The sequence below is a fragment of the Lithobates pipiens genome, unplaced genomic scaffold (genome assembly GCF_037356315.1).
Source record: "Lithobates pipiens isolate NorthernLeopardFrog02 unplaced genomic scaffold, aLitPip1_a1.2 Scaffold_23, whole genome shotgun sequence".
NCBI lineage: Eukaryota > Metazoa > Chordata > Amphibia > Anura > Ranidae > Lithobates > Lithobates pipiens.
In genome coordinates, this window is record NW_027507785.1 from 45,617,744 (window position 1) to 45,689,230 (window position 71,487).

Here is a 71,487-nt window from a genome sequence, read left to right on the forward strand (position 1 = left end):
AAGTGACGTGGCAAGTGGACAATCCACAACTTGTGGCAGGTGACGTGGCAGGTGATGTGGCAAGTGATGTGGCAGGTGATGTGACAAGTGGACAATCCACATCTTGTGGCAGGTGACGTGGCAGCTGACGTGGCAAGTGACGTGGCAAGTGGACAATCCAAAACTTGTGGCAGGTGACGTGGCAAGTGACGTGGCAGGTGACGTGGCAAGTGACGTGGCAAGTGGACAATCCACATCTCGTGGCAAGTGACGTGGCAGGTGATGTGGCAAGTGACGTGGCAAGTGGACAATCCACAACTTGTGGCAGGTGATGTGGCAAGTGATGTGGCAGGTGATGTGACAAGTGGACAATCCACATCTTGTGGCAGGTGACGTGGCAGCTGACGTGGCAAGTGACGTGGCAAGTGGACAATCCAAAACTTGTGGCAGGTGACGTGGCAAGTGACGTGGCAGGTGACGTGGCAAGTGACGTGGCAAGTGGACAATCCACATCTCATGGCAAGTGACGTGGCAGGTGATGTGGCAAGTGACGTGGCAAGTGGACAATCCACAACTTGTGGCAGGTGACGTGGCAGGTGATGTGGCAAGTGATGTGGCAGGTGATGTGACAAGTGGACAATCCACATCTTGTGGCAAGTGACGTGGCAGCTGACGTGGCAAGTGACGTGGCAAGTGGACAATCCAAAACTTGTGGCAAGTGACGTGGCAGGTGACGTGGCAAGTGAAGTGGCAAGTGGACAATCCACATCTCGTGGCAAGTGACGTGGCAGGTGATGTGGCAAGTGACGTGGCAAGTGGACAATCCACAACTTGTGGCAGGTGACGTGGCAGGTGATGTGGCAAGTGATGTGGCAGGTGATGTGACAGGTGATGTGACAAGTGGACAATCCACATCTTGTGGCAAGTGACGTGGCAGCTGACGTGGCAAGTGACGTGGCAAGTGGACAATCCAAAACTTGTGGCAGGTGACGTGGCAAGTGACGTGGCAGGTGACGTGGCAAGTGACATGGCAAGTGGACAATCCACATCTCGTGGCAAGTGACGTGACAGGTGATGTGGTAAGTGACGTGGCAAGTGGACAATCCACAACTTGTGGCAGGTGACGTGGCAGGTGATGTGGCAAGTGATGTGGCAGGTGATGTGACAAGTGGACAATCCACATCTTGTGGCAAGTGACGTGGCAGCTGACGTGGCAAGTGACGTGGCAAGTGGACAATCCAAAACTTGTGGCAGGTGACGTGGCAAGTGACGTGGCAGGGGACGTGGCAAGTGACGTGGCAAGTGGACAATCCACAGCTTGTGGCAAGTGACATGGCAGGTGGCAAGTGATGTGGCAAGTGGACAATCCACAACTTGTGACAGGTGACGTGGCAGGTGATGTGGCAAGTGGACAATCCCCAACTTGTGGCAAGTGACGTGGCAAGTGACGTGGCAAGTGGACAATCCAAAACTTGTGGCAGGTGACGTGGCAGGTGATGTGGCAAGTCACGTGGCAAGTGGACAATCCACAACTTGTGGCAGGTGACGTGGCAGTTGGACAATCCACAACTTGTGGCAGATGACATGGCAAGTGACGTGGCAGGTGATGTGGCAAGTCACGTGGCAAGTGGACAATCCACAACTTGTGGCAGGTGCCGTGGCAAGTGACACGCTAAATATAAGTACACTGCAGCTCTCACAGCTGCTGCTACTCACTCTGGTCTCACAAAATTGCTGAAATAGTTAATTTTTGAGCTGGGGAGGGTCTATGATGTTAGCTTAACTAAACGCTTCTAGACGCAAACGCGGTAAAACGCCGCTAAATCGCGGTAAAAATCACGGCAAAACGCGCGTTTCTAAACGCCGGTTTCAACATGTGTCCAGCAGCGTTTGCATCTGCGTCTCGTGTGCATGAAGCTAGTCCGTTGGGTTCAATATTGAGTTGGCTCCGCCCTTTGCAGCTTATAACAGCTTCACCTCTTCTGGGAAGGCCGTCCACAAGGTTTAGGAGTGTGCCTATGGGAAGGTTTGGCCCAGGGGCGGACTGACCATTGGGCCACTCGGGCATTGCCCGAGGGCCCCTGGCCACAAGGGGGCCCCATCTGGGTTGCCAGCCTCAGTGAAACCAGGGACAGTATGTAAAAATTTGTGTTTTTTTTTTTTTTTACATATGTCTCTGAAATGTCCCTCACCGACATCCTTTTGGTCTAAAAATCCGGAGATTATAGCTGCCCCGCCTCTCCAGTACCTTCTCAGCCAATAGAAACATGTCTGTGTGTACTGTGTGGTTGTATACTGTATGTGTGTTTGTGTCTACTGTGTGGCCCCATAATCTCTGATTGCCTGGGGGCCCCATGAGTTGTCAGTCCGCCCCTGGTTTGACCATTCTTCCAGAAGCTCAATTGTGAGGTCAGGCACTGATGTTGGACGAGAAGGCCTGGCTCACAGTCTCCGCTCTAAATTCATCCCAAAGGTGTTCTATCAGGTTGAGGTCAGGACAGTCAAGTTGCTCCACCCCAAACTCGCTCATCCGTGTCTTTATGAACCTTGCTTTGTGCACTGGTCCAAACCATTTGGTGGAGGGGGGGGGGGGGGGGGGGGGGATTATGGTGTGGGGTTGTTTTTCAGGGGTTGGATTGGCCCCTTAGTTCCAGTGAAGGGAACTCTTAATGCATCAGCATACCAAGACATTTTGGACAATTTCATGCTGCCAACTTTGTGGGTATAGTTTGGGGACGGCCCCTTCCTGCTCCAACATGACTGCGCACCAGTGCACAAAGCAAGGTCCATAAAGACATGGATGAGCGAGTATGGGGTGGAGGAACTTGACTGGCCTGCACAGAGTCCTGACCTCAATCCGAAAGAACACCTTTGAAAGACATTACTCAAAACTGGACTAAAAGAGATTCCATCTGGAGCAGCAAGCCGTCAAGGGGCCTTAAAGGCTTCCGTTATTACAAGTGTCAAGCTTCTGCGCATGTGCGCCATTCACCACCCCGCTGTTAGCTGGGGAACTCGGTGACTACTGGAGCCATCATAGAAACTTCTGGACATCACAGGACGCTCCCAATATCCGCACGGCTGTCCCGCGTGAGACCCCGGTCGCCACGTCTTCCAAAGGGTAGGAAGACGAAATGGTCCTTATGAGTGAGGAGGACAAAAAAGGAGCAAGGCTTGGGGTCCTACAGGAGAGGAGCAAGGGGCAGAGCTACCCAAACTTATGCTGCCATGGAAGTCTGTCAGGAAACAGCATTTTTGCTTGCACGTGATTGGCTGATGGAAGTCAGCAGAGCTTCTATTCGTTTACTAAGCTCTGGAGCAACTGCACAGTCTTTTTCGCTTTAGTAAATCCACCCCGTAAACCAATCAGCTTCCAGGTTTTATTGTCAAAGTAAACAAGCTGAAGATAGAAGCTGATTGGTTACCATGCACAGCTGCACCGGATTCCGGGTGCTCCAGTTTTAGTAAATCGCCCCCTCTATGTGTTGTATGCAGGCATCATATATTCACGTGTCCAAATTACCTTCTCAGAAAAGCACAAATACCTCCGGCTATTAAGTCCAATACCAGGACATTCTATACAAAGGGCAATTATTCTATAGAAGTCAATAATCTGAGGGTAGGCTGACCAGACGTCCCCAGTCCTGGATTGAGGACACTCTCCCTGAAGCAAGTCTGTCCCCGGTTTCACCATAGGTTTGCGCACAGGGTGTGCCAGGTGTGCCCAGGCACACCCTAATCACCCTTTACAGCACAGATCCCCCCTACTTTCCTGGCTCCCCGTTTCCCCCTGTAGTACTAGCAGCTTCTCTCCTCTCCCGCCAGCTGTTGCTGCAAGGATGTTTTTTTAGCATGAGTGGATTAAGGGGTCGGTAAATATGTAATATGTTTTGGCATGAGTGGAGGAAGGGGTCGGTAAATATGTAATATGTTTTGGCATGAGTGGAGGAAGGGGTCGGTAAATATGTAATATGTTTTGGCATGAGTGGAGGAAGGGGTCGGTAAATATGTAATTGACCATCCCCTTTCTGAATGAGCATTGTGAGTGATCAGTATTTTGTGTTTGAGCTTTGGGGTGCACACCCTAATGCAATAGACTGCGTACACCTATGCTGGTCACCAGTGCCGGGACATGGTCATCCAGAGCCCAGGGCAAACATGCCAAACTGTGCCCCCCCCCCCCGCCCCTTATGTGTATGAGCATTATGTGTCATCAAAAATCTAACCCCCCCCCCCCCCAAAAAAAAAAAAAAAGAAACTGAGCACTAATCTTTTTCACCCCCCTAAGCATAAATTCCCCCTCCTCCCAGTGCAAATCTGTTCCCCTGCTGAAATCCCCCTCCCAGCACAAATCTTACCCCCCTCCATCCTCCAAATCCCCCCAATTCAAGTGCCCCCCCTCAAAAAATAAAAATAAAATCACTCCTCCTAGCACATATTATCTACCCCTAAAATTGCCCCTCCCAATAACCCCACTGCAAATCCCTCCTTCCAGCACAAAGCGCCCCAATCATCCCTCCTAGCACAAATCTTCTTCCCCCCATTTCTTCTCCTCTTAAATTTTAGCATACCCCCCCCCCCCAAATTTCCCATCCTAGAACAATACTTACTCCCTGCTGCCCCCCAAATCCCCCTTTCCAACACAAATCCCCTCCCCCAATTTCCTTGTGGTGCCCCCCCCCCACCTCACATGAAACCACAGTGCCCAGGGCAGCTGCCCCTCTCCTGCCCACTCCTTGGCCCGGCCCTGCTGGTCACCCTACTCTATATTTGCCTATGAAATGTACTGTATTAAACTTTAAAATAAAAGATATATAAAAAAATATATATATTTGCCTGGGCTGTATAATGTGGGTCCAGTGCAGTGGCAGCGCCCCAACCCCCCCTCTGTTAAGTGTCTCAGATTGGGGGGGGGGGGGGGGATTATACAGAGTGAGGATCTCCATCTTCTACAATTGATAAACTTTTCAAAAACATCCTTATCAGTCTATTGATAGGATGCAGCAGAACCTTAACCAAGTTAACCAACATCCAAAAAAAAAAAAAAAAACAAAGCACAGCAAACAGATAACCCTTTGATTTGGCCTCCATAATCCCAACACAATACACACCCCGGCCTCCCTCTGATAGACATCATAAGCCTCCAGGCTTCAGTCATTAGAGCAGCAAGAAGACATCTGTCCTAAGCTAATACTATCAGGCTTATCACCTGCAAAATAGATGAGCAAATACACATTCCTGGCTGACTATCTCTACCTGCAGAATCAAAACTTCCGTGTTTTTCAAAAAAGAGAAGTTTGGTATTTCAAAAAAAAAAACAACAAAAAATGATACTCACCTAGGTGGATGCAGCATCTATCTGTTGTTGCAATTGTCCCCCCCCCCCTCCCCCGCTGGTTCTACGGTGAGAACTGAGCGATCAAACACCACTGATCGCTCAGTTCTCCCCTTTGCTCTGAAGGGGGCGGGAGGTGCTGGATCGGGCTCTCAGTGCAATGCCAGGTGCTGGTCCTGGGTGGGTTTCCTGAGTGAGGACTGGATGGGTGACATCAGCCTACAGCAGGCTTTAGCCCTTTGTCGGCTTAAAATGGGTCACAGGTTTGCAAAACAGAAAAAAAGTTTTGGCCATACTCTTACATACACTTTCTCCTTAAAGTGATTGTAAAGTCTCGTTTTTGTTTTGTTTTTTTGGGCTTAAAAATAACAAACCTGTTATACTTACCTGCTCTGTGTAATGGTTTTGCACAGAGCAGCCCCCGATCCGCCTCTTCTTGGGTCCCTCCTCAGCTCTCCTGGCCCCTCCCTCTTGTTCAGTGACCCCCACAGCAAGCAGCTTACTATGGGGGTGTACCCAATGCCGAGGTGCAGCTCCCTGTGTCCATTCAGACACGCAGCTCCAGATTAGGGTTGCCACCTGTCCAGGATTCACCCGGACAGTTCGGGTTTGGCATCATGCGTCCAGGTTTCAGCCTGCCTGAAACCCGGACACATTATTGAGACTGGACTATGGCTTCCCAGAAGGGTTGCTGGCTGCATTTGTCTAAGCTGAGAGTGTCCGTTACACTCTGTTTCACACTGCCCAAAGCCATTATTAACAATCCCCCCCCCCCCCCAAATACACATACAGATGGGAGAGGAGCGAGGGCTCGATCTGCACCTCTTCCTCCCGCCCCTACCCCTCTGCCCACACTCCAATCCCCAGAGATGTGCCTCGGAAATGGAAAGTGGGGGCTGGAAATTTGAAGTCCAGCAGCCTCAGAGACATCTGGATGAAAGGTGCTGACTGCCAAGGGGTAAGTGAGCTCACCATCCATCCCTGTTTGTGACTGAAGTCTCCTACCTTCTCTCTCCTGCCTCTGAGTGAGTACACTAAGGTAAATCAGGGTTCTCAGAGCACCCCTTACATCACAGTTCCCCTTTACACCAAAGCCACAGCGTTCCCCCCTTACATCAGAGTTCTCAGTGTTCCCCCTTAGATCAGGGTTCGCAGAGCATCCCTTATGTCACAGTCCCCAGAGTTCTCCCTTACATCAGAGTCTACAGAATCCCCCTTACAGTGGATGGGAACTCTGCGAGTTCAAATGTAAAAGGAGAACTCTGTGGACTCTGATGTAAATCGGGACTCTTGTTATTAACTTCATATGATTAGAAATGCTATTTAATAGCAAAATATATGTATAGTTTATATTAAAAAAAAAATAATAATTCTGTGCACCGCTAAAGTGTTCGGGTTTGACTTGAAGAAAAGGTGGCAACCCTACTCCAGATAGGCTCCGCCCTCTCTCTCTCATGAAGACGCAAGCTGCCGACACAAACTGTGTCAAAATTCATATAAAAAAAACAATTGCCGAGCTGAATACAAAAATAATAATATAACAAGTGAAATGATATAAAGTGACAGTAATCAGTCCATAAGAGTTTCATACAGGTCCATACAGAAAGAAAGTGATATATTGTTGCAACATGCGTCCAAATGATAGTGAGCTGGCCGTACACCCCAAGTGCGCCTTCCACCTTATTATTATTATTTTTATACATGATTTATATAGCGGCAACAGTTCACGCAGCGCTTTACAATGTATAGGGGGGGACAACACAATTACAGTACAATACAAAAGGTACAGGAGGGCCCTGGTCGTAGAGCGTACATTCTAAAGGGAGGGGGTGGTGGTACAAAAGGTAATAGCTGCAGAGAATGATTTGATGATGGGGGGGGGGGGGGGTCGGGGCTCGGGGGCAGTTAGGTGAGTGTGGGATCGGCTTTCCTGAATAAATGAGTTTTCAGGGAACTCCTAAAAGGTGGACAGGGTATCTTTTATCTCTGGGCACTGCCTGAGGGCCCCATGCCACCAAGGGGCCCCATCAGGGTTGCCAGCCTCAATAAAACCAGGGACAGTATGTAAAAATCTGTGTTTTTTTAAAGATCCTAAGATTATAGCTGCCCCACCTCTCCAGTATCTTTTCAGTGTGTGTATGTGTATTCAGGGCCATTTTTAAGGCAGGGCAAAAGAGGCAGCTGCCCTGGGCCCTGTCATTGTTGTGGGGCCCAAAGCAGCTGCCTCATACTTGCCAACTATCCTGGTTTAAATTCCCTCATTCCTTGAGGTTTTAGTCCTGTGCTGTGTCCCGATATCTCAGTGTGAAGTACTGCTATTAATGCTGCCCAGCTCTGCCCTATTGTTTTGTACAGGTGACTCCCCTGCAGACCCTGTGTTTACATATAATTACCGGCATTCATATGTAAATAGTGGCTGCAAGCGGCATTGATATGTATATCATGCCCCGCTGAGGTCATATCCACAGTAATCTCTAGCAACCAATCAACAAGCAAAAATCATGTGCTGTAACCTCTAGCAACTAATCAGTGAGCCATAATGTGTGCTGTAACCTCTAGCAACCAGTCAGTGAGCGGTAATGATACGCTGTAACCTCTGGCAAACAATTGCAATAGCCACCTTATCTGATTCAGTAAACTGATTTTAAGTCTAGCTGCTATTTATTGTATGTCTCAGAGCAGGTGGAGAGCGAAGCTGCATGGGGGGCCCCCAAGGAAAGTTTTGCCCAGAGTCCAATCAATACAGACGGCCCTGTGTGTATTCTGTGTGTGTATACGGTATGTGTATATTGTGTGTCTGTGTGTGTATACTGTATATGTGTGTGTGTATACTGTGTGGCCATAATCTACTGCCTGGGGGCCCCATAATCTCCTATTCCCCCGGGGTCCCCATAATCTCCTATTGCCCGGGGGCCCCATGAGCTGTCAGTCTGCCCCTGATGTTGCATGACTGCGCAATTGTCATTCAAAGTGCGACAGCGTTGAAAAAACAGCCTGGGCAGGAAGGGGGTGAAAATGCCCGGTATTGAGGTGGTTAAGAGGACCTGTCATGCTTTTTTTTTTTCTACATTCCATGTAATAGGAATAAAAGTGAGAATTTTTTTTTTAAAAGAACAGTGTAAAAATAAAAAGGTAAAATAAATAATAATAAAACATTCTTTTTAAACACGCCCCGTCCCGCCCAGCTCGCACGCAGAAGCGAACGCATACGTGAGTAGCGCCCACATATGAAAACGGTGTTCAAACCACACATGTGAGGCATCGCCGCGATCGGCAGAGCGAGAGCAATAATTCTGGCCCTAGACCTCCTCTGTGACTTAAAACATTCAACCTGTAGAATTTTTTAAAACGTCGCCTACGGAGATTTTTAAGGGTAAAAGTTTGTCACCATTCCACGAATGCGGGGCGCAATTTTGAAGCGTGACATGTTGGGTATCAATTTACTCGGTGTAACATTATCTTTCACAATATAACAAAAAAGATTGGGCTAACTCTACTGTTGTCTTATTTTTTAATTCAAAAAAGTGTATTTTTTTCCCCCCCCCAAAAAAAAAAAGTGCGCTTGTAAGACCGGTGCGCAAATACGGCGTGACAGAAAGTATTGCAACGACCGCCATTTTATTCTCTAGGGGGTTCTAAGTAATTTTCTAGCAAAAAAAAAACATTTTTTAACTTGTAAACAACAAATCTCAGAAAGTGTCTCGGTCCTTAAAGAGGAAGTAAACCCTGATGAGTTTACTTCCTCTTTCATTCCCTGCAAAGGCAAAGCATAATGGACTACTATGCATCGCATCGCATAGTAGCCCATTATGTGTCACTTACCTGACACAGGAGACAGCGAAGTCGCCGCTGTCCCCTGTAGTCCGCCGCATCCATCTTGTTGGTGGGGTCGCGCAGCTCCGCCGCTGTCATTCGGCGAAGCCGCGATGACGTCACTCCCGCGAATGCTGACAAGAGTCGACACGCGCGGCAGCTCCATTCTTGGAAATGCCGCGCTCAGTGCGCTTGCGCGCCGCTGTCTACGGCACATGCGCCGTAGACAGCGGTGCCCGTTTTCGGGCAAATATCTCCTAAACCATATAGGTTTAGGAGATATTGCTTGGACCTACAGGTAAGCCTTAATCTAGGCTTACCTGTAGGTCAAAGTGGTTTGTAAGGGTTTACAACCACTTTAAGTGGTTAATACTACAGATAATGTTTTACAAACTATGGACTGCACCTATCTACACTATTATAAGGATAACATGTTTGTGATTTGACCCCGGATGAAAAAAATATATTAAATTCCCAAATAGGGTTGGGTCGAATAAATCCAAATTTAATTTCCAGAAGACATAAAATAAGAATTCCAAGTCTTAGAGCTCCATTTGGTGGGCAGGTACAGCCATTGTTTAATCTAAAGAAGCGCCTTCCAATCAGAGGTGGGTAAACATTCCTAACTACACCCTCTAAATTTGTTCTTAGATAAGGGAATTTTGTGAATAAAAACGGAAGCATCTAGAGAGGACACGACATCGATCGCTCATCATCTGGAACACGCCTGGACCTAAGGACACACCACCTCCATTGAAGATCTCCACACTCTCCTCAAAAGGCAGATCATCGTCCTATCCCACTCAGACGTTCTATCGGTCGGTCTCCTTGAAGCTCCCTAAACATTCCCTACAGGTCATCGTTTTAACAGCCTTATGAATCCCCGGGTGGTTCCATCATCTAATACAACGATCGTTGGGTTGGTAAGACGTAGTTTCTTCTCCATACAGTAATGTTTCCCTTACTTCCGAATCCCATTGAAGGTGGTGTCATAGTTTTGTATGATAGATTGGCGGTGTTATATTTTATTCAATGAAATCATTTCCACCTAGGAATCTTGCAGTTAAAGAGGAGCTCCAGCCCCCACCAAAAAAATTAAAAGTCTTAAAAAAATGTAAATTAATAAAAAAAATTTAATTTAAATAAAAAAAAATTAAAAGTCTTAAAAAAATTAAAAATGAATAAAAAAATTAAAAATTTTAATTAAAAAATTAAAAGTCTTAAAAAAATTAAAATGAATAAAAAATTAAAAATGTAAATTAAAAAATTACAAATACTGTAGCTGTTGACTTTTAATATTAGGACACTTACCTGTCCAGGGATCTCGCAATTTCTGCACCCCGGCCGATTTTCCGAATCGGCTGTCTGGCGCTGCCACCACCATTCGTGTTAAGGGAAGCGTGCTGCGCTTTCTAACTGGCCCGGTGGTGGAGGAAGGAGTTGGGGGGGGGGGAGGTTCAAGGTCGCCAGGGTGAGGCCTCCCGGAAGTGGGGGATAGGTTCCTGCTGCTTCTCCTCACAAAAGTGCTTTTGGAAGAATGGTCGAAAAATCCCATAGACGCACACTCCTAAACCTTGTGGACGGCCTTCCCAGAAGAGGTGAAGCTGTTATAGCTGCAAAGGGTGGGCCGACCCAATGTTGAACCCTATGGACTAGTACACACGGTCAGAGATTCTGACAACCAAATCCGTCGGATTTTGTCCGCCGGATTTTGTCCGACGGATCTTGTCCGAAACTGTTGCATACACACGGTCGGACAAAGTTGTCGGAAAATCGACGTTTCAGAACGTGATTACGTTATTTCGTTACGATGGGACTACGTTCAGGCTAGTAGCCAATAGCTTTGATGTAGGAATTTGATCTGAGCATGCGTGGCACTTTGTCCGATCGGAATTCTCTACACATGATCGGAGTATGTCCGATCAGAACATTTTGTCAGAAAATATTTCCGGCAAGTTGGAAAATTTGGTCCGATGGATATTCCAACGGAAACAGTCCGATGCAGACCACACACAGTCGGAATATCCGACAAAACACTCCGATCGGACACATTCCGTCGGAATCTCTGATCGTGTGTACAAGGGCTAAGACTGGGATGACACTGAAGTTCATGTGTGTGGAAAGGCAGGTGTCCCAATACTTTTGGTAATATGGTGTAAGTAATTGGACTACACTTGCAGACAACAAGGTCCACCCAGACCTCACCCCTTGGATTCTGGGTGGACCTTGTTGTCTGCAAGTGTAGTCCAATTACTTACACCATATTACCAAAAGTATTGGGGCGCCTGCCTTTCCACTAGCTAGCAAGGCCTAACTAAAAAAGGGAGTCTGTCCATCACACCCCAATGAAAATTATTTTTCAAGAAGTAATTCTCAAGTCTCAGTTTCAGAGGCAAGGAGTTCCAAAATTCAGCTCCTTGTACTTCACTCGTCCTCTCTCTGCGTGTTTTCTTTTTACATTTTGGAATCTTCAGTATGGCCAAGTTCACCGATCTCAAGGGTCATAAAAGATCCATCCACTGGAGGTAGAGAGAAGGGTAGCGTCACGGTCATTGGGGCTGGTTAATCACTCTTCAGACTTCCATACACTGGCCTCTGATAACAGGAGTAGTTGTCCCTTGGTGGTGACCGCTTCACCTTTACCCCTGGCCTTGATCTTCACTTGCCCCTGGTGACAGGAGTGGTCATCCCTTATGGCAACTGTTTCTCCCTCACCGCTGGCCATAATTTGGTTCCCCATCTCTCAACTTGGTTGGGCTTCCGGCCTGAAGCTCCAACCCTGCACTCTCAAACCTGGATAGGCCTCAGACAGCCAAGCAGCAAGGTTCTCCCGGGATAGCCCTCTGGCCTCTGGCTTAGAAACCCGGAGCCTTGTAACACACATCCACCCAGGCGACCATGTAGGTGGCACAGAACCCCTGATCATCTGATTCCTCCCAAATAAATAGGCTCTCCCAGCAGACCAAGGGGTCAAAAAAAGCCCCTGCCAATTGGCTGAGACAACCCATCCAGTCCTGTCTGAATTCCCTGTGCCCTTTTCATTCTAATGCAACAGGCAACAATGCCACCTAGTGACAGAAGAGAGAGGTGCAGAGGTGAGAAAAGTCAGTGGATCCCCCTAACAATTAGACAGGGCTAGTTACCACCTAGGAAACTAAATTTGTTAGCAACCCTACCTACAGCCAGGGTCTACATCATGTTTACACACACACACACATGTTTTGTCTTTCATTTCTATTTCAAACTGAATGGGTTGTTTTACAATGTGATCGTTTGCAATCACTTTAAAGTGTAAACAAACCCTGCTTGGTCATTTTGGCCTACAGGTGAGCCTATAATAAGGCTTACCTGTATGTAAAATGAATATCTCCTAAACATGCACTGTTCAGGAGATATTCGCCCTACATGCAGCCAGTTACGTCACCGGCGCATGCTCTTTGAAGGCCTGGCATACCTTGCCAGACCTTCAGAGCTTTGTGCCGGAAACCGAGGGCTTCCACGCGCATGTGCGGGATGGACGTCATCGTGGCCCTGGCCAATCAGATAGCCAATATGGTCACCTGTTCTGGTAGCGCGGAATGCCCCTCACTTTGTAAAGATGTCCTCTCACTTCTTGTGTCTCCTTTTCCTGTGCGTTAACATGTTGCTTTTTCTATTTGTAGGTCTATCCAAGCTCAATCTCCAGTCTTTCTCAATGACAACCCTCTTCGTCCTTTTCTGGTCCCTGTTGGGTCTCCTTACCATAGTAGTTGATATGCAGTCATCTAACATGGAGACAAACAAGCCCACCGTCTGTCCCATGTTCAGTGGTCGCCCTTTCATGGTGGTATGGAATGCGCCCACTCAGAACTGCCAGCTCCGTTACAATGTGTCTCTTGACCTTCGACTTTTTGACATAAACTCAACACCTACTGAGGGTATTGTGGGCCAGGATCTCACCCTCTTCTACAAGGAGCGCCTGGGGCACTACCCTTTCTATGACGAGTACAATGTTTCTGTCAATGGAGGTGTGCCCCAAAATGCCAGCCTGCGGGCTCACCTGGACCAGATGTTGGTCGGGATTAACAAATACATGCCGTCAGTTCATAAAGAAGGGCTGGGAGTCATTGACTGGGAAGAATGGCGACCCATTTGGGTTCGAAACTGGCAGAGGATGAACATATACAGGCAAGCTTCCCGGCAGCTGGTGGCTTCTCGTTATCCAAACTGGACGCATGAAAAGGTAATCAAGGAAGCTTGGTATAAATTCGAAAAATGCGCCCGCGAGTTTTTGGTAGAAACACTGCAGTACGCAAAAAAGCTCCGACCCCGCCAGCTCTGGGGGTATTACTTGTTACCGGACTGCCACAACTATGACTACTTGACTAACTGGAATAATTATACTGGCAAGTGTCCCGATGTGGAGATGGCACGTAATGACCAATTATGGTGGCTGTGGAAGGAGAGTACCGCCCTTTATCCATCCATCTACCTAGACTTCGCTCTTAGGTCTTCTGTAAATGGACGTAAATTTGTCCACTACCGGGTAAAAGAGGCCATGAGGACGACACCACAACACAGAAGTTACTCTCTGCCTGTTTTCGTGTACACAAGACCCACCTACAAAGAAAACAACAACCTTCTTTCCCAGGTAAGACAACACAATGAGCGATGTGCACCAGCAGAAAGGTCCTTCCTTCTCTGCCAATAATGATCACCACCTACACAAAGGAGCGGGGGGGGGGGGGGGGGATTGAGAAGAGTTGAAGCTGTAATAGCTACAAAGGGAGGGCCAACCCAATATTGAACCCTACGGACTAAGACTGGCATGCCGTCAAAGTTCATGTGCGTTTAAAGACAGGTGTCCCTATACTTTTGGTGATATAGTGTATGTTGTGATTGGGTGGTGTGGTCCTTTAATTGGATGGTTCTATGCCTTCTTCTAGAGAGTGTACCAATGAGTAAGGCCCATCCACACCTATGAAGGCACATTGTAGAGCTTGTAGTAACATACATACATAGATGTGATTGGGCCCTTACTCCATCCTCATGTGTTCTGGATTCTGAGTAAGATTTTTCCATTTTATGGCACCATTTCTTTAGACAAATGACCGGTTCCGCCATGTCCTGGGGGCGGGCTGCAAGGTTTCTATGTGATCTTTTAGGTTTCATTATTCTAATCAATGATTTTATATCTTCTACCTTTAGATGGATCTCATCTCAACCGTCGGAGAGAGTGCGGCGCAGGGGGCGGCTGGAGTGATATTTTGGGGTGATGCAGGATATGCCAAGAACAAGGTGAGTGTATGAAGACCCATATCATGTGTTCTGATCCGGAGTTCTGCCCATTGCCCAAGACATTCATTTTTTTTCTTCCACTTAATCCTGTTACTTAAATGAAACCCATCATGACCGAAATGAATAGACTTCCATTTATGATCCCCTCCGGCCAGGGACAAGGGGTGGGCAGGAGGGGCAGCTGCTCTGGGCACTGTGGTGTCATGCGAGGTGGGGGAGCACCACAAGGATATTGGGGGGATGGGATTTGGGCTCTAGGAGGGGAATTTTTTTTGGGGGGGGGGTGAGTTTGTGCTAATATGGAAGATTCATAAATATTAGTGCTAGTAGGGGAACTTGGGGGGGGGGGGGGGATTTGTGCCTGGAAGGGAAATTGGTGTAGGGGAATTTGTGCTAGGAGGGGAATTTTTTTTTTTTGGGGGGGGGGTGAGTTTGTGCTAATATGGAAGATTCAGAAGTATTAGTGCTAGGAGGGGAACTTTGGAGGGGGGAGGGGATTTGTGCTAGGAGAGCAATTTTTTTGGGGGGCGGGGTGAGAGTGAGCTAATATGGAATATTCAGAGGTATAGTGCTAGGAGGGGAACTTGGGGGGGGGGGGGGGGGGGCGGGATTTGTGCCTGGATGGGAAATTGGTGGAGGGGAATTTGTGCTAGGAGGGGATTTTTTTTTTGGGGGGGGGGGTGAGTTTGTGCTAATATGGATGATTCAGAAGTAGTAGTGCTAGGAGGGGAACTTGGGGGGGGGGGATTTGTGCTAGGATGGGAAATTGGTGGAGGGGAATTTCTGCTGGGGGGGATTTGAAGTGGTGGGGGGGATTGTGCTCAGAGAGGACTAGGAGGGGGGTTATTTGTGCTGGGGGCATATGGGGAGAGAGGATTTTAGCTGGGCGGGGATGGGGGTCAAAGATTTCTGCCTAAAAGGAGGGAATTTTAGTAGGGGTGCGGATTTGTACTGGGAGGAGGGGGGAATTTATGCTTAGGCGGTAAGCATGAAGATTAGTGCTTGATAATTATGAGGTGGGGGATCCTTGCTGACACATAATGCTCATACATGTTAGGGGGGCGCAATTTTGCATGTTCACCCTGGGCTCTAGGTGACCTTCTCCCGGCACTGCCTCCAGCTGTTTTGTTTTCCATGTTGATGCCACCCTAAACGGGGATACCTGTCAACTTTACAAGCCATTTACATTAAACAATTATGCAGCCAGTGAAAGTGACACACCCGATGTGCATGCTTTTTCTGGATCATAGAGTCTGAAAATGCTGCCTTAGTAGACAATACACCCGAGGGGCGTAGATGAGGGTAGGGGTCAGGGGGGTCCGAATAGTAGAGTTACTAAATGTCCATTATAGGGAGAGACTGGCGGAAGCTCCAGCCAAGACAGTTTCCAATCTGGCCACCTATGCACTGTCGAAGGGCAGATATTTATCTTGGGGAATTTAGGCCAAAATGTATTTTGCTACATTTCTTTGGTGAGAAAAACCCCAAATCAGTGTATATTATTTAGTCTGTAGGAAATGTCCACAAACTATGGAAAATTGATCGATCCTGATGTACTGACGGCCGGTCTAATTTCTTGAGGCCCGAGACAGGATAGCGCAAATGCCCCCCAAATGACCCTTTTTGGAAAGTAGACAGTCCAAGGTATTTAGTAAGAGGCATGGCGAGTTTTTTGAAGTTGTAATTTTTTTGTCACAATTATTTGGAAAAGAAAGAAATAAAAAAAAACATTTTTTTTCACAATTTTTTACAATTTTTGTGCATATTGTCACCAGTGCAGTACAGGGTCATCCTATAACTGGCGTGGCGGTGATCAGGCACGCCGGCTGGTGACAGTATTTTATTTTTTATTTACATTTTTTATAATTTTTTCAATTTTTTTTCACATTTTTTTTTTTATTTTTATTTTTTTTACATACATTGACCAGAGCAATACAATGTTACCACAGTAGCACTGTACTACTCTAGGGAAGTGATCAGGATTTTTATTTTATTTTTACACGCTATGATTGCTTATAATGGTGCATTTTACAGTTGTAAGCAACCATTTTTTTTTTTTTTTATAAAAAGTACAAATTTTTTGTTTACTGTTGTGATTGGCCACAGCTAATCAAATGGTACAGATGGGCTGTGATTGGCCCTGTCTGTTCCTTGTGATGACTGTGACCATGTCAGGTCACCTAGAGGCGAGGTGACAGGTGCACCTCGTAGGGATCCGGAGTGCACCGCAAGGTAGTGGACCCTACGGCTGACTGCTGCAGACGGGGGACAGATCCCACTGGGGTAAGAGCGTAAGATTCCCCGGGGCGCGGAGTCTAAGAGCCAGCTGGTGTTCACCAGAGCTTCGAGTGGTGAAGATGGTCTTGGCTGCAACTGGCTCCAGGTCGCGACCCCCAGGGTCCCCCAGCTCACACCCACAGTAGGGAACAGGAGGATAGGGATGGTGAGGGACAAAGCCAAAGTCGGGGCCACAAGCAGAACAGAATAGTCGGGTACACGCCAATAGGTCAGGGTCACAGGCAAGCAGCAATGGTCAGAACACGCCAAGGTCGGTAACGGAAATCAGTAGCAGAGCACACGACAGGAAACAGGAAGCTAATACACAAAGGAATACACAATGGTTGATCAGCACTGAGCCCTGCAGTGCACAGGTTTATATAGGGCTCCCTGATAGGGCCTGGGGTGGAGCCATGCTTAGAGGAGAGGTTATAAAAACCACCAGGTGGAAGTAGCTGGCTTCTTAGTCTGAAGACATGAGGGAAGGTAAGCAAACACAGGAAGATCACTGCATAACCATGACAGACCAATCACAAAGCTCATCACAACAGTACACAATGAAACGCATGTATCCACGCTTTTCATTGTGTACAGCTGTCATGTGATCTGCTGTGATTGGCCACACCGGTCACATAGCACAAAGCCTTTCATTGTGTACAACTGTCATGTGATCTGCTGTGATTGGCCACACCGGTCACATAGCACAAAGCCTTTCATTGTGTACAACTGTCATGTGATCTGCTGTGATTGGCCACACCGGTCACATGGTACAAAGCCTTTCATTGTGTACAACTGTCATGTGATCTGCTGTGATTGGCCACACCGGTCACATGGCACAAAGCCTTTCACTGTGTACAACTGTCATGTGATCTGCTGTGATTGGTCACGTGGCACATGCAGCAGGCCGGTACAGTTATCTGCCAGCGGGTGACAGATCGTGCGGGAGTGCGGCCCATGGCGTGATCGATACTGGTCACTCACTGTGCTCATTTGGAAAAGTAATGCCGCGTACACACGATCGGAATTTCGGCCAGCAAAAGACCGATGAGAGCTTTTCATCGGAAAATGCGATCGTGCGTAAGCTCCATCGGACTTTGGCTGGTGGGAATTTTCGGCCAGCAAAAGATTGAGAGCATGTTCTCAATTTTTCAGACGGAAAAAGTTTCTATCGGAAATTCCGTTCATGTGTATGCAATTCCGACGCGCAAAATTCCGACGCATGCTCGGGAGCATTAAACTTCCTTTTTCTAGTCCCGTCGTACGTGTTGTACGCCGCCGCGTTTTTTTGACCGTCGGAATTTGATGTGACCGTGTGTACGCAAGTAATTTTGAGCTGAATTCCGTTGGAATTCCGTCGAAAAAACCTTCGGACTTAATTCCGACGGCAAAACCGGTCATGTGTATGCGACATCAGAGGCCGGTAATTGACATGGCTGGCAAATGGCACAGGCTTCTCCAGATGTTACCCCATCAGCTATGGAATTCCTTGGCTTTGGGGTACCTGCATCACTGTGTAACCTTCTTTGCTATAATGGTATGGCCCATGCTTCTCTATTTCTCCCCCCAGCAAGTAATGATATATTCCATTTAGTGTTTTTGGTAGTTGAGTGTAGATAGAGGAAAGCATTCGATTCGGAGGAGGTCAAGGTGGTAATGGATTTGTATAGACATGAAGTCTTATGCCCTTGTACACACGGTCGGAAATTCCGAAGGAAAAGGTCCGATCGGATTATATTGTCGGAAAATCCGATCGTGTGTGTGGGCTCTATCGGACTTTTTCCGTCGGAAATTCAGACGGAAAAAATTTGAGAGCAGGATCTAAAATTTTCCGACAAAAAAATCCGATCGGACTTTTTCCGATAGTTTGTAGAGAATTCCTACGGACAAAGTGCCACGCATGCTTAGATCAAATTTCTGAGACCAAAGCTATTGGCTACTAGCCTCTACGTAATCCCGTCGTACGCAACAAACTTCACCTCGTTCCGAACGATCGGATTTTCCGACAACTTGGTGTGTAGGCAACATCAGTTTCGGACAAGATCCGTTGGAAAAAATCCAACGGATTTTGTGGTCGGAATGTCCGACAATGTGTACAGGGCATTATGCCGCGTACACGCGATCGGAATTCTCCTCGGAAAAAAACGCTGATGGTTTTCCTGTCGGAATGCTGACGGAATTTCGCTCAAACTGTCTTGTCTACACACGGTCACACCAAATTCCGACGGTCAATAACAAAGCGACATACAGCACGTTAGATGGCACTATAAAAGAGAAGTTTAATGCTTCCAAGCATGCGTCGGAATATTACGTGTCGGAATTGCATACACACGATCGAAAAATCCAATAGGAAGGTTTTCCGTCGGAAAAATTAAGAACAGGCTCCCAATCTAAAGACCGTCGGAAATGCCGACAGAAAAAGACCGATGGGGCATACACACGGTCGGAAAATCCGATGAAAATCTCCCATCGGAATGTTTCCGTCGGAAATTGCGGCCGCGTGTACGCGGCATTACAGTGCCAGCTGTTCAGTTGCTGATCTGGTATAAAGATAAAAGGCTTATTATTGGCAATATTCAAGTCTGTTTTACATCTAGCTGGGGTTTTTTGTTCGAACAAGTTAAAAATTTGTGAAACCTTCAAAACTCAGAATTTCCATAACATTCTGTTGAAAACCCAACTCAGGCTCCAAAAAAGTGTGTGCTATAGACCAGCAAAGAGGCAATTATGTGCACCTGGCCTGATGAGATGATGGAGCCAAAAACATCCTGAGCCACTTACTTCCTACCAAGTGTTTAGGCAGGTACTTTAGGCAGGTACTTTAGGTAAGTACTTTAGGCAGGTACTTTAGGCAGGTACTTTAGGTAAGTACTTTAGGCAGGTACTTTAGGCAGGTACTTTAGGCAGGTACTTTAGGCAAGTACTTTAGGCAGGTACTTTAGGCAGGTACTTTAGGCAAGTACTTTAGGCAAGTACTTTAGGCAGGTACTTTAGGCAGGTACTTTCTCCATGGCAGGTGACACTCTCCATCAGTGGTTCTGCAGTTGAAGAAGAAATCAGGAGGAACAGGGTACCTCTATGGTTTCCTGGGTCGCTGGGGAAGCTATCCCATTGGATACTGCCATCTCATGTGATTCTGGTGGCCATCTTGGGTCAGGCAGAGCTTTTTTAAGGCCCTGGCTCCCAGGTTTGATACGCATTTGCGAGTTTGGTAAAGTAGGTACAGGTATCTCATTGGTTAAGGACAGGGAATGGTTGCTGATCAGAAGGGAAAGCTTAGATAGAGCTCACAACTTTTCGGAAGTTGCTCAGGAGCATTGCTCAGAAGCATTGAACTTCATTTTCTTGGCTCGTCGTAGTGTTGTACGTCCCCGCGTCCTTAGCGGTCGAAAGGTCAGAGAACTTTTGTGTGACCCCGTGTGTATGCAGGTCAAGCTTGAGTGGAGTTCTGTCGGAAAAACCATCCAAGATTTTTCCGAGGGAAATTCCGCTCGCGTGTACGCGCCATTAGAGCAACCTTTGGTGTAGATTCCCAGAAACCACAAAAAACTCTGCAATTTGGATTTGGCCATCTAAATCTGTAAAACTGAATCTAAATTTAACGTCATCTGCAATTCTATTGAGGGTGACGGGTGCGTCTTTATTATTGATTGGACCCTGGGCAAAAATTTTCTTGCCCCCCCCCCCATGCAATTTCTCTCTCCACCTGCCCTGAGACATACAATAAATAGCAGCTAGACTTAAAATCAGTTTACTGTATCAAATCAGGCAGCAATTGCGATTGGTTGCCAGCAGTTACAGCATATCATTACTATTTAATCACTGGTTGCTAGAGGTTACAGCACACATTACGGGTCACTGATTAGTTGCTAGAGGTTACATCAAATGATTTCTGCTTGTTAATTGGTTGCTAGAGATTACTGTACAGTAATACTTCTCACTGAGGTTGCTAGAGGTTACAACACATCATCTCCTCACTGCAGGGGAGCATGATTTACATATGAATGCCACCTTTATTTACATATCAATGCTACCGGCCGCAGCTATTTACTTGTACACACAGGGACTGCAGGTGAGTCATCTGTACACAACAATAGGGCAGAGCTGGGCAGCATTAGTAGCAGCACTTCGCACTGAGATATCAGGACACAGCACAGGACTAAAACTTCAAGAGACAAGGGAATTTAAACTGTGATAGTTGGCAAGTATGAGGCATCTGCTTTGGGCCCCTCAACAATGACAGGGCCCAGGGCAGCTGCCCCTTTTGCCCTGCCTTAAAGATGGCCCTGGTGCTGAGTGTTATGGGATCATTATATGGTCTCTACAAACAATTCTAATCTGGTTCTCTTTTCCGCAGCAAACCTGCCAGAACTTGACATCGTACCTAAAGGAAGATTTGGGTCGATACATTGTGAATGTCACCACCGCGGCCTCCCTCTGCAGCCAGGAGCTCTGCGGTGGACACGGACGGTGCCTGCGCAGAAAACACACTAGTAACGCCTTTCTCCACCTCAACCCCGCCAACTTCCGCATCATTCGGGCACCTTCGGGGTCCAAAGCACCCGTTCCGATGTGGGCCGAGGGCCGGCTGTCTTCAGAGGATGTTGATTTTCTACACGCACACTTTCATTGTCAGGGTTACCTGGACTCTCCCGGAAACCCCTGCAGCATTAAGAATTGCATGTACAACGGTACAGAACCTACGGGTCCGTCAGGGGCTGCGTACAGTCCTGGGTATTAATGGTTCTCTTATTGGTGCTGGAATGGAAATTTATGAAGACATTTTTTTTTAGGGATATGTTTTTTAGCAGAAAGTAAAAAAAAATATATATATATATTTTTCAAAATGTTTGGTCTTTCTTTGTTTATATCGCAAAAAAAAAAAAAACCAAGCAAAAGACAGAGGTGATAAAATACCACCAGAAGAAATCTCTATTTGTGTGAAAAAATTATATACTGTAAGCAGGGGTGGACTGAAAACTCATAGGGCCCCGGGCAATAGGAGATTATGGGGCCCGTATACACAAACACACACACACACAGTATACACATACATGTTTCTATTGGCTGAGAAGGTACTGGAGAAGTGGGGCAGCTATAATCTCTGGATATTTAGACCAAAAGGATGTCGTTAAAGTGGAGGGCCACACTAAAAAAAAAAAAAAAGCATTAATATTCTTAAAAAAATATATAAAAAAAAACAATTGAAAAAAAAAACATTTTTTACCTGTCCAGAAATCCCTGTTACTAGGCAGTCTTTCTAATCTGCCTTCTTCCTTCTCCTCGGTGATCATTGGTCTTCTCCCCTCCTCCGCACTGTCTTCTGAGTAATGGGGCGCGCTGTGTTTCCCGGGAACTGTGTGTTCCCTAACGCAGCGCGTCCCATTCACAAAGCGCCGCGCGATTCGCGCATGCGCAGTAGGAAAAACGGGCAGTGAAGCCGCAAGGCTCCACTGCCTGTCTCCCTTAGTTGGAATGGCAGCGCTGGGACCCGAGAGCCGAGGGACATGTCGGCCTCGGCGGCCGACATCGCGGGCGCCCTGGAAAGGTAAGTCTCCTTATTAAAAGTCGGCAGCTACTTTTGTTTCAGCTGCTGACTTTTAAATATTTTTTTTTTTGGGCTGAAGCACCGCTTTAAAGGGACATTTTTCAGAGACAGATGTAAAAAAAACACAGATTTTTACATACTGTCCCTGGTTTTACTGAGGCTGGCAACCCTGATGGGTCCCCCTAGTGGCAGTGCCCGAGGGGCCGAATGGTCAGTCCGCCCCTGACTGTAAGTTTTTATTTGGGTGCAGTGTTGCATGACTGCGCAATTGTCAGTTGAAAGAGAAGTATGTTCTGTATTTTTTTAAATTAAAGATTCATACTCATACTCAGACCGAGCTGTCCCCCGCCGTCTCTGCACTGAGAAACGAGCCACCGAACATCGCCGATGGCTCGGTTTTCACAGATCCCCGAGAGGAGAGCCGATGACTGTAAATCAGCGTCTCTCCTCTCTGTCCCTCCACCATCACTGGAGCGCTGAGCTGTGGAGGGGCGAGGAGCGGCCGGCTCAGATGCTGACACTGCCACCAATCAAGGCAGCTGGCGGATCCGGACTTGGGAAGTCGGGATGACGTGGTGCCTCGACTGATGGCAGTGACGTCAGCGGAAAGCGGACTTCAGACCGCTCTCCGCTGAAAACGGGTCACAGGAGTGCAAAACGGATTGCACTCCTGTGACCCAGAGGAGAAGCCCAGCCTTAAAAAAAGCTCAGGCAGGACGTCTCCTTTAAAGTAACGCAGGGCAGTTTAAATGCTCATAAAGGGGGGTAAAATCTTCTGAAGGTCAGATGGGTATTATCCTTTTTTTTTATAGATTTTGTTAATAGGCCTCATGTACATTGCTGCTGGTAAACGGACGTTTAGGAGCAGTTGGGCATTTTTTTTCAACTGCTCCTGAATAGTGATGGCCGAACGGTTCGCCCGGCGGTCGTTTCGCGGTGAATTTCGGCTGTTTCGTGGTCCGCCCGTTCGGCGGACTATTGGTGCCGTTCGCCCGGCGGACTTCCGTGTTTTTACTGTGTAAAAGAACTTTGACCTGATGACACATCCATCATGGGGTACAGGACAGCCAATTGAGACATTACAGCACATGGACACTTGGACATTCCCCCTAACTTATAAATAGACCCGATCCGGCGGCCATTTTACATTCTTTCTTCTGTCACTATAGGGAAAGGTTGCTGTGTGGAGAAGGGAGAGATAAATCGCTAGCTATTTGGTACACAAAAGTTCTTTTCAGGACTGGTAACTTGGTCTAGGGTGCTACAGAACATAGGGTTGAGTGCGGTACAGTCTGCTATTCTATAAGGACTGGTATCGGTCCACAATACATAGGGTTGAGGTGCACTACTGCTGACCGCTGCCCTATACTGCAGCAGTCCTTCATTGGTATAGGGACTGAGAGCTTTGTCACAGGGTCATTTAAAAAATGACAGGCAGAGGAAGAGGCAGGCCCTTCCGCAGGGGTGGTAGGGGTAGGGCAGGAGCAACAGGCTTGAGCCAAAGTGGGAAGTTGCAGAAGGTGCGTTCAATTACTTTAAAGGACGCACCAGACTTGGTTGAATGGCTCGCTCAGCCTTACTCTTCTGCACCCTCCTCATCCTCTCGATCTGCACCCTCTTCTTCACTCTCTGCTATGTGCACCCCCAAAGACACTACCACCAACAACACCAACAACAACACCACCACCACCACATACCGTCCGCTTGAGTCACAGGAATTATTTTCCGATCCATATCAAGAGGACATTTCTGATGCGCAGCCACTCTCACGCTGCTGATGTCAGTGCTCTCTATCACGGTGCAGGTGTCAGTGCTGTATATCACGGTGCTGATGTCAGTGCTCTCTATCACGGTGCTGCTGTTAGTGCTGTATATCACGGTGCTGGTGTGAGTGCTTTATGTCACGCTGCTGATGTCGGTGCTCTCTATCACGGTGCTGCTGTCAGTGCTGTATATCACGGTGCTGGTGTTAGTGCTTTATGTCACGCTGCTGATGTCAGTGCCCTCTATCACGGTGCTGTTGTCAGATGACTCTATCATGGTGCAGGTGTCATTGCTGTATGTCATGCTGCTGGTGATCATCTCCTGCACCCTCTTCTTTGCCTACCCTGGTCCCTGACCTTCCGTCTCCTCCATTGCCTTCATGCGCTCCACAGTCCTGAATTGTCACAACAATTTTCCATATAAAAAAAGAATGCTTGTAGTTATCGATCCCAGATTCACCTCATACATGTGTTATGTCATTGGCCATGTGGTGAGACTTATGTTATTTATGATATAACAGAATGTTTGCACAGCTAATAATTATTTTGTGGCTGCAAATTTGACCTATAGGTTTGCGAAGTTCGCCTCCCATTGAAGTCAATGGGGCCCGCCGCGAACGCTCTGGTTCGCGAACTATCGGCCGCGTTCGCGGTCCGCATTCGCGAAATGTCCCGTCGGAAGTTCGTCCATCACTACTCCTGAACTCTCCTCTATGTTATCTAATGCCGCATACACACGACCGGTTTTCCCCTGTCTTGCCTACACACGATCACCACCGACCGTCCAGAACGCGGTGACGTACAACACGTACGACTAGAAAAAGGAAGTTCAATAGCCAGTAGCCAATAGCTTCCGTCTCGTACTTGCTTCGGAGCATGCGTCGTTTTTTGGTCCGTCGGACCAGCATACAGACGAGCGGTTTTCCCGATAGGAATTGGTTCCGTCAGAAATATTTAAAACATGTTCTATTCCTAGGTCCGTCAGAATTTTCGAAAAAAAAAAAAAAAAGAGTCAGATGAGGCCCACACACACAATCGGAATATCCGATGAAAAGTTTCCGTCTGACTTTTTCTGTCGGACATTTCGCTCGTGTGTGCGCGGCATTAGGCTTTAATGTACACGGGACATTTTTACAACCTCTCCTGAACGACTTAACTTGACAGATAGTAACCCGTGTTCAAAACGTCCGTTTAGCCGCGTTTGCGTTTAGAAGCTTTTGAAAAAAAAAAAAAAAAACTTTTTATTTTCAAAATAGCCAAAAATAAAAAAAAGCCTGTAAACGAAATGCGGCTAAACGCGAGTTACCGCGTTTAGCCGCGCGTTTGGCGTTTGAAATGCTTCTAAACACAGCTTCTGAAATGCATTTTTTTGGGGGTTCCAAAAAAAAGCCTCTAAACGCAAGTGCCTCGAAACGACTATAAAGGAACCTGTGTACATGTACTGGTAAGATAACACGGAGGAGAGTTCAGGAGAAGTTGAAAAAAAAAATTGCCCAACTGCTCCTAAACGTCCGTTTACCATGTACATGAAGCCTTATCAGTACATGTACACGGGGTCGTTTATAGACGTTTCTAGGCAGTTGAGTTTAGAGGCCTTTTTTTTGGAAAGCAAAAAAAATAAAAAATAAGTTTAGAGTAGAGCTGCACGATTAATCGTCAAGAATCGTTATCGAGATCTTGACTAAAGTGTTTCACAATTCTTTCTATGCAGAGAATTCTCTCTGCTCTTCTGAAGCCATCAAAAGAAAGGAAGAAAAAAACTGGGCAGTCTGCCGAGAATCAAAACATTCTTTATCAGTTGAACTTAAATATAAACATTGTAACAATTTGTCAATGGAATAGATTTTGTGTAAAGGCCTGTACACACGGTCGGACTTGTACAAACTTTTCCGTGGACTTTTGTACAAAGGGCGTGGTCCACAAGTTTGTATTGCATACACACGGTCGGACTTTTTGACAACAAACACGAACGTGGTGACGTCACAACGTACGGACGCCACTTCAAAAGAGGACGTTCAATGACTCCAGCGCCACCTTTGGTCAACTTCTGTATTGTAGTCTGATCGTTTGCATAGGTTCTGAGCATGCGTGTTTGTACCTTGTACAAAAGTCCGATGCTTTTGCGTACACACGGTCGGACTTTGCTCCATCAGACTTTTGTTGCCAGAAAGTTTGTCCGTTCGCACAGCCAACAAAAGTCCGATGAAAACAGAAAAAGTTTGTCCGATGGAGCGTACACACAGTCGGATGTTGCTCCAAAACAGCTAATTTGCATGTTTGTTGTCAAAAAGTCCGACCGTGTGTACGGGCCTTTAGTGAAAAAAAAGTTTAACCACTTAAAACACTAAACCTTTTCCTGACAATTGTTGGTTTCAAGTTAAAATAATTTTCTTTTTTTGCTAGAAAATTACTTAGAACCCCCCAAACATTATATATATACACATATATATATATATATATATATATATATATATATATATATATATATATATATATATATATATATATATATATATATCTATCTATATATATATCTATCTATCTATATATACATCTATATATATATCTATATATATATCTATATATATCTATATATATATATATATATCTATATATATAGATATATATATATAGATATATATATATAATTTGTTTTTTTTTAATAGCAACCCTAGAGAATAAAATGGTGGTTGTTGCAATATTTTATTTCACACTGTATTTGCGAAGCAATCTTTCAAATACATTTTTTTTTTTTATTACTTTAATGAATTAAAAAAAAAAAAAAAAAAACTAACCAGTAAAGTTAGCCTTTTTTTTTTTTTTTTGTATAATGTGAAAGATTTTACATTGCGAGAATCGTGATCTTTTTATTCTAAGAAAAAAAATTATGATTCTCATTTTGGCCAGAATCGTGCAGCTTTAGTTTAGAGGCGTTTCAAGCATCAAACTCTTCTAAACGCGGTATCTTGCATTTAGCCGCATTTCGGTTACAGGCGTTTTTCATTTTTCGTTTTTTTCAAACGCTTCTAAACACAAACGTGGCAAAACGCAGCTAGACGCGGCATGTAAACGTGGTAAAACGGACGTTTTAAACGTGGGTTACTATCTGTCAAGTTAAATCGTTCAGGAGAGGTTGTAAAAACGTCCCGCGTACATTAGAGGGAAACCCCCAAAGACTTGGTTCTTACATTTTTTTTATTATTATTATTATTATTATTATTATTATTTTTCGGTTTTTTTGGTATAGAAGTTTTTCCTTTTTAGTTCAAAAACAAATTTTGCTCAAAGTTCAGAAAGGAGTTTAATACCAATTATAAGGATAATGTCCAGGAAAGAGAATTACTGATACGTCCTAATAAATTGGAGGATCTTTATGGAAGAAATGTTGTCCTCTGTAGTAAATCCCAGGAAGGCAGTACATGTCCCCGGGGGTTGTGGATGGTTTCAACCTTTAAAGAAGGTGTTCTTCAGGTTTCTCTCTCAATAGCGGAGACTCTGACAATCCCTTGTCATCCCAAGTCATTGTTTTTTGTGTTATTTTTTTGATAATGTGCTCCCTCTCGAGTTTTCCATTCATCAGGGTGGAGTCACCTGTGATTAGGTAATGAATTGTAAGAATAGCTCCGGAACAGCCCGGGGTGGGACGCCTCCTGATACAGCATAGAATCACAGCCTGAGCTAATTATCGTGATACATTGAGTCTGCCCTGAATGAGGAAGAACTCAGAACCAGAACCAGGATCACCACCAGGACTCAGCACCCCGGATCACCACCAAGACTCAGCACCCCGGATCACCACCAGGACTCAGCACCCCGGATCACTACCAGGACTCAGCACCCCGGATCACTACCAGGATTCTGCACCCCGGATCACCACCAAGACTCAGCACCCCGGGTCACCACAAGGGCTCAGCACCCCGGATCACTACCAGGACTCAGCACCCCGGATCACTACCAGGACTCTGCACCCCGGATCACTACCAGGACTCTGCACCCCGGATCACCACCAAGACTCAGCACCCCGGGTCACCACAAGGGCTCAGCACCCCGGATCACCACCAGGACTCAGCACCCCGGATCACCACCAGGACTCAGCACCCCGGATCACCACCAGGACTCTGCACCCCGGATCACCACCAAGACTCAGCACCCCGGGTCACCACAAGGGCTCAGCACCCCGGATCACCACCAGAACTCAGCACCCCGGATTACTACCAGGACTCTGCACCCCGGATCACCACCAAGACTCAGCACCCCGGGTCACCACAAGGGCTCAGCACCCCGGATCACCACCAGTACTCAGCACCCCGGATCACCACCAGGACTCAGCACCCCGGATCACCACCAGGACTCAGCACCCCGGATCACCACCAGGACTCAGCACCCCGGATCACCACCAGGACTCAGCACCCCGGATCACCACCAGGACTCAGCACCCCGGATCACCACCAGGACGCAGCACCCCGGATCACCACCAGGACTCAGCACCCCGGATCACCACCAGCACTCAGCACCCCGGATCACCACCTGGACTCAGCACCCCGGATAACCACCAGAGCTCACCCCCCCGGATCACCACCAGGACTCACCACCCCGAATCACCACCAGGACTCAGCACCCCGGACCACCACCAAGACTCAGCACCCGGGATCACCACCAGGACTCAGCACCCGGGATCACCACCAGGACTCAACCCCCCCGGATCACCACCAGGACTCAGCACCCCGGATCACCACCAGGACTCAGCGCCTCGGATGGGAACTGTCTATGAGAAATTGTCTAGAGTCAACTTCTACAAAAGCTGAAGGGTAAGCTCCTCTGTCAGGTTGGAATTGCTTCACTTCTTGTTTAAGTGACATGGGGACAGAGGACAGGAAGTGAAGGGAAATTAATTATTTGCCCCTACACAAGATAGCTACAGCCAGAAATGCTAGGGGGGTGTTTTTCAAAGTGATTTCTCAGCAAAATGAAACATGGAGACATGAATGAATGGATGGGGGGGGGGGGGGGGGGGGCAGGGCTGGATTTAGAGTATCATGGGCCTGGTGCTGAGGATTTTGATGGGCCTTTTTATAAATAAAATGAAAACATTTTTTTTTTTTTTTGTTAAAGTAAATTAAATATTTTAAACAAACCTCTCATTCACACTGTATGCGCAAGACAACCCATGTGAATGAGCCCTTCATTTTTAATTATTTACTACATTTTTGAATTATTTTCTTCATTTATTATTATTTGTTGGAGTTTTTTTATTTTTTACATTTTTTTCACAATACTTTTTTGGGAGCAGTGGAAGATATCAGTACTGCATACACATGGGGGGCCAGAGCAGGGGGAATCTAATGGACAGTCTGGGGTGATCAGTATGGGGGGGGGGGGGCGCAATTACAAGCACCGATCTCCCTCTAGAGGAGGTGGAGTGGCTTTCAGCTGCTTCATGGAGAGCCATAGAGGGAGGCTGTCATGGTGATGGTGCTTGTGATTGCCCACCACACCGATCACCCCCGACTTCCAGATTCCCCCTGCTGCAGGAGGTACAAGGAGCATCTCATGCAGTGCAGTGTTCAAATGGTCAGTCCGTCCCTGCTGGGCCTATATTAAGGTAAGGGCCTGGAGCTGCAGCTCCAATAGCCCCTACGTTAATCTGGCCCGGGGGGGGGTTACACTGAATATTAAAAATAAATTAAATTTGTTTTGCGGCACTAAAATACAATGTAGTTCCTCTTTAAGGTTTCACAATGTTTTTTGTTGTTATCTGTGTCTTAAGCCAACTTAATTTCTTGCCCTGGTGCCACTGGAACAGGAAATGAGTGGAAATATCCTCAATGGAGGCACAGAAAGCTTGGCTCCCAACTGTCCCTGATTTGGAGCAATGTCCCTCTGTCCCTCGTTCCTCCTTATTTGTCCCTCATTTTGGTCTGATCTGTATAGCTGTATATAAAATGTGCTATTTATCTTTCAAAAAAGTGTTTCCTAGCGCTAAACCTTTCATCCAAATCCCATTTTGCTGCAATTGTAAATTTCAAAAGCCGATATAAAGGAATTAGAGTGGTAAACAAAGCATTTATTATTATTTCAGGTACTTAAATAGCGCTTTCAATTTACACAGCACTTTACATTATACATTCACATCAGTCCCTGCCCTCAAGGAGCTTACACTCCAAGGTCCCCAACTCACATTCATACTAGGGGCAATTTAGACAGGAGCCAATTAACCTACCTGCATGTCTTTGGATTGTGGGAGGAAACCGGAGAACCCAGAGGAAACCCACGCAGGCACAGGGAGAACATGCAAACTCCAGGAAGATAGTGTTGTGGTTGAGATTTGAACCAGAGACCCATTTTTATTGCTAGGAGAAAGTGCCACCCAGTACACCGCTTGTGAGTTTAACCAATTTTTGTAGAATTGTCATTTAAGGGGGCGTGGCATGGGTGTGTGTCCTATGCCCTGCATACCTTTGCTAATAGGTGTGCTTTATTCCCATCCCAAAAAGTTGTGAGGTGTGCAGAAAGCGGGTGGCCGTTCCTTTAGAGCGCATGCATGGATGACGTGCATGGGCTGTATATACACTAAAGCTGCACGATTCTGGCCAAAATGAGAATCCCGATTTATTTTTTTCTTAGAATAAAAAGATCGCAATTCTCGCAACGTAAAATAATAATATTATTCTTAATATGACAAAAAAAAAAAAGCCTTTGAAACTTAATTTGCAACTCCATCAGTATCACCAGCAAATCAGCTTCATTATTATCCCATTAAAGAAGAAGAGAATTGTGCGCTGCATTTCCAGATTTCATAATTTGCCGCGTCACGAATGTTAATCCTCCATCACAAACGCTCGTTTACAAGACTGACCGCTTCTGCTTCCGAGCCTGCGTGTTTGTACTTTGGACTTTTGTCCGATGGACTTGTGTACACGCGCTCGGTTAATTTTCCTTTAAGGGGGTGTGGCGGGGGGCGTGTCCTATGCCTAAATACGTTTGCTAGTAGGTGTCCCTCATTCCCATCTCAAAATGTCGGTGGGTATGGTCTCCTGCTCTGGAGACATCTGGAGAGCAGAATGTCCCTCACTTTGTATAGATGTCCTCTCACTTCCTGTTGTGTCTCCTTCTCCTGTGTGGTAACATGTTGCTTTCTCATTTCTGTTTGTAGGTCCTTCCAAGCTCAGTCTCCATGACATCCTCAATGACAACCCTCTTCATCCTCTCCTGGATCCTGTTGGGTCTCCTTACCATAGTAGTTGATGTGCAGTCATCTAACGTGGAGACACACAAGCCCACCGTCCGCCCCGTGTTCAGCGGTCGCCCTTTCATGGTGGCGTGGAATGCGCCCACTCAGAACTGCCAGCTCCGTTACAACATGTCTCTTGATCTTCGACTTTTTGACATAAACTCAACACCTACTGAGGGTATTGTGGGCCAGAATCTCACCCTCTTCTACAAGAAGCGCCTGGGGTTCTACCCTTTCTATGACGAGTACAATGTTTCCGTCAATGGAGGTGTGCCCCAAAATGCCAGCCTGCGGGCTCACCTGGACCAGATGTTGGTCGGGATTAACAAATACATGCCGTCAGTTAATAAAACTGGACTGGGGGTCATTGACTGGGAAGAATGGAGACCCATTTGGGTTCGGAACTGGAATATGATGGACATATACAGGCAAGCTTCCCGGCAGCTGGTGGCTTCTCGATATCCCAACTGGACGGACGAAAAGGTGAACAGGGAAGCTCAGAATCAATTCGAAAAATCTGCCCGTGAGTTCATGGTAGAAACACTGCTACACGCCAAAAAGCTCCGACCCCGCCAGCTCTGGGGGTATTACCTGTACCCAGACTGCCACAACTATGACTACTCAACCAACTGGAATAATTATACTGGCAAGTGCCCCGATGTGGAGATGGCACGTAATGAAAAATTATGGTGGCTGTGGAAGGAGAGTAGCGCCCTTTATCCATCCATCTACCTAGACTTCGCTCTTAGGTCTTCTGTGAATGGTCGTAAATTCGCCCGCTACCGGGTAAAAGAGGCCATGAGGATGGCACCACAACACACAGATTACTCTCTGCCTGTTTTCGTGTATGCAAGACCCACCTACAAAGAAAACAACAACCTTCTTTCCCAGGTAAGACAACACAATGAGCGAAGCACACCAGCAGAAAGGTCCTTTCTGCCAATAGTGATCATCACCTACACAAAGGAGAGGGATGGTAAAATAAAGGTTCAGTTAAGCAAAACTCTGGGGAGCCCAACAACTTACCCAGCCCAGTCATTATCCCAGGAATAAAGAGCTACAATGATCATCATTTTACCCCATCTTAGTGCTGTTGAGCTCCTGCATCCTCTTATGGCCACTTCCTGCCTACATGCCCTCAGTCCAGTATTGGCTGCATGTCATTAAACTGGACCAGCTTCCCGATAGTGACAGTGATGGACAGTGGTCGTTGAAACAGGCACTTGTATTCTCCACCAAAGGAACATGCGGTAGGGTGAGCAAAACTGGGAAACAGTTACCCCCCCCCCCCCCATAATACAGCCATTCTGAGCCTGGGTTCAGTGGAACCCTATCGTTCCTCTAGAGCAGTGATGGTGAACCTTGGCACCCCAGATGTTTTCGAACTACATTTCCCATGATGCTCAACTACACTGCAGAGTGCATGAGCATCATGGGAAATGTAGTTCCAAAACATCTGGGGTGCCAAGGTTCACCATCACTGCTCTAAAGCAGGGGTAGGGAACCTATGGCTCTCGAGCCAGATGTGGCTCTTTTGATGGCTGCATCTGGCTCTCACCTCTCAACCCGCGGATTGCGTGGTGCGCCGATCCGTGGATTGAGCCCATAGGAAAGGCCCCAAGCTTCGGCCTAGCTGCGGCCATTTTGGTACACCCGGCAGCGCCCTAGGTGAGCGGCGCGCTGACGTCAACATCACCCGCCTCAACTGCTCGTGGATCTGCCTGCCTGTGTAGTGGTAAGGAAGCAGACAATCATAGGGGAGATGACGTGGATATTACAGTTATAATTGAAATTAGTCGATTAATCGATAATAAAAATAAATTAGTTTTAAACATATTGCATGGCTCTCACTGAATTACATTTTAAAATATGTGGCGTTCATGGCTCTCTCAGCCAAAAAGCTTCCCTACCCCTGCTCTAGCGGTTGATGGGGGTTCCTTGAGCTGTGACTGATTGTCCTTCCATTTGACAATGCCTCCATACCATAGTTCCATCATGACACCAATTATGTTTTTAGCTGTCTGTAAAACATAATTGGTTTTATGTTCCTTCCTTATAGTCAGGGCCGTCTTTAATACTGATTGGACCCTGGGCAACATTTTTCTTGGGCCCCCCCCCATGCAGTTTTGCTCTCCACCTGCTCTGAGACATACAATAAATAGCAGATAGACTTAAAATCTGTTTACTGTATCAGATCAGGCAGCAATTGCGATTGGTTACCAGCGGTTACAGCATATCATTACTGCTTAATGACTGGTTGCTAGAGGTTACAGCACACATTACGGCTCACTGATTGGTTGCTGGAGGTTACAGCACATCATCACATCACTGCAGGGGAGCATGATATACATATGAATGCCACCATTATTTACATATCAATGCTGCCAGTCGCATCTATTTACTTAGTAATGCCGCCACTATTTATATATGAATGCCGGTTATTTACATGTAAACACAGGGTCTGCGGGTGAGTCATCTGTACACAACAATAGGGCAGAGCTGGGCATTAGTACCATCACTTCACACTGAGATATTGGGACTAAAACTTCAAGGGACAAGGGAATTTACACTGGCATAGTTGGCAAGTATGAGGCAGCTGCTTTGGGCCCCACAACAATGACAGGGCCCAGGGCAGCTGCCCCGTTTTGCCCTGCCTTAAAGACAGCCCTGCTTATAGTTCCCACTGATCACAAATGTAAGGAGCATTCTTCCTACTGACCTCAGGTTGAGAAAGGCTACCATAACAGGAAGTGCCTCAACAAGGAAGGACCTCCATTGGCAGGATCACCAGTGACTGCTTTAATGAAAGCTTTTGAAATGATAATTTTAAAGCTTATATGAGATTTTAGCGTCTAGGTTTACGTTTTAGGTTTAGATTTCCTTCCTTCATTTCTCCAGCATCTTCCAAACACTAACATGTTGTGATCGGGTGGTGTGACCCTTTAATTTGACGGTTCTATATTCTCTTCTAGAGGGTGTACCAATGAGTTGGGGCCCATTCACACCTATGAAGACATGCTGTAGGGCACACAGTAAGGAATGGGAATCGACCTTTACTCCATCCTTGTTTCTTGCTCCAGGTCTTCATTAACATCATAATTTCTTTAGGAAAGGAATGTATCTATGTGATTCATTTGGTTTAATATTTCAATATTCTAATCAATGATTTTGTATTTTCTACCTTTTAGATGGATCTCATCTCAACCGTCGGAGAGAGTGCGGCGCAGGGGGCGGCTGGGGTGATATTTTGGGGCGATGCAGAATATGCCAAAAACAAGGTGAGTGTATGAAGATCAGAGCAGGACTTAGGGTGGTGGGGGCCCCTGGGCTTGAGTCACTTTTGGGCCCTGCCTTCTATACATTACCATATTTATCGGCGTATAACATGCGCCAGCATATAACACGCACCCCGAGTTTAGGAGGGAATTTTAAGGAAAAAAAACGTACATTTAAACGCCCATCAATGCAGCCTTATCAGTGTCCATCTGCAGCCTTGTCCAGTGTCATTTTAGGCCTTGTCATTGCAGTCTTGAAGTTAAAAAATTGTGCCGCCGAGATACAAAGTCCTCTTGGTTGCTCTCGGCGGCTCTCGGGTCCTCTCCCAGTCCCGAGTGGAGAGTAGCCGAGTGTACTCGGCTCGGCTCACAGTCACACGCAGTCCCTGTGTTATGTCCATAATAGGGCGGGACTGGGCATGACTGTGAGCAGAGCCGAGCCGAGTACACTCGGCTATGTATCTTGCCGGGGCCCCCATTTGGGTGGGGCCCATGGTCTTGAGCCCAGTCAAGCCCAATGGTAAGTCCTGCCCTGATGAAGATCCATATCGTGTGTTGTGATCTGTTACTGTGAAGGCGTGCATTGTCACGGGGAACCGAGAACTAACTGGAGAAAACTTACAGTGTCAGCGTACATGGTATACGTTCATCTCTAATGCCGCGTACACAAGGTTGGAATTTCGGCCAGCAAAAGACAGATGAGGGCTTTTCGGCGGAAAATGCGACCGTGTGTACGCTCCATCGGAATTTTGCTGACCGAATTTTCCGCCAGCAAAAGATTGAGAGCATGTTCTCAATTTTTCAGACGGAAATTCCGATCGTGTGTATGCAATTCCGACGTGAAAATACCTCACACATGCTCAGATTCAACTACGAGATGGAAGCTATTGGCTACTGGGTATTGAACATCCTTTTTCTAGTCCCGGCGTACGTGTTGTACGTCACCGCGTTCTTGGCGGTCGGAATTTTTGGTGAGACCGTGTGTACGCAAGACAGCTTGAGCGAAATCCCGTCAGAAAAACCATCAGAGCTTTTTCCAACCAAAATTCCAATCATGTGTACGCGGTATTAGAGTAGAGGCCCACCTTAAGTTAGAGTATTCCTCCACAGCAGCTTCAGCCTTGCCCCAAGGCATTGGTGAAAATGGCACAAGGACAAAGGTACCCAAGTGTGTGTAAAGTGGCCCTTTAACAGAGAGCCTAACGTAGCCCAAAAGAACCCACGTGGAGTAGGCCTCACGTGTGATCTAGTACTTGGCGTTCAACAAGTTAATGGATAACCGTGGAAGACGTGACCAACAACCTCACCACTGCCCCACCTGCCCACAAAATTGGTTGGGTTCCAAAAGAGCCAGGGGATCCATATGCACAGGGACTGGAGCTGGGGACCAAAATAGAGGTTCAAGCAAGGTTCTTCTAACCTGTTCATTCTAGAGTTGCTACATGGCCTGCTCCTGAACCAGACAGTCCAGTCCATGGGTCATGGAGTCAGAAAATGCTGCCTCTGTAGGCAATAGCCTCTCTTACATATCACAGCTGTAGGACAGGGGGGTGGTGGGCCTTGATGGTTATTTGGGGAGCTTGGGCCTCGGATCCCCTGTACAAGTGGAAATGTTTTAAGCAATGGGTTGGTTTCCTCCGAGAACCATATGCACAGGGACTGGGGACCAAAACAGAATTCAAGCAAAGTTCTGTTGATTAACTAGGGTTGCTACGTGATGGCCCCGTCCTGAGCCAGACAGTCTGTGTTTTTTTTTTTAACTACTGTCTGGTGTTCTGGCAGATAGTGTCCACCCCATACTGGGCATGCGCAGTACGGGGCAGAAGAAGCTTCGGAAAATCTCCGAAGATGAACGGCGCCTGCACCGCGAGTGGAGGTGGTAGCCCCACCATCCAAGCGGACATAGCGTTGTGAAAATTAGACGGCCCCTCACGGCCTCGCTTCACTCGCCACGCTTCGGGCTCGGCCTCGCTGCACTTGGCTCTTTTATATTCCTACTCTATGTCCACTTGGATGGTGGGGCTAGAACCTGGACTCACGGCGCAGGCGCCGTTCATCCTCGGCTATTTTCGGGAATCTGTGTGTGCTGTGTACTGCGCATGCGCAGTACACAGCAGACACTATCCGATAGGGGACCTTATATGATAAGGACACCGGCTCTTTTGTTTGAATAAATCTTTCAATTAATTAAATTTAAAAACCTTTAATATAAAATACTTTAAAATTAAATCCCTTAAAAATCATTAATTTTAAGAATCCAATTCTGGTTTTGAAGCACCATTTTTCTGATGCCCCTGCAGAGAGGGGCAGCCTGTCTTGATCCGGCCCATATTGAAAGGTTGACGAATTGGCTACGCAGGAGTATTTGGCACCTGGGGATTTGATTGGAGCAGTTGTTGAATTTTCAACCAAGTAACAGGTTGCTCCAGACATTACCCTCATCACCTAGGGCAGTGATGGCGAACCTTGGCACCCCAAATGTTTTGGAACTACATTTCCCATGATGCTCATGCACTCTGCAGTGTAGTTGAGCCTCATGGGAAATGTAGTTCCAGAACATCTGGGGTGCCAAGGTTCACCATCACTGACCTATGGAATCCTTTGGCTCTGGTACACCTGCAATGTTGTGTAACTTTCTATACCATAATGGTATGGCCCATGCTTCCTTACTTCTTCCCCCATTAGGTGTCTGTATATTCCATGTAGTGTGTTTGGTAGCTAATGTAGCTCTCACCCCCACCCACTGAGTAGTACTAGTAGTGCATCAGCAGCTAGTTCAGGGGTATCCTTTTGTGATGCTTTATTAAAAGTTTAACTTGGATAGGGTAGCTGTGGGATACTTCATTAGAAACTAGACATGTGCACTGCCAAAAAATTTGTTTGTTTTCGTTTTCATTTCATTTGTTTTATTTTTCACGAACAGAAAAATTTGAAAGGAAATTCCAACACCTATAATTTAATAGTTATTATTAGTTCGTTATTATTTCAGATTTTCGGGTTTTCAAATTTTCATTCTTTTGAATTTTCAGATTTTCATTCTTATTTTGGGGTTTTTCAAATTTCCAAATCTTTGAATTTTCGAAATTCAGAATTTCCAAAATCTCGAAATTCCAAATGTCTGAAATTTAGAATTTTTGTAAATTTGAAAATTCAGAAATTTGAAATTTTGGAAACATGAAATTTTATAAATTTGAAAATTCGGAAATTAGAAAATTTGAAAATTCGGAAATTTGAAAATTCGGAAATTTGAAAATTCGGAAATTTGAAAATTCGGAAATTTAAAAATTCGGAAATTTGAAAATTCGGAAATTTGGAAACTTGAAATTTTGTAAATTTGAAAATTCGGAAATTTGAAAATTCGGAAATTTGAAAATGCGGAAATTTGAAATGCGGAAATTTGAAATGCGGAAATTCTGGAATTTTGGAAATTCGGAAATTCTGGAATTTTGGAAATTCGGAAATTCTGGAATTTTGGAAATTCGGAAATTCTGGAATTTTGGAAATTCGGAAATTCAGAGATTTCGGAAAATAACGAAATTTGTCAAAATTCACTAAAAAAAACGAATTCAGAACTAAACAAATTGCACATGTGTAGTAGAAACATGGGGACATTTCTCACTTTCTCAAAGCTTCTTAGAAGAGTCCCTCTAGCAGCAACTAGGCAATGCTGGGACACCATAGAAAATACCCCAATTTGAGCAAGAACTGACACTGATGCACAAGGGGTAGTAGCAGCAAACAGTCACTAGGATCCTACACACAGATCTCTACTCACAGTGTCATATTGGATACTTTGATACCTCCCACAAACTCTCCAGACCGGAACCCCAGTGAAATCTCTCAATCAGTTCCACAAGGGCCAACAGAATTGCTCCCCCCCTCCCCCCAACTCTAACACAGCTGGGACCTCAGTGAGTACTTGCACAGGCTTTAGCATTTCTGGGCCCTCAATGAGCAAGCATGGAAATACAGCTGGACTGCCCAGAGGGGCAGCAGCCCTTCAGGGTGGGAACTTATTTTCTTGGACATGAACCCGGCTACCTCAGGTCTCAGACTATGTAGGCACACCCCAACTGCCTACTGGGCACCCCCCCCCCCCCAGGGATCAGCTGAGACCACAAAAAATATTCAGACTGTTAATTTGACTCTCCCAGCCCAATACATTCCAGAATCCTCCAGGTGGTAGGAGGAGGCCGTCAAACCCGCAACCAGTAAAACCCAGAACAGCCCAAAGTAATCACACGCTGCTCCAATGAGTACAGGGGAATCAAATGAATTAAATTTATCTAACCTAACTAGCAGCCTTACTAGGAGGGTAAGGAAATTCCGCCAACAAAAGTCCGATGAGAGCTTTTGGTCGGAAAATGCGACCGTGTGTATACTCCGTCGGACTTTTGCTGGCGGAATTCCAGCCAGCTAAAGATTGAGAGCAGGTTTTCAATTTTTCGGTCAGAAAAAGTTTTGATCGGAAATTCCGACCGTCTGTACCAATTCCAACGCAAAAAACTTCCTATGCATGCTCGAAAACAATTCGCCGCATGCGCGGAAGCATTGAACTTCATTTTCTCGGCCCGTCGTAGCGTTGTACGTCACAGCGCTCTTGCCGGTCGAAAGTTCAGCGAATGTTTGTGTGACCGTGTGTATGCAAGTCAAGCTTGAGCGGAATTCCGCTTGTCTGTTACCGGGAATTAGAAGGTGTTCAATGTGGTAATTCGCCACTTCATGCCCCGCCCGTAGTCAAATGACGTCCGCAGGAGGGATCCCCCACCCTGGACGGGCGTCATATCATTTCCTGGGCCTCCTGGCTGTCTAGGGGGGGGCGTGCGCGCTCTGCGTCACTTGGCAGCCAGTGCGCATGCTTTGGCGCAACGATGTCTGCTGGGCACCCACGATTGCCGGTAACAGAGCCGGGACGGGGATCTGTGTGTGTCAACACACAGATCCACGTCCTGTCAGGGGAGAGGAGACCGATCCTGTGTTCCCAGTACAGAGGAACACCGATCGGTCTCCTCCCCTTGTGAGTACCATCCCCCCTACAGTTAGAATCACTCCCTAGGTAACACATTTAACCCATTGATCTCCCCTTCCCTGCCAGTGACATTTATACAGTAATCAGTGCATATTTATAGCTCTGATCGCTGCATAAATGTGAGGTTAGGAAAATTGCTGCGCTAAACCACTAAGTGAATAGATTAAATAAATAAGAAAAAATCTGCTCACACCAAAACAAACAAAGTCCAGATAAATAGAAAAAAAAGTGTAGCGATAAATGTGCCAAGGAGGAGGGTCACCCCGGATATGGTGAACCAGGGAGAAAAGTATGGGAACATTTTATAGCACAAGATAATAGTGTTCAAAAACCTCTTAAAGGTGAAAAACACAATAGGGTATGTAATACCTAAAACACAATAAAACCCAAACTCTGAATGGAAGAAAACTTAATGAAAAGCGTCCAATCACATAACTGTGGTAAAATCTTCCATGATGAGCGAAGAAACAAATGTAAACAGAAAAGTTTTTCACCTGCGTGGCATATATATACGAAACAAGCTGTATAAATGACAATGGTCCCAAAATAGTGTCAAAAGTGTCCGATGTGTCCGCCGCAATGTCACAGTCATGAAAAAAATCGCAGATTGCCGCCATTACTAGTAAAAAATAAAAATAAAAAAAAGAATAAAAAATTCCATAAATCTATTCCCTATTTTGTAGACGCTATAACTTTTGCGCAAACCAATCAATATACACTTATTGCGATTTTTTTTTTTTTTTTACCAAAAATACGTAGAAGAATATATATCGGCCTAAACTGAGGAAATTTTTTTTTTTAAAATTGGGATATTTATTATAGTAAAAAGTAAAAAAATCTATATATATTTTTTCCAACTTGTCACTCTTCTTCTTGTTTATAGCCCAAAAAATAAAAACAGTAGAGCTGATCAAATACCACCAAAAGAAAGCTCTATTTGCGGGGAAAAAAATATATAAACATTTCATATGGGTACAGTGTAGTGTGTATAGTAGACCAGAAAAATGGTGCAAATATGTGGACGGTGGTTTGGGAAGCCCCCGGCCTGATTAGATGATGGGGCCAAGAGCATCCTGGGCCACATTGCTTAAAAATTCTACCTCAGGTACTAAGTTAAAAGGGGGCGGAGGCAGGGCCGGGACAAGAGGTGCTCAGATGTGATGGGGAGGAAATGCTCAGCATAGAAACTCACTGAAAACGAAGCGTGTGCAGAGCTGCCAACACTCCTCTGCAAAATCCCCAACCGCAGTGGGGACATGGACAGAAGGGGGCGATTGAGAGCAGCAGGTTAAACCAGGTTGAGATAGAAGTACAGTTAAATCTCACTTGTTTAATAATAATAATAATAAAAAAAGGTAAACAAAGTAAACGTAGTCAAAACATATCCAGGGTGACGGGTGTGTAGTGAGGGTGATGGGTGTGTAGTGAGGGTGATGAATGTGTAGTGAGGGTGACGGGTGTGTAGTGAGGGTGATGAATGTGTAGTGAGGGTGATGGGTGTGTAGTAAGGGGGACGGGTGATGGATGACGGGTGTGTAGTGAGGGTGACGGGTGTGTAGTGAGGGGGACGGGTGATGGATGACGGGTGTGTAGTGAGGGTGACGGGTGTGTAGTGAGGGTGACAGATTTGTAGTGAGGGTGATGGGTGACGGGTGCGTAGTAAAGGGGGGCGGGTGATGGATGACGGGTGTGTAGTGAGGGTGACGGGTGTGTAGTAAGGGGGATGGGTGATGGATGACGGGTGTGTAGTGAGGGCGATGGATGTGTAGTGAGGGTGATGGGTGACGGGTGTGTAGTAAAGGTGATGGGTGACGGGTGTGTAGTGAGGGTGATGGGTGTGTAGTGAGGGTGATGGGTGACGGGTGTGTAGTGAGGGTGATGGGTGACGGGTGTGTAGTGAGGGTGATGGGTGACGGGTGTGTAGTGAGGGTGATGGGTGTGTAGTGAGGGTGATGGGTGACGGGTGTGTAGTGAGGGTGATGGGTGACGGGTGTGTAGTAAAGGTGATGGGTGACGGGTGTGTAGTGAGGGTGATGGGTGTGTAGTGAGGGTGATGGGTGACGGGTGTGTAGTGAGGGTGATGGGTGACGGGTGTGTAGTGAGGGTGATGGGTGACGGGTGTGTTGTGAGGGTGACAGGTGATGGGTGTGTAGTGAGGGTGATGGGTGTGTAGTGAGGGTGACGGGTGATGGGTGTGTAGTGAGGGTGATGGGTGACGGGTGTGTAGTGAGGGTGATGGGTGTGTAGTGAGGGTGATGGGTGACGGGTGTGTAGTGAGGGTGATGGGTGACGGGTGTGTTGTGAGGGTGACGGGTGATGGGTGTGTAGTGAGGGTGACGGGTGATGGATGTGTAGTGAGGGTGATGGGTGACGGGTGTGTAGTGAGGGTGATGGGTGTGTAGTGAGGGTGATGGGTGACGGGTGTGTAGTGAGGGTGATGGGTGACGGGTGTGTTGTGAGGGTGACGGGTGATGGGTGTGTAGTGAGGGTGACGGGTGTGTAGTGAGGGTGATGGGTGACGGGTGTGTAGTGAGGGTGATGGGTGTGTAGTGTGGGTGATGGGTGACGGGTGTGTAGTGAGGGCGACGGGTGTGTAGTGAGGGTGACGGGTGTGTAGTGAGGGCGACGGGTGTGTAGTGAGGGTGATGGGTGTGTAGTAAGGGGGACGGGTGATGGATGACGGGTCTGTAGTTAGGGTGATGGGTGACGGGTGTGTATTGAGGGTGACGGGTGTGTAGTGAGGGTGATGGGTGACAGGTGTGTAGTGAGGGTGATGGGTGACGGGTGTGTAGTGAGGGTACGGGTGTGTAGTGAGGGTGATGGGTGACGGGTGTGTTGTGAGGGTGACGGGTGATGGGTGTGTAGTGAGGTTGACGGGTGTGTAGTGAGGATAACGGGTGATGGGTGACAGGTGTGTAGTGAGGGTGATGGGTGACGGGTGTGTAGTGAGGGTGACGGGTGTGTAGTGAGGGTGACGGGTGTGTAGTGAGGGTGACGGGTGTGTAATGAGGGTGAAGGGTGTGTAAGAGGGTGACGGGTGATGGGTGACGGGTGTGTAGTGAGGGTGACGAGTGTGTAGTGAGGGTGACGGGTGTGTAGTGACGGTGACGGGTGTGTAGTGAGGGTGACGGGTGTGTAGTGAGGGTGACGGATGGCGGGTGTGTAGTGAGGGTGACGGGTGACGGGTGTGTAGTGAGGGTGACAGGTGTGTAGTGAGGGTGACGGGTGGTGGGTGTGTAGTGAGGGTGACGGGTGTGTAGTGAGGGTGACGGGTGATGGGTGAGGGTGACGGGTGTGTAGTGAGGGTGGCGGGTGTGTAGTGAGGGTAATGGGTGACGGGTGTGTAGTGAGGGTGACGGGTGTGTAGTGAGGGTGACGGGTGTGTAGTGAGGGTGACGGGTGTGTAGTGAGGGTGACGGGTGATGGGTGAGGGTGACGGGTGTGTAGTGAGGGTGGCGGGTGTGTAGTGAGGGTGACGGGTGTGTAGTGAGGGTGATGGGTGGTGGGTGTGTAGTGAGGGTGACGGGTGTGTAGTGAGGGTGACGGGTGTGTAGTGAGGGTGACGGGTGATGGGTGAGGGTGACGGGTGTGTAGTGAGGGTGGCGGGTGTGTAGTGAGGGTGACGGGTGTGTAGTGAGGGTGATGGGTGGCGGGTGTGTAGTGAGGGTGATGGGTGATGGGTGAGGGTGACGGGTGTGTAGTGAGGGTGATGGGTGACGGGTGTGTACTGAGGGTGATGGGTGACAGGTGATGGGTGACGGGCGATGGGTGACGAGTGATGGGTGATGGGTGTGTAGTGAGGGTGATGGGTGGCGGGTGTGTAGTGAGGGTGACGGGTGATGGGTGAGGGTGGCGGGTGTGTAGTGAGGGTGATGGGTGACAGGTGATGGGTGACGGGTGTGTAGTGAGGGTGACGGGTGATGGGTGATGGGTGAGGGTGGCGGGTGTGTAGTGAGGGTGATGGGTGACAGGTGATGGGTGACGGGTGTGTAGTGAGGGTGACGGGTGATGGGTGATGGGTGAGGGTGGCGGGTGTGTAGTGAGGGTGATGGGTGACAGGTGACGGGTGACGGGTGTGTAGTGAGGGTGACGGGTGTGTAGTGAGGGTGACGGGTGTGTAGTGAGGGTGATGGGTGACAGGTGACGGGTGACGGGTGTGTAGTGAGGGTGATGGGTGACAGGTGATGGGTGACGGGTGTGTAGTGAGGGTGACAGGTGACAGTGTGTGCTGAGTGTTGGCGGATGTGAAGATCTATTGTAGGGTCTCTACAAACCTTTCTCATCCGGCTCTCTTCTCCGCAGCCCACCTGCCAGAACATGACGTGGTACCTGGACGGAGATTTGGGTCAGTACATCGTGAACGTGACCACGGCGGCCTCTCTCTGCAGCCAGACGCTCTGCGGTGGAAACGGACGATGCCTGCGGAAAGAAAATGCGACCAACGCCTATCTACACCTCAACCCCGCCAACTTCTGCATCGTTCGGGCGCCCTCGGGGTCCAATGCGTCCCTCCCAATGTGGGCGGAGGGTCGGCTGTCATCGGAGGACGTCACATTTCTACGCACACATTTTCGATGTCAGTGCTACCTGGACTCTCCTGGGAGAACCTGCGGCTCCAGGGATCTCATGTACAACGGTGCAAAATCCTCGGAGTCCACCAGGGGCAGCGCACCGTCCCGCATATTATTGGTAATCTTGCTGAGGCTGCTGGACTGGTGAAAAGCCTTGGGGGAGAAGAAGCTCAATGCCCTTTTCTTTAATAATTTTATTTAAACCTGAACAGTCAAGGATTGTAAGATAAGATCAGGTCCATATAAAATTATAGAGCGCAGCCGACATGCAGAGCCCTGAAAAAGTATTCATACCCCTTGAAATTTTTCACATTTTGTCATATTATAACCAAAAACTTAAATGTATTTTATTGGGATTTTATGTGATGGACCAACACAAAGTGCCACATAATTGTGAAGTGGAAGGAAAATGATAAATGGTTTTCAACATTTTTTTTTACAAATAAATATGTGAAAAGTGTGGGGGGGGGGGCATTTGTATTCAGCCCCCTTTACTCTGATACCCCTAAATAAAATCTAGTGGAACCAATTGCCTTCAGAAGTCACCTAATTAATAAATAGAGTCCACCTGTGTTTAATTTAGTCTCAGTATAAATACAGCTGTTCTGTGAAGCCCTCAGAGGTTTGTTAGAGAACCTTAGTGAACAAACAGCATCATGAAGGCCAAGGAACACAGAGTCTGCAAAAGACTTGAGACCGGGGCGGAGGTTCACCAGTTTGTGAAAACGATTAGATTTGCCTAACAGGGATCTGTGTTTGTATGATTGGCTAGTAGAACAGTCAGCTGACAAACTGCAGATGGTGGCAGGCTATCCAAGATCATGTGTCTGTGAGCGGGCAGCGGGGAAAGTCATCATGCAAGTATTCCAGCTTGCAGGACAGTTTGGGGAATCTCAGAAGTGTGTGGGAATCACTATGCACCAGAATGTATGCAAGAATTTTCTCTGAAGTCGCCATCTAGTGGTGGCTGATGGTATTGCAGGCTGTGTTAACTTTCATAGACTTGAAAAATGCTCCATCCTCACAGCAAGGGGTTAAAAGCTGGTTAAGTATGGGGATGGAGGAAAAAGCTGTGGTACATACCTTACTCCTCGCTCCAGCTGGCTTCCTCCACTCTGTATGACCCGTCCCCCCAACCCTCTTCTCTAAAAGTGCTCCAGCTGGCGATTGCACACCGGTGTCATCACATACAACGCAGAACCGATGGTCTGGAAGCCTGTCGGAGTGAGGATTAGGGTATTACAGTTTATTTCTCTATCCCTAGACCTAGTTTAAACTGGAACTTCACTCTCCCAATCAACATTGATCATTTTTATTCGTCATGCTGTTAGCGTTAGTAAATAGATAGAAAAGTATATTATATTTACTTGTTTAAAAAAAAAAAAAAAAAATCTTCAGTTACTTCCTGATTTCTTGCCTAGGCAAATGATGTCATACTTTCCATGAGTCTTCAGGAGTGAAGGAGTTTAATGCGGCCCCAATGGTAATTTGGATATATATATATCTTTTGTGGCCCCCAGAAAAATCGATTCGTTGGGGGCCACAAAAGATATATACTGTATTTTTCATCCTGGTAGCCTCAAAGAGCACAGGGAGGGGGCTGGAGGAAGTGCCATCAGATTACATAAAGGAGAATCTCCTCTTTACTTGGCGGTCTCTGTAATAGGAAGTCCCGTCTCCTGGGCTGGCATTGGATGACTGTTCTGTCTATCACAGGAGGCGGGACTTTGTATTAAAGAGGCCGCTGAGTAAACAGGAGATTCTCCTGTATGTAATCTGTTGGTGCTCATCCTGTCCCCCCCCCCCCCATCCCCTTTGAGGCTGCAGATGGGCATGGATCAGGCTGCACTGATGGCAATGGTGAGGCTGCATTCATGGCTGGGGTGAGGCTGCATTCATGTCAATGGTGAGGCTGCAGATGGGCAATAGTGAGGCTGCATTTGTGTCTATGGTGAGGCTGCAGATGGGCACTGATTAGACTGCATTCATGGCAAGGGTGAGGCTGCATTCATGTCAGTGGTGAGGCTTCAGATGGGCATTGATTAGGCTGCATTCATCGAAAGGGTGAGGCTGCGTTCATGGCAATGGTGAGGCTGCATTCACGGGAATGGTGAGGCTGCATTCATGGCAATGGTGAGGCTGCATTCATGGCAATGGTGAGGCTGTGTTCATTGGAATGGTGAGGCTGAATTCATGGCAACTGTGAGGCTGCATTCATGTCAATGGTGAGGCTGCAGATGGGCACTGATTAGGCTGCATTCATGGCAAGGGTGAGGCTGCATTCATGGCAATGGTGAGGCTGCATTTGTGTCAATGGTGAGGCTGCAGATGGGCACTAATTAGGCTGCATTCATGGCTAGGGTGAGGCTGCATTCATGGCAATGGTTTGGCTGCAGATGGGAACTGATTAGGCTGCATTCGTGGCAAGGGTGAGGCTGCATTCATGGCAATGGTGAGGCTGCGTTCATGGCAATGGTGAGGCTGAATTCATGGCAACTGTGAGGCTGAATTCATGGCAACTGTGAGGCTGAATTCATGTCAATGGTGAGACTGCAGATGGGCACTGATTAGGCTGCATTCATGGCAATGGTGAGGCTGCATTTGTGTAAATGGTGAGGCTGCAGATGGACACTAATTAGGCTGCATTCATGGCAAGGGTGAGGCTGAATTCATGGCAATGGTGAGGCTGCAGATGGGCACTAATTAGGCTGCATTCATGGAAAGGGTGAGGCTGAATTCATGGCAATGGTGAGGCTGCAGATGGGCACTAATTAGGCTGCGTTCATGGCAATGGTGAGGCTGCAGATGGGCACTGATTAGGCTGCATTCATGACAAGGGCGAGGCTTTCAAAGTGATTGCTTAACAAAATAAAGACCTGGATAAATTTGGGGGGGGGGGGGGGGTAGTTTGCTTTGAATATTAAAAATGAATTCAATTGTTGTGTTTTTGGTTTGCGGTGCTCGGATACAGCGAAGATCTTTAAGTCAAAGACGGCTACCAAAACCTGATCAGAAGCACATTGGCTAAAGATTTGGAAACTTCCACATTCCACTAACAAAAAGAAGATCGCCTGGAATATAATAAAAGGTACAGAACATGCAGTGTCTAAGAAATGGACACACAAATAAAAGACGTTGTGACGGAGACCTTCCCCGGCTTCACCCTGAGCAATCATTATCAATGTCCCCTTATTGTGTCTGTATCAAGTTCTGGAAACCTCGTGTCCTCTACACAGATATAATGGATTAACGTTGTTCAAATAACCATCTCAGTGACAAAACCCCTCCAGCTATAAATCCAATACCAGCACATTATACACAGATATTACCCTTTTGTATAACTTGACCCTCCCTCCTAGATTGTAAGCTCTAACGAGCAGGGCCCTCTGATTCCCCCATGTCTTGTATTGTATTGTGTTGTAAAGCGTTGCGTAAACTGTCGGCGCTATATAAATCCTGTATAATAATAATGCACAAATCATTCTATAGTTCTAATGGAAAACACAATATGAGGAATGTGGCTCCATCTAGTGGAAAAATAGCAGAATGCAGGCATTGGGTGCAATCAGAAAGCTGATAATAATTACTTTCCTTTTCCCCTCCAGATTTTTTTTTTTTTTTTTTACAACTGCCCAAAATTTCAAACAGAAATCTGCAATAACAAAGTAAAGTGATATGCAAACTTTGCAATGCAGAATGATTTTCAGCAGCAGCAGCAGCACAGATCGCATGCAGTCTAAGCACAGAGAATCTCACAATTTCATGACCACGTCTTATGGAACGAAATGCCCCAATTTCTACTATATGCACAATGAGCTAGCATTTTATGCACCAAATAAATAGAAGTGACACATAAACATGTGTTAGTTTATTGCATGATAGTGGGGCACAGGGCTGAGAAAAAGGGGGGGGGGGGCAGGAAGGAGGAGCAGCCGAAGTGGGTGCAGTGACCTTGTCCAAGGAGGGGTGGGCACTGCTCAGCGGCACTGCCACTGTATCACCAGGGCATACCTTCCAGAGTCACCTGACATTACGCAATCAATAGCATTTAGTGGACGGGCTACAGTAGACACAAGTGAAAGCATGTGCAGCACCTCAGTAGCCATCTCCCTTACAGTCCTTCCTCTGCCCAGGGTCATTAGTACTCAGAGAACAGGAGACTTCTTCCTACAAGTACATGGTACAGCGGGCACATATCAGGAATATGAAGTGTTGGGGTAACAAACGCTTTAACACCTGTCTGGCTTTTACTGCCGTGAGAATCAATCACACAATTCCCGGCGCTCGTCATTGTCACTGTAACAAAAAAGGGAAATCCAAATGTTACGCTTATCATCGGATCGGGAGATGAGGAAATATTTTCGAATGGAGGCCAAAAGTAGGGTTGCCACCTGTCCGGGATTCACCCGGACAGTTGTGGTTTGCAATCACGTGTCCAGGTTTCAAACTGCCTGAAACCCAGACACATTTTTCTGACTGGACTATGGCTTCCCAGAAGGGTTTCTGGCTGCAGTTGCCTAAGCTGAGAGTGTCTGTTACACTCTTTCACACTGCTCAAAGCTGGAACTAATAGTTCCCCCAACATACAGACAGGAGAGGAGAGAGGGCTTAATCTGCTCCTCTTCCCCCCACCCCTACCCCTCTGTGTCTGCCCTCACTCCAATCCCAGGCTCTATTCCTCATGGAAATGAAAGCGAGGGGCTGTAAATTTGAAGTCCAGAAGCCTCAGATACATCTGGATGAGAGGTGCTGACTGTCAAGGGGTGAGTGAGCTCACCATCCATCCCTTTCTGTGACTGAAGTCTCCCCTCTTCTCTCTCTTCTGCCTCTGAGTGAGTACACAAAGGTAAATCAGAGTTCTCAGAGCACCCCTTTACATCAGAGTTCCCCTTTACACCACAGTGTCCCCCCTTATATCAGCATCCTCTCCGTGTATCAGAGTACTCAGTGTTCCCACTGAAATCAGTGTTCCCAGAGCATCCCTCATGTTAGAGTCCCCAGAGTTCTCCCTTGCATTAGAGTCTACAGAGTTCTCCCTTACATCAGAGTCTGAAGAGTCCCCCCTTACAGTGTAATGGAAGTGTTCGGATTTGACTTGAAGAAAAGGTGGCAACCCTAGCCAAAAGTGGAATTTTGATTTACATTGAGGGGGGTAATTTCTACTCACTTCCTGCCGTGTCTCTGTGATAGGAAGTAAGAAAAAAGTGAGGCCAATCAGAACCTGACCGAGGTTCTAAGAATCCCGTTTTAGCCGAAACCTTTTGGCGGGAGTCTCGTGTTAAAGGGGCATTTATTAGACTCGCTTTGACTAAAATCCGGGCAATAGACGTGTGCAATTCGTTCCCAATTAGTTTTTCGTCAAAATTCATCACTTCGAATTTTTGTTCTTTTAGAAAAAAAAATGTTGAAAAAAATTAGTAAAATTTGTTTTTCGTTCATTCGGTTGCAACATCTGCCTCAACAACAGTGCTGCACCCCAGTGCCACATATCTGTGCCCATCAGTGTCATCTACCAGTGCCCATCAGTGCCCAGCAGTGCCGCCCATCAGTGCCACCTATCAGAGCCACCTATCAGTGCCCATCAGTCCCATCTATCAGTGGTACCTATCAGTGCCCCTTAGTGCCACCCATCCGTGCCATCTTATCTGTGCCCATCTTTGCCCATCAGTGCCGCCTTATCTGTGCCCATCAGTACTGCCTTATCTGTGCCTATCGGTGCCACCTTATCTGTGCCTATTAGTGCCGCCTTAACTGTGCCTATCAGTGCCCACCAGTGCAGCCTATCAGTGCCCACCAGTGCCGCCTCATCAGCGCATTTCAATGAAGGAGAAAAATTACCTGTTTGCAAAATTTTATAACAACTTGTTTGTTTAGCAAAAAATAAAACTCCGAGCTGTAAATAAATACCACCAAAAGAAAGCTCTATTTGTGGGAAAGAAATTATAAAAATGTCATTTGGGTACAGTGTTGTATGACCGCGTAATTGTCATTCAAAGTGCATCAGCGCTGAAAGCTGAAAATTGGTCTGGGCAGGAGGGGGGTTTAAGTGCCCAGTAAGCAAGTGGTTAAGCCTGAAGTGAGTTGGCACATTGCTCAACACACGTCACCTCTCTTTACCAGGGTGGAGTCACCTGTAATTGAGAAATGAAATAAAAGATAAAAATATCTCCAGAACAGCCCGGGGTGTGATATTGATATGCAGCGAAGCATCACAACCTGCGACTATTTCCCCCCCGCTATATAATGAGCCAATCCCACATGAGGGAGAGCCAAGATCTCCAGGAGGACTCAGCACCCGGCCAGTAAGTGTCAGATGGGAATTGTCTATGAACACCTGTCTAGAGTCCATTTCTAAAGGGTTAGTCCAGGTCTGAAGGGTTAGACCCTCTGTTGGGTTTTTATTGCTTTCTGAGTTTCCCACTGACTTCCTGTTCAGGTGACAGGGGGGGGGGGGGGGGTTCAATAGACAGGAACTGAAGGGAATGTCCCAGTGGGGACACACACTGCAACAAAGTTTCTTTTTCCACTTTTATGTTATGATAGAGAAGATTGATGATGATGATTGTCTTTGTTTTCGATGTTCTGGTGACACCAGCTCACTCCATTTCGTGTCACTGGGACAGGAAATGAGGAGATGTGTCCCCTGTGGGGTCCCAGAGAGCAATTTAAAATGGTCAAAAGTTTAAATTCTTCTCTACACTTGGGCTGTGGAAAAGGAAAGACCTGCAGGGTCAGGATGGAGGGATATTTTACTATTGGGGTTTTCTGATAGGACTGATTCGCAGCTTTTTCCGTTTTTGATTTTTTTTTTTTTTTTATTCTTTGATGCATTGCAGTGAGGTGAATAAATTCTAAATGAATGAGCTTTGATGACATAAGAAAAAAAAATAAAAATAAATCTTCTATTCATTGGCAGTACACATGTACCTTGTATTTCCATGCATTAGACTTTTAACACTTGTTAAAGCAATACAAAGGGTTAAATAGGACCTGAAAGATTTGGGGCATTTTGTGAAAATTCAAAAGATGTGTTGGCCGCTGATAGAGAATTTGTAAAATCTCTGGACAGACATTTGATGCAGAGCCCCTCAGATGTCAGGTCATTAGTGTTAAAGCAGAACTAAACCTATCGATTTCATGGTTTAAAAAACAATTACATTTCTGGCCTGTCGGCAATGTAAGCATCACAGTTGCTTGTGCTCTCACCCAAACTGTCAAATGGCTGGAGTCATAAATGATCATATGTGCAGCATCATGACAGTTGCAGATCAAAAAGGGATGGCAGCTTCCTTGCTTTTGACGATGACCCTGTACCCCCGGTGACACTGACCTCGTGTCCCCCTGTAATGCTGACCCTGTACCCCCCATAACATTGACCCTGTACCCCCCTGTGACACTGACCTTGTACCCCCTGTGACAATGACACTAACCCTGTACCCCCTGTGACACTGACCTTGTGTCCTCCTGTGACACTGACCCTGTACCCCCTGTGACAATGACCTCGTACCCCCTGTGACACTGATTCTGTGGCACACGTGACTCTGACTCTGTACCCCCTGTGATTCTGACCTTGAACCCCCCTGTAACCTGACACTGACCCTGTACCCCCTGTGACACTGACCTTATGTCCCTCTGTGACACTGACCCTGTACCCTCTGTGACAATGACCCTGTACCCCCTGTGACAATGACCCTGTACCCCCTGTGACAATGACCCTTTACCCCCATGAAACTGACCTTGTACCCCCTGTGATAATGACCCTGTACCCACTGTGACAATGACCCTTTACCCTTGTGACACTGACCCTGTACCCCCTGTGACAATGACCCTTTACCCCCTGTGATACTGACCCTGTACCACCTGTGACAATGACCCTGTACCCCCTGTGACAATGACACTAACCCTGTACCCCCTGTGACATTGACCTTGTGTCCTCCTGTGACGCTGATCCTGTACCCCCTGTGACAATGACCCTGTACCCCCGTGACTATTACCTCATGCCCTTATGACACTGACCTTGTACCCCCTGTGACAATGACCCTTTACCCCCCTGTGACAATGACCTCGTACCCCCTGTGACACTGATTCTGTGCCACACAAGACTCTGACTGTGTACCCCCTGTGATGCTGACCTTGTATCCCCCTGTGACCTGACACTGACCCTGTAACCCCTGTGACACCGATCTTATACCCCCTGCGACACTGACCTGGTGTCCCCCTGTGACACTGATGCTGTACCCCTTGTGGCAATGACCCTGTACCCCCTGGGACAATGACCTCGTACCCCCTGTGATGCTGACCTTGTACCCCCCCTGTGATGCTGACTCTGTGTCCCTGCGACACTGACCCTCTGCCCCCTGTGACACTGACCCTGTGCCCTGTAACTCTAACCCTGTACTCTCTGTGACACTGACCCTGTACCTCCTATGACGCTGACCCAATATCCCCTGTGACACTAACCCTCTATTCGGGGGGGGGGGAGGGGGTTGGATACAGCAGGCAATTTTGGGAATTCCCCTCCCTTTAATATTGCTTAGGGAGCTCATATCTGTGACGTCAGATGGGTCCATTACAAATAAATGTAATGTCCTTTCTTAGAGTATATTATATACTCTATTACATGGCTCATAGACTGGTGGTTGTAATTTTGCTTTCTCGTTTTTTTCTTTGTAGACTTTATCAAGTTCAGTCTTCAATCTTTTCCAATGACAACCCACCCTGACCTCTCCTGGGTTCTATGGGGTGTTCTTATTATGGCAACTGAGGTCAGCACAGACATATACAAGCCCACCGTTCCTCCCATGTTCAGTGGTCGCCCATTCATGGTTGCATGGAATGCCCCCACACAAGACTGCCAGCGCCGCTTCAGTGTGTCTCTTGACCTTCGACTCTTCAGCCTCAATTCATCCCCTAGTGAGGGTATTGTAGACCAGAATCTCACCATCTTCTACAAGGAGCGCCTGGGGCTCTACCCTTACTACAACAAGAACAACGTATCCATCAATGGAGGTGTGCCCCAGAATGCCAGTCTGCAGGCTCACCTGGACCAGATGGGGGATGGAATCAACAAATACATGCCATCGCTTAATAAAACTGGACTGGGGGTTATTGACTGGGAAGAATGGCGACCCATTTGGATTCGGAACTGGCAGATGAAGGACATATACAGGCAAGCTTCACGGCAGCTGGCGGCCTCTCGTTATCCAGACTGGACAGCCGAAGAGGTGAACAAGGAAGCTCAGTATCAATTTGAAAACTCTGCCCGCGAGTTCATGGTAGAAACGCTGAGATACGCCAAGAGGGTTCGACCCAACCAACTCTGGGGGTATTACCTGTTCCCAGATTGCTACAACCACGACTACCTGACCAACTGGAATAGTTACACTGGCAAGTGCCCCGATGTGGATATGGCACGTAATAACCAATTATGGTGGATGTGGGAGGAGAGTACGGCTATTTATCCATCCATCTACCTGGAACCTGCTCTCAGCAGTTCTGTAAATGGCCGCAAATTCGTTCACTATCGGGTGAAAGAAGCCATGAGGATCACTTCACAACGCACAGGGTACTCTCTTCCTGTCCTTGTGTACACAAGACCCACCTACAAAGAAAACCTCAACCTTCTCTCTCAGGTGAGACAACACAATGAGCACAAAGGTCACTTCTGCTCTGCCAATAGTGTTCTTCTACACTCATGTCCACCTCAGGTCTCAGCATACCTGAGAGATTGGCTCCACCTACTACAGGGAGCGGGTTTGTAAGGGGTTTTCCATAAAATAATAATACGAAAACCTACACAACCCTCAGAACCAGAAACTCATAAAGCCCTACTAGAGGGCCCTCTGGTGTTGGGGTTGTTAAGTCATTTCCCCAGACACAGGCCCTTAGTACAACAGGTTTGCAGCGGTGATAATCTGAAGCTTCGACTTGACTCCGCTGGTTCCTACGCACATCAACACAGGTTCTATTTCTTTGGCCCTAGGTCTGGGCATGGGGTACTTGATACACGTTACATGAGAGGCCTCTACTACACTTATGGTTCTAGGTTTGGTCCATAGTGCGAGCCCATGAAACACAGGTGCCCAAGTGACGTGGCAGGTGCGCCAGAGGAATCTTCCTCATCACTGCTGCCAACTGACCCATCGTCACCAGACCACTACCACCCCTTTACCGAACCAGTAACTAACAGGGAATTCCCTTGGATATTGATTATGCAGTGTCCCCCCTTGGGACCACCAACCGTCCAAAATATTGTAAAGGCTCCTTTATTGCTGCCCACCGTTGTCCGATTGCCTACAGCCATGTGGCAACTACACCCACTATACACACTACTATTCTGCACCACGTTTTATTCAGAAGCAGTTTTATTCTAGATAAATGATCCGAAACTTTGTATTATGCTCATTAAAATCGTAATTTATTCAACATTCCACAGGAATACACAACCTTAAACTGAAACGCGTCAACATCTCTGTATTTAGGTTGTGTATTCCTGTGGAATGTTAAATAAATGAAGATTTTAATGAACATACTATGGAGTTGTGGATATCTATGAGCCGTGGCTGATTGACCTCTCATTTGATAAGGGCTGCAAAGTTCTGGAGCCTATGCCACTTGGCAGAGCCAGCTGCATAACAATAGTGGTCTTTTCAGCTGTCTGTAAGAGAGGCATTCTGAGCACTATGGTAAAAGGGACGTGTTTTTTTTCCCCAATAGACACCAATGAATTGGTCTTAGAAAGGGCTCCCCAAGACCTGAAATTTCTGCTTCAAGATGTAGCACCCCTCTGACACCCCAAAGGCAGGATAGCACCTACAGAGACAGGGGCAGGCTACCATTCTACTCCGGGGCTGAGTTAATGGCTAAAATGGGGGGGACCCAGAAAGGATATTGGGCACTAGCCACTTTTGTCAATTATTGCGGAATAGCTAAGAAGGTGATGGTTTGGGGTCCCAGATATCATAACAGATCACTTACAGACTCTCCAGATCAATATCTAGGACCTTTAACCACTTCAGCCCCGGAAGATTTTACCCCCTTCCTGACCAGAGAACTTTTTTTGCGATTCGGCACTGCGTCGCTTCAACTAACAATGGCGCGGTCGTGCGACGTTGCACCCAAACAAAACTGTCCTTTTTTTCCTACCAATAGAGTTTTCTTTTGGTGGTATTTGATCACCTCTGCAGTTTTTATTTTTTGCGCAATAAAGAAAAAAAAGAGCGTAAATTTTGAAAAAAAATGCAATATTTTTAACTTTTTGCTCTAATAAATATTCCCAAAAAAGCTATTAAAAAAAAAATGAATTTCTTTCTCAGTTTAGGCCGATATGTATTCTACATATTTTTAGTAAAAAAAAAAAAAATCGCAATAAGCGTATATTGATTGGTTGGCGCAAAAATGATAGCGTCTACAAAATAGGGGATAGATTTATGTCCTTTTTTATTATTAATTTTATTTTATTAGTAATGGCGTCGATCTGAGATTTGTATCGTGACTGCGACATTGTGGCGGACACTTTTGACACTATTTTGGGACCATTGTCATTTATAGAGCGATCAGTGCTATAAAAATGTACTGATTACCGTATAAATGACACTGGCAGGGAAGAGTTTAAACACTAGGGGCGATCAAGGGGTTAAGTGTGTCCTAAGGAGTGATTCTAACTGTAGGGGGGGATGGGCTCACTACAACATGACAGCGATCACTGCTCCCGATGACAAGGAGCAGTAGATCTCTGTCATGTCACTAGGCAGAATGGGGAAATACGTTGTTTACATAGGCATCTCTCTGTTCCGCCACTCCATGACGCGATCGTGGCACACCGGCGGACATCGAGTCCGTGAGACCCACGGACACGGAGTATGGGCCGGGGCGCACACGCCCACAATGCTGTGTCTTAAAGGGGACGTACAGGTGCGCCCATTTGCGCAGCCGTGCCGTTGTGCACTGGTCGGCAAGCGGTTAAGCCAACCCAGCAACACATTGACAACGTTCCCAAATTTAAGTGCGTCCTCCAATTACTCCGAGTCACCAGACCCTTCTAAGAGACCAGCCTTTTCCTGACTCTCTCCAGCAAGGGGCCTACCCTGGGTCTCCTCCTTGGCACAGCTTCCTCCAGACCAGGCAGGACAACCACAGAACCACTTCAGCACATGTTAGGCCCCAAAACAGGCTGTTGGGCCTAACAGAAGAGCTCCATCCAGCAGCACCTCCTCCACAGGCCTCAGCCCAGGGGGAAGAGAGTGATCACATAGCCTGTCCCAAATATTTATATGCTCCCCCATCACACACCAGTGACATAAACTTACCATGGGATTGGCTGAAGAAAATATAAACATTCATAACTTTGTTTGTGAAATCTCATACTATGACAAGTGATACTAGTGACATCTACCGGCGGCAAACCAACTTAAGCTAAGGGAACAACCAAGTGAAAAACTATACAATCCGTCTGAGCCAACTACAGCCCAGCCAAAAACTAGAGAGTAGCCTCTGTTTAGGACAAGGCATATGCGATCTATTTGGTTGAAGATTTTAGTAATTTAATCAGTGATTTTTCATTTTCTACCTTCAGATGGATCTCATCTCCACCATCGGAGAGAGTGCGGCGCAGGGTGCGGCCGGAGTGATATTATGGGGTGATGCAGACTACGCCAAGAACAAGGTGAGGGTAGCAAGGCCGTATTGTGTGTTCTGATCCGGAGTTCCTCTGTAAAAGCTATTCCTCTCTTTCCTGTTCTTATTCCGGTCACCTAAAAGAAAACTTATCATCACAGAATTATATTGCCTGCCTTTTATGATTCCCTCTGCCTGAACTTTACATGTTGATGTTCTTTGCATGTTGATGGCACCATAAATATGGATGCCGGGCAACTTTCCAAGCCATTTACCATAAGCAATCATGCAGCCAGTGAAAGCAGAATGACTGATCCACATGCTTTGTCTGGGCCATAGAGCATTTCACATAGGACAGGTGGTGGTGGTGGTGGTTGGACTAAACTTTGATTTGGGCCTCAGATCCAAAATTGCTGTACAAGAGAATCTGAACCTAGAAACATTTTAGACAATGGTGGAGCTTACCCAAGAGCTGGGGGGCACCTTGTGCACAGGGACAGGGGCTTGGGACAAAAATGGAGCTCAAGCAAGGGTTTTTCTACTTGGGGTGCCAGTGTACGGGCAGCAGGATAAATATGGTTTGGAAAGATGCCACCCTTGGCAGCCCTGACTTATGTAGCCTATTGAGAATTCAAAATTTGGTGGAGTCACCAAATCAAACGATACCACATCCCAAATAAATATACAAATATAGAGCAGGGAAAGAGGTAACCAACCTCACGGGACTTTTAAGGGTATCGATATTACATAATGTAGGGAGGACCCCTAGGGATCAGACACAGTAGACCAAAGATAAAAAATCTCAGAGTTTATTACAAAGAAAAAAGAACATTGACAAATTATGCTAAAAACATCATGTGTAAAGATCCATCCAATAGACGATCATTTTGAAGAATTTCTTTTGAACTCAGTCAGTATAGTTTAATACGGTGCTCGACATGTTTCACTCAAAACGAGTTTCATCAGGAGCTTTGTATATATATATATTATATATAACATTGTAGCATGGGCGTCCGCAGGCAGGGGCAAGGGGGGTCAAGTGCCCCCCCCTGGAATCAGGGATGAGATATTAAATTCAACACAGTGCCATCGCTATCGGGGTGCGGGAAGCCCACATCCGTGTGCAACCCACCAGTGGGGTGACACCATCAAGGTTCTGCCAAGCCCCCCTATCAGTGTAGTGTGACTGCGGGCTCTTTTCCCTGCTCAGTCCAACAGAGAATTTGCGGCGGTGCTATCAGGTTTCCTCCGGTCACCCCCCCCCCCCCTTTCTCCTGCCAGGGAGAAGAGACGACAGCTCTCACCAGGTTCCTTGCCCAGCTTCCTGCAGGCTCCGTTCCTTCCCTATTGGCCATAACTGAGGGCCAATCAAAGGAGACTAGGAGAGGAGAGAATCATGGGACATGTAGTCCCAAAGATTGCCAGCCCCATTTTCCACAGGGAGGAGGCTACAGCTCGATCAAGAGAGAGATTGAGAGACTGCAGCCTGGGAAAAAAACTGAGGGAGAGAGTGCTACAGGAAAAAAAATGAGGAGTGTGCTGGGCAGAATCCAGAGAGAGAGAGCCACACTGTCCAGTGCCACCAGAGAGAGAACTACACTGCCCCACACCACCAGAGAGAGCCATGCTGCTCAGCACCACCAGAGAGAGCCATGCTGCCCAGCACCACCAGAAAGAGCCATGCTGCTCAGCACCACCAGAGAGAGCCATGCTGCCCAGCACCACCAGAGAGAGCCATGCTGCCCAGCACCACCAGAGAGAGCCATGCTGCTCAGCACCACCAGAGAGAGCCATGCTGCCCAGCATCACCAGAGAGAGCCATGCTGCCCAGCACCACCAGAGAGAGCCATGCTGCTCAGCACCACCAGAGAGAGCCATGCTGCCCAGGACCACCAGAGAGAGCCATGCTGCCCAGCACCACCAGAGAGAGCCATGCTTCCCAGCACCACCAGAGAGAGAAAGACTGAGTCACTGCCAGGGTACAGACATGCTGCACTACTGACCAGAGTCACCCCCGGGTCGAGTGAGTGATCGTCTAGTCGGAGGGATCACTGGTGTTGTTTCGCTGGGTCTGTAAAGAGGGCCTGTTGGCCATTATCCATTACTTATCCTACGGATTGTACTAAGTCTGCAGTCTCTGACCATGATAATGTGATAATGACATTGTCGAAAAGGGGCGGCGCATGGGTGACCCTAAAATTATGCCCCCCCCCCCGAAAAAAGTTCTACGGACGCCCATGCATTGTAGTACTGTATGGATAGACATATAATAGATTAGATACAAAATATATATAAAACATTACAAAAAATAATCCAAAGAATACCATATATGGACATAGATTAAACAAAGAAATAAAAAATCACATTGTATACATAAAAAAAGGGCATCTAAATAGTCACGGATCAGAAGGCTGGGAAATTTCGCTCTCACCTGCAGTAGTTTCACAAAGAGCCAATCAATCAACGATAACCGAATAAAAAACACCCAAATTAACGTCCTCCAAAATTCGGGATCCACTCTAGTGACAGGATGACGGGTGACGCGTGCCGAGTGTTGTTGGATGTGAAGATCCATGATAGGGTCTCCACAAACCTTTCTAATCTGGTTCTCCTTTCTACAGGAAACCTGCCAGAGCATTAAATCATTCCTGGATGAAGATTTGGGTCAATACATCGTGAATGTCACCACCGCGGCCTCTCTCTGTAGTCGGGTGCTTTGCGGTGGGAACGGACGTTGTCTGCGTCAAGCAAATGTCACCGACGCCTTTCTACATCTCAACCCGGCTAACTTCCTCATTGTGAAGGCGCCGCCAGGGTCCAACGTGTCCGTTCCATTGTGGGCGGAGGGCCAGCTGTCATCAGAGGACATTGCTCTTCTAAACGCACAGTTCCAATGTCAGTGTTACCTGGACTCTCCTGGCTGCGGCTCCCAGAACCGCATGTACAATGGTGCAGAATCCATAGGGCCCTCCAGGGGCCACCTATGTTCCTGGGTATTCATTTCTCTACTGGTTATTGTATTAGAATGGAGATAAGCTTGTGGGGAACTTTTGGATGCTCAAGAAGAACCTCAACTGTGGTAGAGCCAAATGATTTCCAATATGTAGCCTCAAAATGGATTTGTTCTCGTTAAAGTGCATTTGTCATTAAAGAAATACGGACCACTGCTGACCTCCTTCCCAAAATGCCAAATGAGTACCAGTTTTCCTGACTCCGCTGGTCTCACCAAAGACCTGATCTGGAACAAGCAAGCACCTAATACAGTCATGAGTCCTTGTCTGCATATAGTTCTGAGTCCGAGACTCAATGTATTGCTGCCACACAGCCAAGCATATAGCATTTTTCGGAATGTAACGTCAGTAATCTCTCCGATCTCCCCATGTGGAAATTGGGTGACTTTGTGAATTTCTATCTCTTATTCTCAGTGATGGTCCCTGAAGCTCCTCCAAATTACAAAACAGCAGTACGGCTATAAGTACAAGCAAAAAATATCTCTTTTTCCAGCCAGTCTTCAGATTCAGGAAGATACTTTTATCACATTGCTAACTCATTAGTGACCAATCGCATCCTTCCAGCAAGACTCTCAGGAACTGCATGGCCAGTCACCCCGGTTACCTTCATCCGAGGATCTTCCTCTTTTAGCACTTCTGAGATTTATATTGTTTCTTCACATTATATAAGATAGAGACTTACATTGTTTTTATATTTTATGTAAGATATGAATTTACTTTGTTGCATTGTTTCTTTATTTTATGGAAGATATGGACTTACATTGTTTCTTTACTTTATGTAAGCTCCCTTCTAGATTGTAAGCTCTAATGAGCAGGGCCCTCTGATCCCTCCTGTATTGATTTGTATTGTAAGTGTACTGTCTGCCCTCATATTGTAAAGCGCTGCGCATACTGTTGGCGCTATATAAATCCTGAATAATAATAATAATAATAATAATAATGTAAGATATGGACTTACATTGTTACATTGTTTTTTTACTTTACGTACGATATGGACTTACATTGTTACATTTTTTCACTACTTTATGGAAGATATGGACTTACATTGTTACATTGTTTTTTTACTTTACGTAAGATATGGACTTACATTGTTACATTGTTTCTTTACTTTACGTAAGATATGGACTTACATTGTTACATTGTTTCTTTACTTTATGGAAGATATGGACTTACATTGTTACATTGTTTCTTTACTTTACGTAAGATATGGACTTACATCAGGGGTTGACAAATTTGCTTGGAATCTAGGAGCCAGCTTAAAAAGTTAGGAGCCAGGTCCGCGACGGCGATCCGGACCTGTCCCTGGCCTGACATGGAGACGAGTGAGGGGAAGATAGCAGCGCCGTCGCTGCCCCCCCTGTCCCCCCCCCCCCCGTCTCCAAGTCATTGCCCATAGCTCTTAGAGGGACATTTTATTTATTTTTTCCAAATGAATTTTTTTTTCAATTGCATTTTAGTGTAAATATGAGATCCGAGGTCTCTCTGACCCCAGATCTCATATTTAAGAGGACCTGTCATGCTTTTTCTATTACAAGGGATTTTTACATTCCTTGTAATAAGAATAAAAGTGACAAAACATTTTTTTTAAAAGAACAGTGGAAAAAAAAAAAAAAAAAAAAAAGTTAAAATAAGAAGAAAAAATAATAATTTTTAAACGCGCCCTGTCCTGCCCGCATATAAAATCGGTGTTCGAACCACACATAGGAGGTAGCGCCGTGATCGGTAGAGCGAGAGCAATAATTCTAGCCCCAGACCTCCTCTGTAACTCAAAACGTGCAACCTGTAGAATTTTTTTAAACATCGCCTATGGAGATTTTAAAGGGTAAAAGTTTGTCGCCATTCCATGAGTGGGTGCAATTTTGAAGCGTGACATGTTGGGTATCAATTTACTCGGCGTAACATTATCTTTCACAATATAAAAAATAATTGGGCTAACTTTACTGTTGTCTTATTTTTTTATTAACTAAATTATTTTTCCCAACAAAAGTGCGCTTGTAAGTCCGCTGCACAAATACGGTGTGACAGACAGTATTGCAACAACCACCATTTTATTCTCTAGGGTGTTAGAATAAAAAATATATATAATGTTTAGGGGGTTCTAAATAAAGGGAAGAAAAGGCAGGTAATATAAAACACTCAGAGGGAGCTTCATTAGCATTGCTGGTTTGTCATACCAACGGCGACCACAAGAGGGCGCCAGATTCCATAAGAAATCATAGGACCGCAGAAGGCCTCAAAGCCGCGGCCTAAATTTTCGGCCGCCGGCGGAACGGCCCGACGCGATCACGCTGGGGGGGTCCACAGAGACAGGATACCCCCAGCTGTGCTGCCCCAGGCGCGAGGTCGCTATTTCTAGTCGCCAATGCGACCTGGCGCCCGGGTTTTGTCGAGCCCTGACTTACATTGTTTCTTTACTTTATGTAAGCTCCCTTCTAGATTGTAAGCTCTAATGAGCAGGGCCCTCTGATCCCTCCTGTATTGATTTGTATTGTAAGTGTACTGTCTGCCCTTATATTGTAAAACGCTGCGAAAAATGTTGGCGCTATATAAATCCTGAATAATAATCATAATAATAATGTAAGATATGGACTTACATTGTTACATTGTTTCTTTACCTTACGTAAGATATGCACAGTAGGGAACCCTCCGAATTGCTGGAAGCTTATATGAAGGAAAAACACCAAACGAAGATTGTCAAAAGTAGAACTGAGTACAATAAACGCAAAACAAAAAAAAAAATGGGACTTTTCAGTCATGTAAATTCAAACCGCACCAAAACCTTTTTACTTCTTATGAAAAAACATCATAGGAATTTTATTAACACATGTAGATAAAAATAAATTCCCATGTTTTACCCCCATATTCCCACATCACCTATTATACAATCACATTTGTTACAGTAGAAGTTTTCATATTCTCAATGCGGGAAAAACCTGACACCTTTTTCTGCGGATCTGCATGACCACAGATTTCCTCCACCCTAAACTCGCTCCTCCATGTCTTTATGGACCTTGCTTTGTGCACTGGTGGGCAGTCATGTTGGAACAGGAAGGGGGCCGTCTCCAAACTGTTCCCACAAAGTCGGGAGAATGAAATTGTCCAAAATGTCTTGGTATGCTGACACCTTAAGAGTTCCCTTCACTGCAACTAAGGGGCCAAACCCAACCCCTGAAAAACAACCCCACGCTATAATCCCCCCTCCACCAAATTATTTGGATCAGTGCACAAAGCGAGGTCCATAAAGACATGGATGAGCGAGTTTGGAGTGAAGCAACTTGACTGGCCTGCACAGAGTCCTGATCTCAACCTGATAGAACACCCTTGGGATGAATTAGAGAAGAGACTGCGAGCCTGACCTTCTCATCCAACATCCTGACCTCACAAATGTGCTTCTGGAAGACTGATCAAACATTCCCATAGACACACTCCTAAACCTTGTGGACAGCCTTCACAGAAGAGTTGAAGCTGTTATAGCGGCAAAGTGTGGGGCCAACTCAATATTGAACCCTACGGACTAAGACTGGGATGCCATTAAAGTTCATGCACATGTAAAGGCAGGTGTCCCAATACTTTTAGTAATATAGTGTATAGGTATATATACAGTATATACACATACACTCTTGTCAGGTTTTCCTCATCACTGCTACAACTAAAGTCACAGGACTTGTTTGGATGAAGAATGCATTTTAGTGCCTTTGTTTTGGCAAAATTTCAAACTGCCACCCAACGTAGGGTGATCGGGGGGGGGGGGGGGGGGGCTGGCAGTCGTGGGAAAATAAAATAGTACAACTTGCCAGTCATTGAGGTTCTTGAGGGTTCAGAGGTGAGGTAACGTCAGTTATTTCGAAAGTAAACATCCTTCACATACCAATGGCGGGTGTAATACCTCCAAGGTGGTGACAATCTGACTGTGAATGATGATGGAATAATATACGGGATTGGGGGATCTGCTGTGAATAAAGATGTCCGGCCCGGGTTTATACTTTACTTTGTTTCCATAATCTTTAAGGGAAGTCAAGTTATTTCACAGGTCCCATTTATAAAGACCAAACAACACAAATACGTGTTCCAAGTTTTAGGAAAGTGGGAACATTTAGAACATCTGGTTCGGCGGTATGAGAAGGGTACTGATACGTGGGCATAGCCCTCCACGGCAGTGGCGCCCTGTCCATATGGGGCCGCCCTTCTAATCCATGCACCTGAGCCCCAACCCCACCCAGTTGTGCGACATCAGAAAATTAATATTTGTTAATGTCTTCCTGTTTCTCCTCAGGGTCTCAGGACCCACTTTCTGATTGTCCGGGAGATCTAAGAACCGATTGGCTGGTAGTCCTAAGAACCCATTGGCCAGGAGTCCTAAGAACCCATTGGCCGGGAGTCCTAAGAACCCATTGGCCAGGAGTCCTAAGAACCCATTGGCCGGGAGTCCTAAGAACCCATTGACCGGGAGTCCTAAGAACTCATTGGCAAGGAGTCCTAAGAACCCATTGGCCGGGAGTCCTAAGAACCCATTGGCCAGCAGTCCTAAGAACCCATTGGCCGGGGTGTCCTAAGAACCCATTGGCCGGGAGTGCTAAGAACACATTGGCCGGGAGTCCTAAGAACCCATTGGCAAGGAGTCCTAAGAACCCATTGGCCGGGAGTCCTAAGAACCCATTGGCCAGCAGTCCTAAGAACCCATTGGCCGGGGTGTCCTAAGAACCCATTGGCCGGGAGTCCTAAGAACCCATTGGCCGGGAGTCCTAAGAACCCATTGGCCGGGAGTCCTAAGAACCCATTGGCCGGGAGTCCTAAGAACCCATTGGCAAGGAGTCCTAAGAACCCATTGGCCGGGAGTTCTAAGAACCCATTGGCCAGCAGTCCTAAGAACCCATTGGCCGGGGTGTCCTAAGAACCCATTGGCCGGGAGTCCTAAGAACCCATTGGCCGGGAGTCCTAAGAACCCATTGGCCGGGAGTCCTAAGAATCCATTGGCCGGGAGTCCGAAGACCCCAATGGCCAGAAGGAGAAGCAATGACTGCCGGGACACAGAGGAGACAGGGGGGGGGGGGGAAGCTGCAGCCACGATCTGGTTAGGGTAAGTGCTGGGTCAATCGGTGAGCGAGCCAGCAACCGGGGGAGGTTGGTGTGGGGTGGCGGGCTGGAGCGACTGGGGGGGTGTTGGTGTTAAATATCTCAGGTTTGTTTGCCACCCCCTGACCAACGGAGTACAAGCCGCCACTGCTCCATGGTAAATTTTGAGCATGGCCATATTGCGTTAACAGTGGAAAGGTATGGTAAATAAAACATGAACCTATGCTGCTATGGGTCAAGGCAGGGGCAACCATTATGATTGTGTAAATGAGATGGTCACTATGTGACAACCCGGTATATGCATTAATGCAACTAGTTGCTGGGGCCCCTGCATTAATCTGTGTCTACATCAGAGTTTTTCCTGGTCCCTATGCATCCCCTGTGATTGCACAGAGCCTCCCCTCCATAATTTGTGCTTTTGTATATAATTATCTCAGTAATAGTTGCTTGAGGATTTGTCTGTTATTCTATCTTTATCGGGATACGAGAACACATTACGTCTGTACATGGCACACTATGTCCATGAGTAATCGTTGCCACACCTGACACCATGTCATAAATAATACATCATTTCTGTTCCACCAAGTTTATTTAAGCCGCTCAGTTATAAAAGAAACACCAATTAATGCAGTTATGTATTTACTAGAAAAAAAAATCATCACTTGTACATTTGCATCTATTACCGCGATTTAACGCTATAGGCGCGTTAGATGAGCGTCATTATCTTCAGGAAGTGCGGACAAGCCCTAAGTGAGTTTAAAAAATTGTGTTTTATATGACTTTAAGGTACTTTTGGTGATTTTAGTTGACGAGTTTCAGCCTATAAGCTATGGTGTCCCTCCCACTGACACCAATGATGGGGCACTATTCCTCCCACTGACACCAATGATGGGGCACTATTCCTCCCACTGACACCAGTGATAGGGCATTATTCCTCCCACTGACACCAATGATGGGGCACTATTCCTCCCACTGACACCAATGATGGGGCCCTATTCCTCCCACTGACACCAATGATAGGGCATTATTCCTCCCACTGACACCAATGATGGGGCACTATTCCTCCCACTGACACCAATGATGGGGCACTATTCCTCCCACTGACACCAATGATAGGGCATTATTCCTCCCCCTGACACCAATGATGGGGCACTATTCCTCCCACTGACACCAATGAAGGGGGAATGTTACTCCCAATGACACCAATGATGGGGCACTGTTCCTCCCACTGACACCAATGATGAGGCACTATTCCTCCCACTGACACCAAATGGGGCACTATTCTTCCCACTTACACCAATGATGGGGCACTATTCCTCCCACTGATACCAATGATGGGGCATTATTCCTCCCACTGACACCAATGAAGGGGCACTATTCCTCCCACTGACACCAATGAAGGGGGAATGTTACTCCCACTGACACCAATGATGGGGCACTATTCCTCCCACTGATACCAATGATGGGGCACTATTCCTCCCACTGATACCAATGATGGGGCACTATTCCTCCCACTGATACCAATGATGGGGCACTATTCCTCCCACTGACACCAATGATGGGGCACTATTCCTCCACCTGCTACCAAAAATGAGGTCCTGTTTACTCCCACTGGGCACAGCCCCCCCCCCCCCCCCATTAAAGTTTGAAGGACAATAAACTAGCTCTTTGTTTAGAAAGTTTGGAGACCCCTGCACTAGAAACACGAGCCTGATTATTCAGCTAAAGAGGGTGGGGGGGGGGGGGGGTAATGCCCTTTTTTTTATTACCGGTCGGAGCAAGATGAGCTGCAAGCAAAATAAATCTTCAAATAGTTTGTTGACATCTCTATTCCAAGAAAGACTGAAATATGATGTGAATGTGCTGATCTGAACATCGCTTTTATTTCATGCAGAAATCAGATTTAAAGCAAAGTGAGTGACAGGATTCCTCTGCAGGCCGATGTGTGCCGCGCTAAATAGAACCGCCGCAAAGGTGTTGGATGTCATCGATTAAAGCTGAATCAACATGATATAAAAAAATGGTCAAAGGCCTGTTTGCTGGTCTTTGTTTCATAGTAAGGAGTATTGAGTTTGGTGGAAATGGTGGTTCATAGGAGAGCGTCAGGCTCCTGTAAACATGAATGCACCTTCCCTTCAGCCTTATATGAAAGGACACATCCCCAGCATCCCGTCTTAGACATGTGTCCTAAAATGCAGAATCTAAAGCTGTGCAATCTGTTGATCAGTCTGTTTTCAAATCAAGCAACTGATCAGCAGATTGCACACTTAAAGCATTATTAAACCCAAAAACAAAAATTATAACTATTGCAGGTTACCAACTCTTAGATGTGATGACTGTATTAGTTTTCTCTTTTGGGGGCCTTTTTCCCCTTTATGGTCACCTGGTGATCAGGCCAGTAACTCTGTTATTTTTCTACCTCCTTTAACAGACCAAGCTGTCCAGAAAAGTTGTCAGTTAGAGGGTTGAGGCAAACCATTTACTACTGACTGACAGGGGCGCTTAGAATGGTGAGAGAAATACATTTTTGTTATTATTATGATGATATTATTTATGTTATTTTTATCTAATTTTATTAAATTGTTACATTTTAATCATTATTTTAAACAATTTTGGAGGGTTTTTTTACTTCCTTTTTTTATATATGTTTCAATATCTATTTTTCATTCTCTCTATACATATATTTTTATATATCTATATATTGTGTGTATATATATATATATATATATATATATATAGCTTCCGGGATAGCTCTCTGCGGAAAGGGGCGTAGATTACGCCCCTTTCCGCAAGTGCCCGCCCCTTTCCGCAAGTGCCCCGCTGCCTGCTGGGAAACACACAGATCCCAGAGGCAGCGGGGACCGTCCTTATTGCGCAGCGCGATTCGCGCATGCGCAGTAGGGAACCGGGAAATTAAGCTCCATTTCCTGATTCCCATACCCAAGATGGCGGCGGCAGGACCCGAGAGACGATCTAGAGATTGGCTTCGGGTGCCGACATCGCGGGCGCGCTGGGCGGGTAAGTGTCACTATTTTAAAAGTCAGCAGCTGCAGTATTTGTAGCTGCTGGCTTTTTAAAAAAAAAAACGCGGAGTCCCGGCGGACTCCCGCTTTAAATTCATTATTTCCCTTACAATTCTACAAACAATCCCCCATAATGACAACGTAAAAGAAGTTTGTTTGAAATCTTTGCAATTTTATTAAAAATAAAAAATGTAAAACATCCCATAATATTCACAGCCTTTGCTCAATACTTTGGTGAAGCTCCTTTGGCACCAATTACATCCTCCAGTCTTGTTGGGTATGATGTATGATGAGTATGATGTATGATGAGTATGATGTATGATGAGTATGATGTATGATGAGTATGATGTATGATGTATGATGAGTATGATGAGTATGATGTATGATGCTACAAGCTCGGCACTCCTATTTTTGGGAAGTTCTTTTGCAGGACCTCTCCAAGCTCCATCAGGTTGGATGTGGAGTGTCGAAGCACAGCCATCTTCAGATCTCTCCAGAGATGTCCAACCGGGTTCACGTCCGGGCTCTGGTTGGGCCACTCAAGGACATTCACAGAGATGTCCCGTAGCCACTCCTTTGTTATCTTGGCTGTGGGCTTAGGGTCGTTGTCCTGTTGGAAGATGAACCTTCACCCCGGTCTGGGGTCCAGAGCGCTCTGGAGAAGGTTTTCATCAGGCATGTCTCTGTACATGGCTGCGTTCATCTTTCCCTCGATCCTGACTAGTCTCCCAGTTCCTGCCGCTAAAAAACATTCCCACAGAATGATGCTGCCACCACCATGCTTCACTGTAGGGATAGTATTGGCCAGGTGATGAGCGGTGCCTGGTTTCCTCCAGACATGAAGCTTGCCATTCAGGCCAAAGAGTTCAATCTTTGTTTCATCAGACCAGAGAATTTTGTTTCTCATGGTCTGAGAGTCCTTCAGGTGCCTTTTGGCAAACTCCAGGGGGGATGTCATGTGTCTTATACTGAGGAGTGGCTTCTGTCTGGTCACTTTACCATACAGGCCTGATTGGTGGAGGGCTGCAGTGATGGTTGTTCTTCTGGAAGGTTCTCCTCTCTCCACAGAGAAAGACTGGAGCTCTGTCAGAGTGACCATTGGGGTTCTTGGTCACCTCCATGACTAAGGCCCATGACTAAGGCCCTTCTCCCCCGATCCCTCAGTTTGGCCGGGCGGCCCCCTCTAGGAAGAGTCCTGGTGGTTCCAAACTTCTTCCATTTACAGATGATGGAGACTACTGTGCTCATTTCTGCACCCTTCCCCCGATCTGTGCCTCCATACAATCCTGTCTCCGAGGTCTACAGCCAATTTCCTTGGTCTTCATGGCTTGGTTTGTGCTCTGACATGCACTGTTAGTTGTGGGACCTTCTATAGACAGCTGTGTGCTTTTCCACATCATGTCCAATCAACTGAATTTATCACAGGTGACCTCCAATCAAGTTGTAGAAACATCTCAAGGATGATCAGTGGAAACCGAAGGAACCTGAGATCAGTGCTGAGTGTCATGGGAGGAGCCTGTGATACTTATGTACATGGGAGGAGTCTGTGATACTTATGTAGATGGGAGGAGCCTGTGATACTTATGTACATGGGAGGAGCCTGTGATACTTATGTACATGGGAGGAGCCTGTGATACTTATGTACATGGGAGGAGCCTGTGATACTTATGTACATGGGAGGAGCCTGTGATACTTATGTAGATGGGAGGAGCCTGTGATACTTATGTAGATGGGAGGAGCCTGTGATACTTATGTAGATGGGAGGAGCCTGTGATACTTATGTAGATGGGAGGAGCCTGTGATACTTATGTACATGGGAGGAGCCTGTGATACTTATGTAGATGGGAGGAGCCTGTGATACTTATGTACATGGGAAGAGCCTGTGATACTTATGTAGATGGGAGGAGCCTGTGATACTTATGTAGATGGGAGGAGCCTGTGATACTTATGTAGATGGGAGGAGCCTGTGATACTTATGTACATGGGAGGAGTCTGTGATACTTATGTACATGGGAGGAGCCTGTGATACTTATGTACATGGGAGGAGCCTGTGATACTTATGTACATGGGAGGAGCCTGTGATACTTATGTACATGGGAGGAGCCTGTGATACTTATGTACATGGGAGGAGTCTGTGATACTTATGTACATGGGAGGAGTCTGTGATACTTATGTACATGGGAGGAGCCTGTGATACTTGTGTACATGGGATTTTTTTTTGTTTTTGGATAATAAATTTGCAAAGATTTCAAACAAACTTCTTTCACGTTGTCATTATGGGGGATTCTTTGCAGAATTTTGAGGAAAATTATTAATTTTATCCTTTTTGGATTAAGGCTATAACATAACAAAATGTGGAGAAAGTGAAGCACTGTGAATACTTTCTGGATACACTGTATTTCTGTGCAGCATTCAGGGCCTTAAATGCCCATAAGAGAGGTGATTGTCTGTATTCACTGATTTCAGCATTACACGTTAATAAAACTTGATTACATTCTAGGAACATTTGATCTCTAAAGCCCCGTACACACGAGAGGACTTATGTCCGACAGACTTCCGAAGGAGTTCTGCCGGAGTTCTGCCGGAGTTCCGACGGAGTTCTGACGGACTTTCCGAATGAGCGGACTTGGCCACACACAATCACACTAAACTCCGACAGATTTGAACGTGATGACGTACGACTGGATTCGAATACGGAAGTTCATAGCCAGTAGCCAATAGCTGCCCTAGCGTCGGTTTTAGTCCGTCGGAATAGCATACACACGAGCGGATTTTTCGAAGGGACCGGGTCCGGCGGAGTTCCGTCTGAAAAATTTGAAGCATGTTCCATATTCTAAAGTCCGTCAGACTTTGGTGAATCAAAAGTCCGGTGCAGCCCACACACGATCGAATAGTCTGACGGAATCAGTCCGTCGGACTTTGGATGTTGAAAAGTCCACTCGTGTGTACGGGGCATTAGGGTAACTTTGCGTTCTGCTATTTTGTGCAGTTGCCCCCCCCCCCCCCACCGCCAACGGGAAATAAAGGGGAACAGGATCTGTAGTAATCGGCTCTCCCGCCGTCTCATGTATTTACAAAGTAAATTTTTTTAGGAAGTGAAACTTCAATATTTCCTGTTTAGACTTTAAATATTATTTCTGTCTTTGAAAAGAATTTTGAATCGTTCTACACATCATCAGATTCTAAACTGTCATCAGCACCTCCAGCTGTCCGGCTTTGGCCGGACTTTTCAGTTTTTAAAACCCGTTGTCCAGATCTTTAACCCTTTATGGCTCATTGACCGCAGATGTAGTTGAACATGTTTTTAGACCCTTCAATGACGGTCACCTTCACGCCCTTCCTGCCCAGGCAAATTTTTAGCTTTCAGCGCTGTCACACTTAGAAAGACAATTGCACGGTCATGCAACAGGCAATTTTTTTTAAGAAAGATAGAGCTTTCCTTTGGTGTATTTAGACCGAAATTTTGAAAAATAAAACAGAAAAAAAAACTTGTCTTAGTCTCTCTTATAAAATTCAGCAAATAAGTCATTTGCCTTCTTCACCTGATGAGGCTGCACTGATAGGTGCCACTGATGGGCACAGTTGAGGCTGCACTAATGGGTGCTGATGAAATTGCACTGATGAGGTGTCACTGATGAGCTTGCACTGATGGGGTGGCACTGATAATCTG

The 71,487-nt window shown here is 46.6% G+C and overlaps 3 protein-coding genes across 3 annotated transcripts; all 3 read left to right on the forward strand.

The window, feature by feature from the left end:
- The first annotated feature begins 2,762 nt into the window (after positions 1 to 2,762).
- On the forward strand, positions 2,763 to 21,465 carry LOC143926941 (hyaluronidase-2-like). Its single transcript, XM_077450970.1, has 5 exons — positions 2,763 to 3,100; positions 9,779 to 10,050; positions 12,790 to 13,757; positions 14,315 to 14,404; positions 21,036 to 21,465. The coding sequence occupies exons 3-5, from the start codon at positions 12,822 to 12,824 to the stop codon at positions 21,417 to 21,419; spliced, it is 1,410 nt and encodes a 469-aa protein (XP_077307096.1). The 5' UTR covers positions 2,763 to 3,100; positions 9,779 to 10,050; positions 12,790 to 12,821; the 3' UTR covers positions 21,420 to 21,465.
- A 7,203-nt stretch (positions 21,466 to 28,668) lies between these two features.
- On the forward strand, positions 28,669 to 44,553 carry LOC143927443 (hyaluronidase-2-like). The gene is made up of 4 exons (XM_077451519.1): positions 28,669 to 28,797; positions 31,143 to 32,111; positions 34,409 to 34,498; positions 43,827 to 44,553. The coding sequence occupies exons 2-4, from the start codon at positions 31,164 to 31,166 to the stop codon at positions 44,241 to 44,243; spliced, it is 1,455 nt and encodes a 484-aa protein (XP_077307645.1). The 5' UTR covers positions 28,669 to 28,797; positions 31,143 to 31,163; the 3' UTR covers positions 44,244 to 44,553.
- An 8,239-nt stretch (positions 44,554 to 52,792) lies between these two features.
- Positions 52,793 to 60,345, forward strand: LOC143926942 (hyaluronidase-2-like). Its single transcript, XM_077450973.1, has 3 exons — positions 52,793 to 53,727; positions 56,670 to 56,759; positions 59,332 to 60,345. Exons 1-3 carry the CDS (start codon positions 52,801 to 52,803, stop codon positions 59,743 to 59,745), a joined length of 1,431 nt encoding a protein of 476 aa, XP_077307099.1. The 5' UTR covers positions 52,793 to 52,800; the 3' UTR covers positions 59,746 to 60,345.
- The last annotated feature ends 11,142 nt before the right edge of the window (positions 60,346 to 71,487 follow it).

What these genes read in the sequence shown, in the direction of transcription:
- LOC143926941 (XM_077450970.1), top strand. Translation starts at nt 12,822, where the DNA reads ATGACAACCCTCTTCGTCCTTTTCTGGTCCCTGTTGGGTCTCCTTACC. An exon ending in ACAACAACCTTCTTTCCCAG is followed by an intron (nt 13,758 to 14,314) that starts GTAAGACAACAC and finishes TTCTACCTTTAG; the next exon opens with ATGGATCTCATCTCAACCGT. An exon ending in CAGGATATGCCAAGAACAAG is followed by an intron (nt 14,405 to 21,035) that starts GTGAGTGTATGA and finishes TCTTTTCCGCAG; the next exon opens with CAAACCTGCCAGAACTTGAC.
- LOC143927443 (XM_077451519.1), top strand. Translation starts at nt 31,164, where the DNA reads ATGACATCCTCAATGACAACCCTCTTCATCCTCTCCTGGATCCTGTTG. An exon ending in ACAACAACCTTCTTTCCCAG is followed by an intron (nt 32,112 to 34,408) that starts GTAAGACAACAC and finishes TCTACCTTTTAG; the next exon opens with ATGGATCTCATCTCAACCGT. An exon ending in CAGAATATGCCAAAAACAAG is followed by an intron (nt 34,499 to 43,826) that starts GTGAGTGTATGA and finishes TCTTCTCCGCAG; the next exon opens with CCCACCTGCCAGAACATGAC.
- LOC143926942 (XM_077450973.1), top strand. Translation starts at nt 52,801, where the DNA reads ATGACAACCCACCCTGACCTCTCCTGGGTTCTATGGGGTGTTCTTATT. An exon ending in ACCTCAACCTTCTCTCTCAG is followed by an intron (nt 53,728 to 56,669) that starts GTGAGACAACAC and finishes TTCTACCTTCAG; the next exon opens with ATGGATCTCATCTCCACCAT. An exon ending in CAGACTACGCCAAGAACAAG is followed by an intron (nt 56,760 to 59,331) that starts GTGAGGGTAGCA and finishes TCCTTTCTACAG; the next exon opens with GAAACCTGCCAGAGCATTAA.